General features: G+C 41.3%; 5 protein-coding genes and 1 long non-coding RNA gene across 6 annotated transcripts in view; 2 read left to right on the top strand and 4 right to left on the bottom strand.

Moving 5' to 3' along the window:
* Positions 1-362: 362 nt before the first annotated feature.
* LOC139908866 (N-acyl-aromatic-L-amino acid amidohydrolase (carboxylate-forming) B-like) lies at positions 363-5684 on the top strand. The gene is made up of 7 exons (XM_071895712.2): positions 363-471; positions 3053-3279; positions 3516-3708; positions 4113-4206; positions 4355-4462; positions 4570-4682; positions 5245-5684. Exons 2-7 carry the CDS (start codon positions 3053-3055, stop codon positions 5437-5439), a joined length of 930 nt encoding a protein of 309 aa, XP_071751813.1. The 5' UTR covers positions 363-471; the 3' UTR covers positions 5440-5684.
* A 906-nt stretch (positions 5685-6590) lies between these two features.
* cldnd1b (claudin domain containing 1b) lies at positions 6591-9692 on the bottom strand. The gene is made up of 5 exons (XM_071895704.2): positions 9622-9692; positions 8674-9278; positions 8406-8513; positions 7850-7987; positions 6591-7669 (listed from the first exon to the last, which is right to left on the bottom strand). The coding sequence occupies exons 2-5, from the start codon at positions 8957-8959 to the stop codon at positions 7449-7451; spliced, it is 753 nt and encodes a 250-aa protein (XP_071751805.1). The 5' UTR covers positions 8960-9278; positions 9622-9692; the 3' UTR covers positions 6591-7448.
* Positions 9693-9960: 268 nt separating this feature from the next.
* glb1 (galactosidase, beta 1) lies at positions 9961-16829 on the bottom strand. Its single transcript, XM_071895707.2, has 16 exons — positions 16643-16829; positions 16032-16201; positions 15262-15412; positions 14668-14728; positions 14490-14584; positions 14204-14384; positions 13673-13731; positions 13458-13579; positions 13298-13338; positions 13066-13178; positions 12833-12907; positions 12569-12658; positions 12330-12443; positions 11915-12046; positions 11331-11570; positions 9961-10855 (listed from the first exon to the last, which is right to left on the bottom strand). Exons 1-16 carry the CDS (start codon positions 16691-16693, stop codon positions 10601-10603), a joined length of 1950 nt encoding a protein of 649 aa, XP_071751808.1. The 5' UTR covers positions 16694-16829; the 3' UTR covers positions 9961-10600.
* Positions 16830-16958: 129 nt separating this feature from the next.
* Positions 16959-20964, top strand: ccdc86 (coiled-coil domain containing 86). Its single transcript, XM_071895709.2, has 4 exons — positions 16959-17632; positions 18534-18663; positions 18751-18825; positions 20325-20964. The coding sequence occupies exons 1-4, from the start codon at positions 17097-17099 to the stop codon at positions 20448-20450; spliced, it is 867 nt and encodes a 288-aa protein (XP_071751810.2). The 5' UTR covers positions 16959-17096; the 3' UTR covers positions 20451-20964.
* A 27466-nt stretch (positions 20965-48430) lies between these two features.
* LOC139931507 (uncharacterized) lies at positions 48431-48941 on the bottom strand. Its single transcript, XR_011785517.2, has 3 exons — positions 48860-48941; positions 48651-48715; positions 48431-48551 (listed from the first exon to the last, which is right to left on the bottom strand). It is a non-coding gene; the product is annotated as an uncharacterized LOC139931507 (long non-coding RNA).
* An 18356-nt stretch (positions 48942-67297) lies between these two features.
* The window catches only part of LOC139917671 (uncharacterized), a 6357-nt gene continuing 4034 nt past the window's right edge, over positions 67298-69620 (bottom strand). The window contains exons 2-5 of the mRNA XM_078282816.1: positions 68827-69093; positions 68613-68677; positions 68368-68513; positions 67298-68083 (exon numbers count right to left, since the gene is read on the bottom strand). Of these exons, the coding sequence (XP_078138942.1) occupies positions 67794-68083; positions 68368-68513; positions 68613-68677; positions 68827-69093 (768 nt within the window). The 3' untranslated portion in view covers positions 67298-67793. The remainder of the gene's footprint in view (positions 68084-68367; positions 68514-68612; positions 68678-68826; positions 69094-69620) is intronic.

Genomic DNA, 69620 nt, shown 5'->3' on the forward strand with positions numbered 1-69620 from the left:
ACAGGAAAGATGTGGAGAGAAAGGGGGATGAGATGCAACAAAGCTCCCTGACCAGATTCAAACCCATTGTGGCCACATGCGCACCCACGAGGGTGCCCCCTGCTGGTTTGTTTGAAAGTAACAGAATGCGTTCCTATTACATCATGCAGTGTCTATAACTGCTTGAAATTTGATCTCAAGAAAACATGGAGAGGAGGAGTAAAGTGCACCAGAGAAAAGAAGTCAGAGGGCAGGAACAGTCAGTATGTCTGGATGTGGTTTGTGCTTTCTTTGGTATCTGTGCATGCGCACACGTGTGAATGGTTAAATCACTGAATAGTGGCTTGTGGAGCACCTGGATTAGTTTCTTACAGATTATGAATTTCTGGATTGCAGTGTATGACTATTCTTATACAACTTCCCTCTAAGTTCAAAGGTTGCTGAATATTTGGTATGACACGCCGGTTAACAGAGCAGAACTTTTAAAGAAAGGTACGACATCTAGCTTGAATATTGTTTCTTCCACATTGCCAGAGTTAATTTTGTATTTCAAATGTTTAATTCAAGACCTTTTTTTTGGATTGTTTCTTTTGCTTTTTTTGCTGTGCATGTCATATAATTTGTATGGTGACGAAGGACAGTAGCCTTCTATGTGTGATATAAACAGAGGGTATCTAAAGGATTTCTTGTGTGCAAGGATATCTAAAATGGCCATGCAAAATATTTTAGCTGTTCTATATCACAGTCATTGTGTCATTTTCATCTCTTTCATTTCTACTTGTGAATTCTCAGACTCAGAGGCACAGTAATAAATATAGTGCAAAATACGCAAACAGTGATAAAAACCACAATGGCTTCATGATAGCAGGCACAGGTTTCTACTCTGCAGTCCTCTACAGACACTACAGTCCTGTAAAGTGTGCAGGGCCTCACTAATGTAGGCAGATTGTGGGGAGTGGGGGTGGAGAGGGAGAGGGGTTAGTGGCAAGGTTCAACCTCCTCAGTGGCAAGGTTCTTTATTCAGGGTGGACATATGTGATCAAGTCTTTTAAAGGGCAACCAGTTAGACATCCTGATTAACTGGGACAGTCTCAGTTTTAAGCTTTGTCCCAGCCAAATTTGTGTCAAATACAAATGTGTCTCTTCTCCCAGAAATTGCCCAATTTTAAGGAATTACTGTACACTAGGCTTTATCTAGCATTAGATTAATGTGTATGGGAGGGACAGAATTAATGGAATGGACTGGCAGTACAGCTTTCTGTTACAGCTAACTAGACTGGATCTCTAAAGACATGAATGACATGCACATGTGTGTATGTTTACACAGGTGCATGCTGTTTCCAAATGTAAAACTTTTTGTCTTCTAAGACGTTCATCTATAACTCCAACAACATCTCCTGTACTGCTCACTGCTGGAACCTGGAAATGAGCCAATGAGTTCTCAGGGTACCGACTAGGTCCCACATGCTCTGCGTGTGGATTTGTAACATGAGTTGTCTATTAGTATCAAATGATAACAAGCTTTATTTGTATAGCACTGTTCAAAAAAGAAGTAAACACTATGAAAAACATTCATAAAAAAGCACAGCAAAACAATCAGAAAGTCAGACATAAAAAAAAAAAAATCACAAAGGAATCAAACAGATAAATACATAAATAGGTAGAAAAATAACCAACTAGATAAAAGCCTGTTATATGAATGTGTTTTAAAGGAATACACCAAGTTTGTGGGAGATTGATCTGTTGGTCAACTTACCCATTAAGTTTTGAGAACATAGACACCAAAATCAATCATGTATCCCCAGTAGATCTCCATTCTAACACTTAAAGTAAGATTTTAAAGTGAGATCATCTGGCACTCTCAACATTCCGTCACTTATGTGTATTGGGAAATAATAAAACTTAAATATCTCAAAAATTATAAAAATGTATAGCTTAGAAAACTCTAGGAGCAGATGCGGTGACAAAATCTGTAGCAATAGTCGTGTGCTCGCCTTGCAAGCACACTACTTACATTTAGCTTTGGAGCGGCAACAAGTTCTCATTTTCTCACTATTGAGATAATGCCTGTCACATACGAGCACTCAACATAGCAGTTGGGATTGGCATACCAAAAATGTTACTAATGAGGCGCAGAAAAGTTGAAAAAAAATAAAATAAATAGCATCAGGCTGGACTGTGTAAAGGAATGCTTGAGTTTTTCTTTCCATACACATAGTGGCTCTCAGTTGTGCTTTCTCATTTTCAAATCAGATTTCAGTGTTAGTGTAGCAATGGAGAAAAGGCATTCCTCCTTGTGAATGATTATCCCATGACCTAGACAACTGCCCCAGAAACATATCTTTAAGGTGACCTGTAGGAAAAATCAGCATGGATACTACTGAAGGTTAGCTATTGAAACAACCTGTGTCCCTCCTTGGTTAACACTACCCAAATTTAACTAAAAAGTTACTATGTCAGTTGTAAAGGACACAGCTCTTTAACTGCATGACCGGGGTTATTTGTGTCCAAGAAGTCTCCTGTGTAATCAGTCACAAAAACGACAATGTTCAAACAACAAACTGCTTTACAGGCCCTAAATTGTCTTGTTATATTTGCATAGTATTTGTATGTAATATTTGTACAATGCAGTATCATGAAAGATATACCCAAGTGTTATTTTTGCTACCAACATTATCACAGGTCTACAACTCTACTGGGATCTATTTTATTGTGACTATGATTTGGTCAGTCACTTATTAACCTAAGTGACTCTCTTATTAACAACAAACAGGAACAGCTATAGAAACTGTCATCCAGCAAGAGCGTTGCCCTTTTGACCATAGGCTGAACCTGTTTTCATCATCCAATCACATGCTACTGACATCTGTGGGGTTTCTGGTATGTTTACTTTCCAAACAGGTTTTGACAGACCACATGAAAGTTTTTCTTTCCTTTTAAACTTGTTTGCTCAGAGCTTGTAAAGTACTTTTTACTCTACAAGCGTATTCACTTGAAAACAAACTAAAAGGGATAGAAGAAGAAGGAAGAATAGACAACATTCATCTATCAACCTCTTTTTCCCTGCCAACAGATGGAGCATGTCTCTTTCCCAGCCTTGTCCCGTGTTGCCATTTGTGGTGGCACCCATGGAAATGAGATGTCTGGCGTATGGATTGCGAGAGAAATGCAGAAACAGCGGGTAGATAAAGTTGGATCAGTCTCTATAACCGCACTCATATCAAACCCACGGGCTGTTGAAGCTTGCAAAAGATACACAGAAACAGATCTCAACCGCTGTTTCACCAACGCCTTACTCAGGTGAGTAGAAATGTAAAAACAGTACTAAAAGTACAGTTGATTAAAGTAAAGATTTTCAAATATTTTCATGCTGAGGACCCATAAACATTGACATTTGGTTGATCATCTGAGATTTCTGCTCAATAACATAACTGCGCTAACTAGTAAACAGTAAAATTAAACCCATTTTGAAACTGCTGTATGAGCTTTTTTTCACATCCTGAATTTGGAAATATCTTGAATCTTCTGGCCTGCAGTGCCCCCATAACAGATACTACACCCTATGAGGTGAGGCGAGCCCAGGAGCTGAACGCTCATCTTGGGCCCAAAGGGAGCCAAGAGGGCATGGACCTGGTTTGCGATCTCCACAACACCACTGCCAACATGGGCTTGTGCATCATGTCCTACACCTTAGACTGGATCAGCCTGCACATCTATAAACATATACAGGTAGGAACTTCATGGTGGAACGATTCCTTCATACAAACTGAAAGATGAATATTTTAGGGAGTTAATGTGAGTCCTAGTGTTAGTTGTACTTCTGCCTGAATTGATGTAATTGTATGAATCCAATGCATATTCCTGTGTGCGTCTGTTGTTTAGTTTTGTTGAAAACTATTTGCTTAGTTTTATTGAAAATGTTGCAGTTCACTCATATGCACAATTGAGATGATCTCAATCATCAACAACAAAATGTCTAAAGTTAATTTATTTTTATGCACAAAATAGCTTTTAACCAGGAAGTGAGTGAGTTGTAATTTGACACTATATCTAACATGAACAAAATATTTCTAATCAGAATGGCAGCAATGAGGTATGCTGTGGGGTAAAGAGTTCATCTGTTGCGTTTTCAGAGGAAGATAACCTCAGCGCCAGTGAGATTAATCTATTTGGATATGACCCGTCCTGAGGCTTACTCGCTAGATTCACTGGGCAAGCATGGCTTCTGTAAGTGTGTGTGCGTGTGTGTGTGTGTGTGTGTCTGTCTGTCTGTCTGTCTCTGCATGAAAATAAGAATTTTTTTGTTGAATTATTTGAATGTCCCAAAATTGATGACAATAATAGATCTCAGAGTTGTTTGTCTTCTTCTCCACAGCAATAGAGATTGGACCTCAACCTAACGGAGTGGTCAGAGCTGATATCTTTAACTTGATGAAAGAGGCAGTGGACCAGACAATAGATTGGATTCAGAGATTCAATTCTGGTACACCAACAACCTCCGGCTAATATTTAATCAACACCTATAACAGTGTAACTGTGAGCCTTGTTGGTATCAGTACCAACATTATTCACACTGTTCTTTTCCTACAGGTAGTACTTTTGAAGGGGGAGAAGTGGAAGCATACACTTTAGAGAAGAGTATAGACTATCCAAGAGACCCTGAGACCAAGGAGATTACTGCTATCATACACCCCCAGCTACAGGTACAAGGACATTGCAGTATTCATTTCAGTCATTTGACATTTACCAATACTCAGGATTTGACGTCACAATCCCTTGTGCCGTAATCCAAGGGGAGCATTCATACAGAAGCCCAATTCAGATGTCAAACAAATGATGTACTAAACCACAGAAAGTGTCAGGCTACACTGTCATAAGTCATAACACCCCCTCTTGATTTTGATAGCAACAACAACAACAACAACAACAACAACAACAACAACAGGCTAATTGTACAACACTCAACTCTCTTAAGAATAAATATACCAGCAACAATGCTACTAACAAACTGAAATATAGGGTTAGATGCATGCACACACATATAAGCCTATATTTAAAGGATACAACATAAAGTGGTTGCAGTTACATGTGTATATTTATATGCATAGATTCAAGGCTATAAGCACCGAATTTGGGAGAATGTGGCTATGTGATTATGTGTGTGACAAGAGAGGGAATTATATGTAAATAAAAGCTGCCCTGGTGCATTTACTTCTTCACTTTCTCTGTCCTTCCCCTTCTCTCTCTCTCTCTCTCTTTCTCCAGGATAGGGACTTCAGCCTTCTCCAACCAGGTGACCCCATATTCCTGTCACTCTCTGGAGAGACTGTTAAGTACGAGGGGAAAGAACTCCACCCTTTCTTTGTGAATGAATGTGCGTACTATGAGAAGAAGATTGCCTTCCATTTAGCTCGGAAGATCACTATGACCGTCCCGTCCGTAAATGTGAAGATGGACTGAGAGCAGAGAGGAAGAAAGAGAACAAGATGTAGAGATTTTGGATAAATATAAATCACAGAACTGCAATAAGTACTGTACAATTGTAACTTTTCATATTTACAATCATCTCAGGATTACTGTACATAGATTTACACAAGCACATGTGAAAAATTATGTAATGACAATTAAATGCATATCACTGTAAATGAATCTAATCTCCTTACACTGTTACAAATGTAGATCCAATACATCTGCATGGTTGATTAACTGGCTATATGGATATAACCAATAAAACACTACAATTCACTTTCCACTATTATTGATAGTGTTTTGACTTGACTTCAATCCTCATCAGGTCCAAACATTTTACAAATTGACTTCCAGTGGAGCCGCTCTATTGCCAGCAGTAAAGGTTTAAAAATAATCTATAGAATTATAGTGTATCTATTGGCTAGCTTTAGTCTTTCCCTAGGAAGCATAACACAAAAGTTCAGTCAGCAAAGATTTATTAATACAGAAACAACTAAGTACAATGTGCTTTGGGATACATAGAAACATTTAGAAAAGCCACTGAGTGTATAAACATTAGACATGTAACAATAAGTTGTGACACAAAAACATCACAATCTGTATTCTTGCACTGAAAAAAAGTTATAATTTCATGCAAAAGTAGCATGGCATTTATCCAATTTCTCACTTTATAGCCCCAGTCCACAATTCATTAATCCATGTAATTTAAAGTATATCGATGTAGATTAGTGAGGATTTGCACATGGAAATTAAGATTTTGCAAATTCCGTAATCCATAATAATTCAAATTATGGTCTGTTATACTAAAAAATAAGAAACATTACCAATGCGAACAAACATTTAACAGCCTTAAAATAAATGCAAAACTCATATTTAGCTGTTAAATGTTTCAACAGCTCAGTCAAGTCATTAATGAAACTCAGCTATACAGGACCATTGGCTACGGCCACTGGCAGACAGATGACTGGCTGTTATCTGGGTTAGAATAAATTCTTAGGAGTTTCAAACTTGGTGAAAATGAATTAGGTGTAAGAAATATATAATGGCAGTAGATACAACAATTTGGGGCTAAAACATCTATTAGAATTTAAATATAATCCTACAAGAGATCACAGGTTTGCTGGAGTGGCATCAAATCAATGTTGTTTTTTTGATTGTTTTTTTTTTACATTCAAATGAACATGTATAAATATGGGTGACAATCAGTGGTTACATTTCAATGAGTGACATTTAGTCAACACATACCACAGACTGAAATAAAAAGATTACCACAGATATGACTGATATGTCAGTAAAAAAGGCATGCACAGCAAATGCTCTACAATTCAGTTGCACAAAAATAAAAACGCACAAAACCAACAACAATCAAATAAAATAGGCTTGTGTAATATATTCATGCAATAATACAGCGAGCTGTCCTGACTTAGGTAACTCTGCCGGTTTAATATTTCTGCCAGTGCAAGTTTTCATCATCTTTATAATCTATAATTGAATAAGGGCAATGTGGTGAGAGGCGGTAGAAGCAATGGCAACAGAAAAAAAGGCAATCAAATACTGCACACCAAGACAGTAACAACAGACATAAAATGATCCATAACGTCTGTGTGTTAAAATAGGTTATAGGTTCTAAAAAAAACACACAGGTGATATACTGTATCACAACTGAAAATGTATAAAATGAGAACATCAATATTTTGTAGCAAATTTGTGTGATAGTAGTCGCCTCCAACCCCTATTTAACAGCACTTATGATCATTAGCTGCAGACTGGTGAGTTTGTTTTAGCCTTTAGGTCTGCAGATGATCTGTGGTACCGAGGAACTGTCCTGGAAACCATTTAAATGTTATTATAGAGGAGATGAAAAAGCCTTAATAAAAAAACCTTCGAGTCTTGTCACGTCATTAAATCGATACCCTCTACTGAACAGAAACCCTATGTAAAAAAAGTCTTTCAACCAGTAGGCTGTTTTTAGGCATGTTGTTCAGAGAACAGTCTCTCTTTTAGGCTACCCTGTATGCAGTCATGCGGGTGTAGCTCTTGCGGTGACTCCTGGCCGCCCAAAGGAACAAAGCAGCGGCCATCATCTGCAGTGGGGAGGAGATGAGGGCGAGGTAGAGGGACCAGCCCAGTGAGCCGTCCACCCCATGCGGCGGCGGAGAACTCCGGTGGAGAAGGTCCATCCCCGCCAGGAAGCAGCATACAGTCCCCAGAGAACACAGACCTGATGAAGAAGAGGATAGATGTAAAGTTGTGGGCTGCTGTTGTAAAATCATACACAGTTGTGTGCCAACTTAGCATACATTTTGTTGGTGGACACATGAAGGAAAGAGGATGAGAGAAACTGAATGTATTTGTGTGCATGTCAGCGAGCATAGGGAGGTTATGCATGCATTTCTCTCACCTGCCAGAAGATGGAGCACTCCAACACCCAAGGTGGGGGTGAAGCTACGGCACAGGCAGGCACAGACCCCAATGAGGCCGCTGAGGAAAACCAAGGCCAGTGACACTAGGGGCAGGAGAAACTGGCACCTCCACAAATCTGCTCAAAGAGACACAATGAAATGAAAAACCCTACATTCAGACAGAATGATAAAAAAAATAATAATAATTATAGGTGGTGTGAATGGATGCAAAGTCAATGGAAGGAGGTGAAGCCAATCAACTTCAAGCAGGACTGTATCTAACCAGCAGGAACAAAAGTATTACAAATTATGCTATAATTTATAATGCTGAAGCATAGTTTCAAGGAATCTACATTGTCACTGTCATTATCACTCCTCACCGTCTTTAAAAAAAAAAGTCAAGAAAGAGGTCAACCCATACCAGAAATCATACTAACATTTAATGAAAAGAAATTAGAGGCCAAGACTGATGGGCAATATTCATGACAATCCCCCCAAAAAACACACAAATAAATGAGTTGATAAACGGAGGGAGGGGGAACAAAGTAGACTCACATGTCCTCAGCAGATCCTCTCCACTTTCATGGTTCCCAGGTTCTTTGAACTTTGGAAAAAACTGCTGAGGAAGAGTGAAGCTCACACACTGGGTCACCATCTTGGGATCTGCGAGAGTGAGCCAAAGAGTGCTCAAATTCAATTGGGCAGCCATCAACATTTACCAATACACAGGATGTGATGTAAGCCAACATTAAATTTACTCAACATTTGAGGTAACCTGTTGTAAAAACTGCAGTGATGTAACATTGTGAACAAGAATTCATACCCGGCTCTTTGAACCAGTGTGAATGGCCCGGCACCAGGATACACCTCCACCACAGTCCCAGGGTGCCATTCAGACGGAACATTGTGTCGCTGTAAGCCCTCTCGTCAAACTCTCCATTGCTGAACTCTTCACGGAGTTCAGAGGCATTGTTTGCTTCATGTTTGACTGGCAGACTACGGTACTGATGCCAGTGTTGGGTTCCCACTGCCACAGAGAGGTACACAGTAGCCAGAAGGCTCAGCACTGAGCCAATGACCAGGGCCGTGGCATAGCGGTTATCTACCATGATCTAGATGAAGGGAGCTTGACTGGAGTGTGTGTCTAAAAGGAGAAAATGTTCTCTGGTGTAGTTAAGACTTTCACTCAGGGATGAAGGCTAGGCTGTATGGTTACAAAGGAGTAGTTCACTTGGCACCACCAGGCACTCTGGCATGTCTGTTAAGTAATATCAGGCAATATGATGGTGTCACAGCATCCCGGCTTGGCAGTCTATTTAACCATACTTCTTCGACTGTACTGCATTTGTGTCACGTTATCCCAAGCAGAGGGGTTTCACTTGTCTCTAACGCCGCTCCGCGTCACTGCAAACCATCCTCGTTCACAACCTACATAGGAGAATAACAACATACAGTAACGAAAGCCAACACTAGCTTAAAATAGTTATTAGTTACATCCTCTTTAGCTGCCTAATTAACTTAGCTGTCAAGTTAAAAAGGATGGTAACATTAACCTATTGCTAGAAATGTTTTATTAATCATAATAACTAGCTAGCTAGTTCAGCTGTGTAGCATCTTTTTAGCTAGCTAACGCTACCTTAACACTGACTGACCATACAGTTGACCTGAAGCGTTATCTTTGAGCGGCACGTTGGATAGTTAATGATACATTTGACTGGAATCTAACTATTCTAGGAACAGTCGCATCATATTTATGTCAAGGTACTCTTACCTCATCGTTAGCGAAAAGTTCATAATACCGTCATTTCTTCTTCTGTTTTTTCTCCGGCAGAACTCCACCTCCTTCTTCTGCTTTATTTAACAGTAGCTGGGAAACAACATGAGGTGCGCTACTGCCACCCAGTGAAAGTAATAGGCCTACTGATAGACAGGCAACATGGGCAATAGTACCACTGATAAAATTAGGAAAACCCCATCAACTTAATTATTAACCTAATCGACTTTACTTTAAGACTATAATTGTTACCGAATTTAATCTTAATCTCCATTCATTTCATTGCGCAATGCTATCATTGACCACACACACAAAGATTAGCAAGGAACATTATCGAATCAACATTTTTATTTATTTATTTCACATTAAAAGGTGCAGGCTTTACAACATTTAGATATAAAGCACTGAAATGAGTGTATGCAAATTATTTCAAATCTTAAACAGCACAGCGCATACCAGCAGTTCCAAAAGACATTAGAAGAAAAAAATTAAACCCATGCATCAAAGTATGCATGGTTTTATCCTACAACACATTTCCCTGATTTCCAGAAGAAAATAATAACATTTTTGCAGTGCAGCCTGTTTATAATACTTTGGCAATGCTTCAGTTGGCAATATTCCCTTCAGGCAACAGCAATAGCAAAGGCTTTAAATAGACCAAAATGGTATGCAGAATCACTGAGGTAGAACCATCCATGATTGATGTGATAGTTATGTTAAAAAAATAATTTATTACTGCACCACTTTTTATAAAGACAGATTCTATCATTGATGTCTAATCCCAAATGTTAAAATTGTTATGGGATTAGTTAAGTAAACAGCATAGTTAAGCCATGTAGGCATGACTTCCACCATATTGCTTACATCAATTCAGCTTCTGAAAATCAAACATCATACATCTAGTTAAAAAGAAGTGCTGATTTGGGACTGAACATCAATGAGTAGTGCAAATTGATCCCCTTTGTGTGTAAACTTATCACAACAAATCATCTTTAATAAACAGTTTCCTCTGCTGTTGGTAGTCAGATTTGACTGTTGCGTTCAGGATGGGGATGCTAGTAAACTCCACAGTGCACGGTCCTGAGGTACAGGGCGCCCCTTCCAGCTCTAGGACAGTCACATTGTTGGGTGCAGCTGTGCTGAGGATACTGGCAGGCACAAAAAGTGTTACCTGAGGGCCTCGGCTGGGCCAGTACCTTCCCAAGTTGAAGCCATTAATCCAGACCTGCCCCTGCAAAAACAAATTAATCAAACTCAGACTCACTGGTCACTTTCCACTGAATTTAAGGATATTGCTTTGTTGTATCACATTACCAAACCACAACTAAAACTGTTTGTTAGCCTCAGCCAAGAGGCAAAAGGGGAAACTGTGAACTTAACTGCAGTAACATGAAACCATAAATGTAAACACTTAGCTAAGGAAAACATTTGACAGCCCTCTTAGATAAATCCCTCATGCCAGGTAAATAACTTGCTGAAGTGAGACACTTAAAGTAACATGTACTTTGCCAGCACCTTTTCTGTTTTTAGTGTACTTACAACCATGAGTTCATGCACAATCAGTCATTGAGATTAGCTGCTCTAGGGATCCATGGCCACCACAGGCATTTAGGCTTCCCCCCTCTCCATTCACTATGTGTTCATTTTAAAAAGCTAGGCTAAAACTGGCCTCCAACCCAAGTAAAAATCTGTTATGGGTAACATGCCTTCCTCCAGTCAGGGAGTTTAATGTAGGTGTCCTGGGGCAGGTCTGGGATGCCATCAGGAATGATAAAGCTGCCCTTGTAGAAGGCTGGAGGGGAGAGAGTGACGGGCTGAGGTGCGTCTGTTGCTGTGGGCTCCATTTCCTCAAGGACGCCCTGGCTGATTGCTTCATCAATACTGAGACTGTAGATAGTCCAGCCGGTGAGCAAGTCCTTCCCCAGAGTCATGTTGGACACCAAGCCCTGTGCAGTAAAGAAGAGTAATGGATAAACAGCACAAAAAGGGGGGAGCTCAAACCAAGTAGGCTATATCAATTATTTCTCATAAAGCGTAATTCACACTGACATCCCACCTTGTCTTAAACCATAAGACAATTCAGAATAACGTAATGTTATTAGGTTGTAGTTTAATCTAGTCTTATTCTTTTAATTCACAAAAGTTGTTTTACAATTGTTGCACAACCTGTATTTGAACATCAATAAAGCCTTGTGGTAATGCCTCAGGAACTTGGAGCAGGCACCTTTCAGCTGTTTGTTGTCACAACATTACTGTAAGTGATACACAGTAGCTTTGAAATTAAAAGAACCTTAAAGTCATTGATGTCTTTCCCGTAGTTGACTCGGCCCATATTCTCCACCAGTATGTCCACCTGACTGCCAGCCTTCCCCGTCACGTTGACAGTTAAAGCTTTGTTCCTTTCAAGGACCCCTACTGCCACCTTGAGAAGAAATCAGCATGATTATGTTTGGACATCTCTAATTCACACCAGAAATAAATCTGACTTTGTTGACCAGCACAAACGTAAAAACCGTAAAACCGTAATGAAAAGACACCCATTACGTCTTGAAGCTTAGTTAACTGATAGGTGCCGTCTTTACAGTTTTAACTGATTGAGCAATGGATAACGATGACAAAACTTGACATCAGACCAAGACGGAGTGTGCGTGCAATGGTGTAGAATTTCCAATAAGTCACAGGGTGTTGTGCGTTGGCAGACTTACCCCGTCCACCGACACATACGCCCTGTCATGGACCCCATTCAGTGGGGAAGACAGAGGAGTTAGTGTGCTGCAGTCGACAGGCAGCTTGGTCCTGTAGAGGACAAACCCAAAGGCCTACAGCACAGAGGGAAAGGAGAGCAAGCAGATAGATAAACAAACTTACAATGCTTACTGCAACACTTGATAAAACTAAAAATTACTTCTTTATTACATTAAAAGAGAAACATATTAAAGTGTACCTGTTTCAATTCAATGAAAGTCAGAGGATATATGCTTGTGACCGGACCGGAGAAAGACAGTATTTCTATGGCATCTGATACCGTCTGGAGCTGCAATGGTAGAGAGCTGCATTTTATGATTTCTTTTTTATGTGCCCAATCATGTCACAACACTTTCTCAACAGTGAGTTGTAATATGCTACAGGTAATTATTTTATTAAGTGCCACAAAGTATAGGCTTTGATTACTTAACATAAGAGGTTATGGAAACGTAGCGTCAACTACCTTCTTCATTTTAACAGCCCCATATGCATATTTTGGAGTTGTTGGTGGTATTGGTCCCTCCGGTATCTTACGGTACTATTGAGGGAAGATACAATAGTTACAGCAATACTCATTTTAACAGTACTAAATGTTTTATATTCCATCTATGGTTATTGCATATTGATAATGCCCCTATCAAGGTCTCTCTCTAAGATCAAGGCCCATTTAAGTGAAAAATTTGAAATTATGCATACCATTTTGATCACCTCTCGAATGGCAAAGTACTTGTCTGTGAGGTCTCCTGCTTCTGTGAGAGGGGCGTCATAGTCGTAGCTGGTGGGCTGTGGAGAATATGGTGAATTGGCACCTGAGGGCATCAAGAGGCAATCAGAGGGTGAATATTCTCCTCAGGTTATCATCTTGGGGACAAGTTGGACCCAAGTGGCTCATCATCTCATTAAAACCAGTCTGTTGAAGGGCACTCACCATTCCAATATCCAAAGTTTGTTCCTCCAATGAACATGTAGCTGTGAGGAAAGAAATGTTATTGATTTTATATTTCAGAGAAATAGAGGAGAAGTCTCTGCCTCTGTCTGCCTGCCTGTGTCAGTGGGTCTAAACCTCTCCTAGGAATGTGTAGACTCACAGGTTAACATTTGCTCTCAGGACCAGGATCTCATTGAGGGACTTGGCCACGGTGGCAGCGGACACTACTGAGTGGTGTTTGCCCCAGTTGTCCAGCCAACCGGCGTAGAATTCAGAGTTGACCTGTAATACAGCAGGCAACCCTATTAAAGCCTTAGGTAAAACACAGTGTAGTGTCAGCATCAGAGTACAAAATGTACTGAGGGAAATGCTTACCAAAGGTCCGTGAGGTTCAGCATGTCTCTGTGCGTCAAAGGCAGCGGTTACATTTCCACCTAATAAACCCAACAGACAAAGACAAGCACACATGCATTTGAACACACAGCTGCAGTTAAAAACTTCCACATTACTTTATTCTGACTAACCCAATATGTGACAATGAGTCAACACAGCGCAAACCAGGAACTTAACCACTTAAATAACACAAAACATTGAGACTAATAATGTATCTCATCTATTGCTTTTTTAACAACCCGAACTGAGGATACCCAACATAACATCCTTAACGTAAACACTGGCTGTTCAACCTCTAACATGCAAGTTCAATTCTCCACGGTCTTCTTTCAACAATCTACATGAAAATCACATTTGAAGTGTAAGTGAATAAGTGCACTCTTGACTGAAAATACCAGAGAATCAGGTAGATGTGATAGATTACAATACCAGTCAAAAATGAAGGGAATTTGCATTGCCACGGTGAGATTATTTTACCAGAAATGATCAAAGACTCATCCGGCTGACACCTACCGGGCCCAAAGTCGACGGTGGCATAGAGACCTTGTATTGAGCCACACTTGAGGTAGCCTAGCCCAGCTCCATCTGTGGTGAACAGCACCGCCTGCTCCCCCAGGTGGGACCGGAAAAGCTTGGCCAGGTGACGCATATAGTTGTAGTCACAGGCGAAGTAGCTGCCATATTCGTTCTCTACCTATCAAGGCAGAAATATCAGGAGAGAGGAGTTATTTCAGTATTAAACATTCCATGAGGTACTCCATGGGGGTAAAAACGCATGGAAAATCATCTCCATACTTACCTGCACAGTGATGACAGGACCACCGTTCTGATAGAGAAAAGGCTTTATCATAGGCAGTAACTTCCCCATCCACGTGTCCACTGCTGCAATGTAATCTGAAATACATGAATTACACATTCCAGCATGCAACTGAGGCAAGGTTTTCTGTACACTTATCCTGTTTATCTTTGATTCTCACCTGGATCTGAAGACCGCAGTACAATGTCCTTCTTGTTGAGAAGCCAGGCAGGCAGACCACCCTAGACAACAGCAATATTCAAACAGTGTGAGCAGGTTTTGCAGGATAACTTAATATAACAGATTACTGTGTAAACCGTAAATGCAATTGAATTTAAGACTGATTTACACTGATTCATTGTACTCAACCTACTACTAGCCCATAACAAGTGCAGATCATATCCACTGCTTTTACTGAACAATACAATTAGACCATTAGTCTGGAGTCAGTGGACAAAAAAGATTGAGATATAATCCATTTAACTCCATTAGAGTTCTTCTAGTTCATCCTTGTATGTGAAACTGTGTGAAACAGTTAAAAAATCACTTTGCAGAGATTATTAACATGCATCATGTGGCTCTTGGTAATTGAATCCAGCATTGCTGATATCCTCCCACACCGATATCAGCTGATATCCAGTAGCATTTGTATCAGTGCACTCCTACTCAACTACAGGCTAAGAGTTCAACATTTTCACTACTTTCCAAAATGCCTTGAAAAGCTCTGAATGCCCCCACACATTAAGCAGTTAAATTCGCAGACACTCTCTCTCACCATGTCCCACTCTGCACATATGTAGGGACCAGGCCTGAGGATGACCAATAAACCAATATCTTGGGCCAGCTGAAGGAAATGCTCCACATCCCTGTCTCCGCTGAAATCGTATTGGTCTGGAGACGGCTCATGGTAGTTCCAGGGAATGTACCTTCCAAGTGAATGAAGAGTGAGTGTTTTCCAAACGTACACTCAAGTAATAGATCTACCTCTTATGGCACAAGACACTAGGAGTGTAATGATGCTCTGCTTGCAAGTGAATTAGGAAGATAATGCTAACCTAATAGGTAATTAAATTATGAATTTTGTAATCCAGTTGTAGTTAGTTATCCCAGATTATGGTAATGATTCACATGTTGAGTCTATTTCTTGCCATGCCTCATCATTGTATTCCAGCGTGACTTGTTATTTATCAGTTCATTATGGTAATGATTCACATGTTGAGTCCATTTCACATGTTGAGTCTATTTTTACCATGTCTCATCATTGTATTCCAGCGCATGATTTGTTATTTATCAGTTTAGTAAGTGTTGTTTATGGGATACCTCTGAAACTCTTTTAAACGTATTTGTAAACCCAAAGGAATGTGAAAAAATGTCCGTCAGCCAACAAATTCTCTAAACTAATTTTAAAACCATTGTCTTGATCAGTTGTTTCAAGTGTTGTATGGAAGGCAGTTGGAGCATGGCACAATCCCAACGGCCCATGACTTAATCAATGAACAAAACTCACACCAAAGCGTTCAGAGAGTGCACATGGGGTAAACATACGTCTGAATGGCATTCAGTCCTGCCATATACATCTTGAGCAGACGATCTTTCCAATAGGCTCTCGGGATCCTGCTGTAATGGATGCTCCCAGATATGTAACGAAACTCTTGCCCATCTTTCTGAAAGCAGTCGTTCTTGTAGTCCACACTGAATGAACGGGGCGCCCCAAGCTGATGGTCAACACAGTTTGTACAGTCAAAAACAGAGTCAAAAACACAGTTACAGAGTCAAAAACACAATTTGGCCATAGTGCACCTGCATTTGTGTTACAGTGATCTTCATTTACAGGAAGTTAAGTCAGTCTATTCAGTTTCATTGTTTGGTTAAATGTTTATGTTTTTATGACACAGGGATGGTATCTCAGGTGACATTTGGCTGTGTTATCCAGTCCTGCCAACCTTGCAATAACAGTCTAACAAATGTTCTCAATAATGCTGCAATGTGAGATACAAACCCACAAGTGACACTAAACTCAAGTTAGGACAAATGAGTAAACAAAATGGAAAGCTGTGAAGTTATAGGTACTTTACTTTGTTGTGTGGCATGGGGCTGCAGCTATAGCAATCACAATGAATCACAATAAAAACCTTTAGAAAGTCAGAATTACTTACTGAATTTCCAAGGAGCAACAGCAGCATGGTTCCAACTCTGAAGAAAAACATGGTGAAGCTTGACCGCGGCGTGCCGTCGCGTTTCAACTTTATAACTAAATTAGTGTATCTTTTTACATTATCTGGACACTGTTGGCTGCTTCCCACAGTATATTATGATGTTCTGAATGAAGAATGAATGTGGCATCATGAGTTACGGAAGTAAAGTCATGTGATACAGTTGCTGCGGCAAAACAATTGTTAATCAGTAGGCGGCACTGTTACGCATTGTATTATTTACCGACCACTAAAAGCTTAAAAGAAGAAGACAAAAGCGGAAGTGTCGCGCGCCTTCTACGCAACACACATCACGTTGCTGTAGTTACACGTGGAGGTGGGTGTCTGAAGGCGTAACTGAAGTTTAACAGCATTATTAGATTTATGCTGTGTAACTTACGCCGTTTACTCGGACAACATGTCGACGAAGGAAGAAGCTGTGCCAAATGAAACGACCGTTCCTGAGGAGGCACAGGGGGACGACAAGATCCAGCACCGCGAGCCAAGTCCACCGATAGTCACACGTACTCGTAGCGGACGCAGGGTGCGCACTCCAGCCGCGCTTCTCGACTCGGAGGTACCAGGTCCAGTGAAGGCTCCCAGTCGACGGACCAGGCGGTCTGTTCTGCAGGAGCAGCCGGGCGAAAACGCAGAGTCAGAGAGGAAGCCCGAGACTCCAGCGGCGGAATGCACGAGTGTGCCTACCGAGCCCACACCAGTGCCGTGCATCGAGTCTAAGCAAACGGGAGTGTGTTCAGGTCCTGAAGAGACAGACAGAGCTAACTGTGAGAGAGACTGTCACCTTTCTAGGTCCACACCAGTGGAAACGGCACCCGCACGTCCAGACAGCATAGCCAAGAAGGATCCTTCACTGTCACGTGGTAAACAAAATCTGGTTATTCCACTGGGGAAACCGAAGTCAGGAAGAGTATGGAAGGACCGCAATAAACAAAGGTGAGGAAGTCACCACCTGTGTGAACATGGCAGGGGGAGGTAACCATGTGCCATGGAGGGCTGAAAGTACGCAGGTTTCCTTTCCAACCAAACGCTATATCAGCTGATTGCACTAAGTAGAAGGTGGGTTAATCAGTGAAATCACCTGGTGTAGTGTTTGGTTGGAATGAAAACCTGCATACTCTTGGCTCTCCATGGCACATGGTTACCTATATGCTGTTAATCTTTTTTCCTCCCTTCATTAAACCATCCTTCACACTACAGCCTAGGTACTGAATTCTGGTCCTTGAGGTCCGATGTCCTGTAGGTGTTTGTTCCTCCCTAATAGTTAATGAGCCTCACCTGGTGTCTGGTAGATGCAGACCAAGTGGCTCATTAACCACCAGGGAGGAACAAAAACCTGCAGGACATCAGACCTTGAGGACCGAAATTGAGTACCTAAGAATAGGGGAGTGGTTTTTAACCCTGGTCCTCAGGGCCAAGGGTACTGCTGGGTTTCTGTCCTTCCAGGTAGTTAATTGAATTCACCTGGCGTCCCAGGTGTAAAATAGTCCTTGATTTGATGGGTTGAATGAAAACCAGCAGGGCTCTGGGCCCTGAGGACCAGGATTGAAAACTACTGGGATAGGAAACCATGTGCCAACAAGGGTCGCAAGTATGCAGGTTTTCAATCCAACCAAACACTACACCAGATGACAATGATTAGCAAACCTTCAACCAGAGAGGAGGAACTAATCCATGAAATCACCTGTTGTTGAGTTTGGTTGGAATGAAAACCTGCAGACTCTTACTCTAGGCCTCCATGGCACATGGTTGCCTAGCCCTGCTTTACACAACAGTCTGTCTTATAAAGTGTCTTGCATTATCCATTACCCCAGCCAAATATGACCTTGCCTCCTAGGTTCTCTGCACTGGTAAGAGATAAGCCATTGCGCTCTTCTTGGGACAAAAAGATGGAGGCCAAGCGGGAGAAGGAGCTTGTCAAAAAGTATTCTTTACAACTTAAAGAGGAGAAAGCCAGAGAGAAGGAGGTAGGCTATATGATGCACATTGCTTTGATCCTTGCAGTACATCCACATTTGTGCACCTTGCTTATTCCATATTTACTGCTTTAATAGGAAAAGAGGAAAAGGCGAGAAGACAACTTGAAGCGGCGTGCTGAGAATGAACGCAAGGCAGAAGTTGTGCAAGTGGTAAGTAAACTGTGTTTGTACACACAAACAAGCATTGTTCATGAAGTCAAAGGCCCCTGGGTACACAATCCTAGACAACATTCACCCACCCAAACAGAGATATAAACATTACACACAAAATCGTCAAGTCAGTCTATGAATAGAGTAATATACTGTGTGCCTTTTCTTCATGCAGTCTACAGAAAATATGTGTGTATATACTTTATTATACAGAGTTCAGATTATATCACATTTGCATTGCAGGAGCCAACTCCATGAGATTGGTAATAGCAATACGTTTTCAACAGTCTATGGATGGAATCAATACTTGGATGCTTATTGTTTTGTACAAGATGTAGACCTACACCACACTGGCTTAACAGTACTTCATAAGGATGATAATGACATAATAACAACAAAACATATGGATCCCATCAGCACCTGTAAATAATTTAAGATGATGGCTACATGACATTCGCACTGCAGTACTGCATGAGGGTTAGAAAAGACGGAAACAACAGAAAAGACTAGTTTCTAACGTCAGATTTTACTCATAGAGGCATAGGCATCTGAGGTATTCTTATCTAATAGTAGCTTACCTGCCTGCCTTTTCCATCCCACTAAGGTAAACATTTTGCTGTAAGACTTTTCAACTTAAGAGTGAAATAAATGACTATTTACAGACAGCAAAGCAGTTGGTATTCTGCAGTGGGTGCTTTCAAAGTTGTCAACCCAGATGTAGTGTTTGTGAACTAGAGTTGGAACAATTACAATTTTCTGTAATTGTCAATTTTTTCCCCTTCCTGGTCTGTCTTGCTGGAAGGCTTAGGATATTGCCTGAAATTGTTTGAAAATTAGCCTAAGGATAAAACAAATCAAACTATAACTGTCTAAATGGGGTGCAATCATTTGAAAACATTGTTAAACCAAAATGGCAACAAATGTTTTCATGATGGCATATTAATTGCACCCATGTCAAATAACGCATGGAGTGTTGTTTGAGACGCACCCAACCACAGTAAGCTTAGGCCAATAAAAAGAACAGTTTTTCATTTAAAACTGTTAATGCATTTCATCAAAATAGACAGGCCTACAGTACAAAAACGCCTAGTTCAGAAAAACATGTTATTAAAATGTGAGTAAACGTCAGGCCTATTAAACAACAAATGGGCATATCAATCATGAATTTGAGACTGGCAAAATTTCCACAACATGAAGGGCATATTATGACTAGATTATGTATTTTTGAGCCAAACTAAGTATCTTCTATTATTTTCTTTTCATTTGTAGATTATTAGGTGCTGTTTTTACAAAGCAAGTTGCAGGAGTGTTGTTTTTGTGTCCAGACTTTGTACAAGAATAGAAATAATCAAGTGAAAATGTGTTTTTATGATCAGAGGCCTTACATACCTGGTGGTTAATTTGTTATTGTACGCACATACGCCCGAGCACACACTGTCTGTGATTTGACCTTCCTCTCACTATGCAATATGTTTTCTCCTGTCTTGTATGCATCACAGATCCGGAATACAGCAAAGATCAAGAGGATGAAGAAGAAACACCTGAGGAAAATTGAGAAGAGGGACACACTGACTTTGCTGCAAAAGTCACAGACCCCAAATCAAAAAGCCAGAGGGAGCAATTAGGGTGACCATGGTTGTGATTTACCTTAAGAATGGACACATCCTGAAATATACAAATAAGCTGCTCAGTACATTTTGACTGTAACACTGACTACGTATTCTATCTGTGGACAGGTTGACTGATATGGAAAAACTCACAACAAGCAAGAACAATGTTGTTGCTTTTTGATGATGAATTTACACATGAACCCAATAAAATGTGTGCTTAATAGACAAATGTTACTTCATTGAAAATGTTCAAAAACAGATGATACACACTGCACAACCTAGTGTGATGGATGCCAGCCATTTACTTAATGTCAAAGCAGTATGGTTTATATCTGGATCAATGAACAGTTCAAACTATGCCTTAAGTGTTCACTTGTAATTGTACCTCCATTTTTATCATCTTAAGAGTGCCTGTAAAGACACAATAACACGTTTTTGCAAAATCAAATAATATACAAATAAAGGGCGAACTTTGTTTAATTTTGAATTTTCTATTAAATACCAAAAAGTATTCAAACCTGATTAAATTGTGGCTTGTTCGACTCGCTGTATGTGGTTCATTGAGTATCACAAAAATGTTACTTGTCAATTATAAATGAAAGTAATGTCTAAGCTTTCCAAAGATATACATGTCATGCTAAATAACAGAAAAATGGAATTGAAATATAAAATTTTCAATGTAATGCATGCAATGTAAAAATACATCTCAGGTTTAAATATATCTTTTAATATAGGTGTAGTGTGGTTCAAATGAAGCCCCTGAATTAGCAGATACAAGTGACACTGACTTGTGATGTGGATAAACTTTTACTTAACTCTAAAAACACTTAAGGGGGAAGTTAAGGGTAAATTAAGAAAAGACAAGGCTCATGGGTTAATTCTTAAACAATTCTGAACAGCTCCTTGTCCATAAATAAACTTTGTCTGCCACTTACCAAGGGTGAGTTATTTCATACCATTTAGTATTTTGGTATTTAGTGCATTTAAGTTATACTGTGTAACATGGTTTTTCACTTAGCACAACACAAAAATGAGGCAGGATTTGACGGGATACCTACATGTCACTCATCTGGATTTATGTTTGTGAAATTCATTTTGCCTTTCAATTAACTACAAACGTCAACACAAGAGCCAAAGGCTACAAGACAATTGTCAGGACAAATGGAGCTGTTTGTTGAACAACTGTCTGCAGAAGGAACATTTTTGAAAAAGTAAAATTAAAAATGAAGTGAAACTGTTCCAGCACCCTGCTCTTCTTGTAAATCCAAATCAATGTAGATCATAATCTGAGAGTTGGGTTTTATTTTCTCATTCTTAGTCTATCAAACTAGATAGTGAACATTTTGGAGAAATGTTACAGAAATGTAGATCTGAAACAGATCCTGTTATCATTAGTGAGTGGCAAATTGGAAGATTACTTCTTGCTCATATGGAATTGCGATGGAATTTAAGATACTGTAAGTAACAAGTAGATGGTCAATTCAATCCTAGAGCTTTCACCAAAAGTTAACATGCCATGATACAGTATGTGCTATGGTCTGGTCTATGGTACAGTGAAAGCAAGCCACATCTTTTACTTTTTGTGTCACAGCTCAAAGAATGAAAGCATCAAATGAAAAGTCTGTGAAAACGAAGAACCTACACGTAAAGTCCATGTGCTGAACTGCTCCTCAGATTCTGTTGCACGCCCTGTCCTTCGAAATATGAAAGAATTCAATGGCAAATATAGGTGCTGTTATAGGACTTCTGCCTCCACACCACTCCTATGCCAGTGAGACAAAAGAACCACCTGTGAGGATAGAGATGGATCATTATTTAAAACGATATGGCAGGGGCACCTGCAGAACCAGTAATGGGTGTGAAGGGCCCATCCCTTCTGCTAGAACTTGACAGCTTTAAAATTATCAGTGGTTTTCTTTCCTGTACTGCACAGTATAGCACTGTACCTAGTACCTGCACAGTGTCTATTAAGGGACAACTCTGGCTAGACAGTAAGTACCACAACAACAACTGGTAATCAGGCTCAAAAAACAGCATTATAGGGAATGTGTTGCTCACCATCAAACTACCGTTAGAGGTCACAAGTTCTTAATAACTCTTGTGCCAACTCAAAAAGTTAAGACATCCCTCTGGTTGACAACTCTCTCCAAAAGAACAGCAAGGCCAGTGCAAATGTGTAAACGAAGGAACTTTTTTGACAACTTCCAAAATAGCTCAGTTGGCTAAGGCACATACAGTATGCTATGTAACCGTGACATCCGGGGTTGAATCTGGCCTGGGACCTTTGCTGCGTGTCATCCCCCTCTCTCTCTTCACTATAGGCTATCTAATAAAGTAAAGTAAAAAATAATCGTAAAAAAAAAATACTTTTATGAACAGGTTTTCTTATGTTTTATTTGTCATTTCACAAGTTATGTACACCATCTTTTATTCTTGACAAAGGGCTCTTCAGGAGACATTTTTTTTCAATTTTCAAGGGGGTGGGGTAAGAATATAAATTTCAGCAAGCAGGGTTAGTCATTTAGCAAGATAACTAAGTTACCATTAAATAACTTTTGAAGTGTTGCTTAGCAATCATTAATATATGACTAGCTGACATTTCCTGACCTAATAATAATTCTTAATCCTCTTTAAATATTGCAATGTCTCACAATTGTAAATTCCTCCTCCTATGCTCCCCATGAAATTGTTATTAGACTACATAAAGTGTAGTGTGATTCCTGAGTAATTATTTAGCACATACCCAAATTTTACCTGAATTTCCCCTAGGGGATCAATAAAGTGCATCTTAATTTTAATAAAATGAGGCAAATTTAATTATATATGTTTATATAGCAGTGGTGAGTCAAACGGACACCCTGAGTGACCCACCATATCATAGGATTGTTATTGGTCAAGTTAATTACATGTGTTGAGGAGTCCTTATGAAAAATTAGGCTGCCTGAAAGTAATAATAACACATTTGTACATTAACCTGTTAAAATCATTGGAATGGTACTCTACTGTTATTGTATGGTAATTATACTATCTGGGGGAGTTTTATTCTGACTTCCAACAACACTTTGTCATCTAATCACACTACATAGCTTTATAATGCAGCATCTATCTTGTCTTGTCTATCTCATGAATGTATCATGAACCTTGTCTTGAGCCCTTTAAGAATGAGCTGTGTGTACCTCTATCAAAAAGTGTCATCACCCAAAATAGCAGAGTAAATTTGGACAGTGCAAGGAATACAAAAGCACCCTGTAAAAGAAAGGCTTTTCCCTGACCTCTGTTCTCATTCCATTGATTTTACTTAATACATATCTTGTTGAAGTAGTGCTTAAGCAGCCAATGCAAAAATAATGCACAATTGTCACATACAGTGGTCTCTTTGTGTCATGTGGCAACACAACTCTTTCAGTTTTTCTCCAGCTTGTTTACTTTGTAAATCCTGCCAACTGCACTAGGATAATCTGACATCCTTGAAAACACAAGGGTAAACAATGCGTTACTATGAGGTGACTGCTGTGAAAGGAATGATCATACTCATTTTTAGCAAACTTATTTAAAGCTGTTTTTCTTTCACATCATTATTCATGCTTGTCATTCATCCTATAAAGGTTGTGACAAACCTAGATGCAAAGTTAAAAGGTGCACATCTGAGAGAGTAAACGAAAGATTCTGCTACAATAGAGAGCAGCATTGATCATCACAGCACAAGCCTGCTATAGGGGTAAAATCCAGAGAACTTCAAAAACAAATTTTTGTAAGTACAATCTGATTCCATCACATAGTGTGTATGGTACTGTTTGACAGGTATAGAAAACTAACTGATTTGAACATATTTTTCACATTTGATAAGATATGAAGCTGGCTATTTTTTTTGCTATTTTCATTATTTATTTTTTTTTTTTTAAGACCTTTTCTGTTTGATCAAAAAGTTACCATTTTCATCTTTTCCTTTAGAAATGTGATAGAGATTGAAAATGCTTCTTACAATGTTGATACATTTTCTGATCATTGGTGAGTAAAAACTTTTTTTTTCCTGTTATAAAGTAAATTCTAATAATACATTGCAATTTTTGCAAAGATAAGATCTTATCCCTATAAGATCTTATCTTATAGTGATACACTTTTTATGTTTGTTTTTTGTTTTTTATTAATAGCATCAGCAATGCAGGCAACCACAGCTGCAGCCTCGTCAACGGCAGCTGCGGCCTCGTCAACGGCAGCTGCGGCCTCGTCAACGGCAGCTGCGGCCTCAACCACCGCCGCTGTGGCCTCGACCACCGCCGCTGTGGCCTCAACCACTGCCGCTGTGGCCTCAACCACTGCCGCTGTGGCCTCGACCACCGCCGCTGCGGCCTCGACCACCGCCGCTGCGGTCACAACAACCACAAACACCACTGCTACTAACACTGCTGCTGCATCTGCTGGGATCATGGACAAAACTTGTCTAATAATGGCTGTAATGGTACACATATTTCAGCAGAGGGGATAAAAGTTCTGCTTAAAAGGCAAATTCACCTTACTATTTACTCTTAAAATCAAACTGAGTGGTTTTCTTTTGTATCCTTAAAATTTGTATCTTGATACTTAAATGAAGTATTATTCTCTGTAAGTTAGTACTTATTACAAAACTTACAAATTGATATAGCCTATATCTATTTTTACAGAACAGATTTATTATTGCCCACACAGTAACATGTAGTACATTATTTATGCTATGACTGAACATAAGTGCCCTAATAAGCATGTGCGTGTTGATAGCTTTACAAATCTAGATGATACAGTGCATTTAAATATTAAAAATCATGTTATAATAAAGGTTTTGACAACTCAAAACATCTTGGTTTGTGTCATTAGGCCTACATGTCACTACATTTGAAGTCATTGTCTTTGAAATATTAGTATTTTTCAGTGAGTTCCTCCTGCCCAGTTGCAGTTTGAGCAACTGCACCCTATCTATCTCATGTACTTCAACAAAGCTAAACCTTTACCAAGGCTTTAGACAAAACTCTGGATATTGAGGTGAACTTAGAAGTTGATTGCTATTGGCTCAAAGCCAGTGGTGGAAAGAGCACTAGAATGTCTTACTCAAGTAGAAGTATTGTTACTTTGCTGATGTTTTACTTAAGTAGAAGTAAAAGTAGCTTATTGGTGTAAAAATCTAAAGTAAAAGTAAAAAGAAGCTCATTTAAAATGTACTCAGAGTAAAAGTTACTTTTTAGAAAAGAGAACCTTGTTAGATGTGATCTTTCCCATGCAATTTTAAAAGGACAAAAGTAATTCAAGCTCGATTCTTTTAATTGGAAAAGTTGGAAATTACAAAATAAAGTGCACAAAGAAAGTAAAGCCAGATTACTCTTCTTTCTTCTCTTCTCAACAACTACAAAATCAAAACATCACTCCAAATGCCTGATGTCTATTTCTAGCAGGTAGTAAGAAGGGGTTATTGTTAATGACCAGAACAGTACCCTGTTAGGGCGTGTAGTCATACATCAAAATGCCTTTGTTGAATGATACAGTAGGTGATTACTATTTGCTAAGGAGACATTATGTTTCAAAGAAGCCTTTAAACACAGAGATACATTTCCACCACACCCACAATATCATGAGCTCAGAGTTATTCAAAATGAGGTGATGTCATACAACAAAACACCTTTTCTCTTTTTCAGAAATATAGAAGATATAAAAAAATTCTAAAATCAGAGATATCTGAAATTTTCATATGATTGCACATGTGGCATGTTGAAATCCTCTGATTTATATTTATCTCTGCTTCAGCAGACACCACCAATTATTTCCTTAAATTTACTTGGGAAAGCAGTTAGTTTTAGAATTTAGAACGCAGGCAGGTGCCGTTAATAGTGAGTTCGCGCTGGTCCTTCAGTTGGCGATTACCAGTAGAGGCAACTGTATGTACCAGCCGTGCCAGCCGACTCACTTTTGTATTTATATTTATTTTTCAGGTGAGTCAGGTGTCACCGAGCACTTAAATGCGTCCACTGTAATTTGTGTGAGCTAGCGGAGCTATTGTTTCTGTTCGTGGTTGTCCGTTGTGTATTTTTGGGGTAATCTACTTTTATTAACTAACATTAGTTCGCTACCGCGAACGAACACTATAACGGTCATATTAACCATTTAAACGATATTTGCAGTTACATGTTAGGTTGTGTTAACTCATATACATGTGTTCTTTGTTTGGGAGTGTGTATGTTATATTGTCAGATGCTTTTACCTTGAAGGGGAGCCGGAATGTGGGTGTGTTTTGACTTGCGATGGCTAACGGTAACATCAGCTGTAGTGGTAGCGTTTACAGTCGCCATGGCAACGGCGCACCAAGGCAGATGCCAGTTGTAAATATAGGTTAATCAGTTTTATGAATGAAAGTGCAGAAATTCATGACTTATTATTTGTAGAAAGGGTAGTACATTACTGAATGATAATTTTTGAATACTTTATGCTTGGAATAGATAGGTTAGTGTTATTAAGAACTATTATATGAATCTAATGTAGCTTAATTATAATTTTCTATTGATGTTGATTATTTTGATTATTATTTTGTATTATGAAATCCAGTGTTTTGTACATAATCGATTAATCAGTTGGCGATTACCAGTAGAGGCAACTGTATGTACCAGCCGTGCCAGCCGACTCACTTTTGTATTTATATTTATTTTTCAGAATAAACATCTTCTTTTAAAATATGCCACTGAATCCAGTCCATGATTCATGAGTGCAACATATTTTTGGCGAGTCAGCCAGGAGTGAGTTCTTCATTTCCACCAGACAAACCACTTCATCAGAGACGAACCTAGAGTCATCACTACCATCATCGTCATCAGCAGTTGCAGTAAGAGTAGCATCATAAGAAAGTATGGAGAGTTTATTTGATGAGATCTGCACTGAGCTTTGGCAGTTAGAGTTATTCCAACTTCAGGATGTGTGTGACCACATCAACTGTTCTGTTCCTGCTGAGAGGGGTAAAACAAAGAGGGTCCTTATAAAGGCTATAGAGTGGGAACTGGAGAAGATGGAGGAAAAGGAGAGTGACGAGGAGCAGATATGTCAGTACCTGGAGAACCTGCTCTCATATATACACAGGATGAGAGGGTTGAGAGGGGCTACTAGCATTCCCCCTGACCAGAGTCACACAGACAGTCTCCACGACCAATCTCCCAAAGTTGAGCCCCACCAGGATGAGACCCACAGAGCCCTCAGGGAAAGGATCAACACCCTGTCTGAAAGGCTGTCTTCTCTCAGCTACCACCCAGCAGAGGTAAGGCGCAGCACCCTGCACCCCTGTCCGAAGTCACACTGAGGAGAGAATTCAGGATAAATGGACAAATAGGAGAAGTAGGACAAAAAGACAAGCTTTCCTACACTAGTCTGGTCCACCAAATTGAGGTAGGGCTGCGAAAAGGACACTCAGAAGTAGAAATAGTAGAGGCAGTTGTCCAAGCAGTCAGCCCTGGCCTCCACCTCAGAGACATGCTTGAGATTAAGAGTGGCTTAACCCTCTCCACACTAAAGACCATCTTGAAGGTTTCAAAATAAAATGCACCCACGAGACGAGATAGGAAGAGGCTAGGAAGATGGCGGCAGGTGTTTGTCACAGCCTGGCAGGTGCTGCTGTCTCACCTTTCCAAAAATATACTGGAAAACCGCCAATCATTTAGCTGAAACCCCGAAAAAATGGTCACCATGGACATTTCACTTGAGAAATATCAAATCTAAAGAGGTATCACATTTTGTGATCTTAATCGTGCGCCTACTGATTGTTACGATCTTACCTCTGTGGGGAAGCTGGTCAGCCGCCTCTATGCATTCGACTCAAATCGAGTTGCCGGATGAGACTGCCGTACCCCTGGTTTCGTGGAGTCAATACACCATATACTCCGCTGTCCTGGACGGTGGGCAAGCTTTGCCCCGATGTCGACAGCGCGGCTGCTACGATGGGAGAACCTCCGCTTCTGACAACCGGAGATTATCTACCTTTCTCTGTACCATCCTGTTGCTCTGTGGGGATGTCCACCTCAATCCTGGACCGGAAAATTTCCAGCAAAACCGATGTGAGGGACTTCAATCTGCTGCGAGATCCGAGACCGCTGGACTTCAATCTGCTGCGAGATCCAAGACCGCCGCACCGCCCGACTACTGGTTTCATCCCCTTCAACATGCACCTGTTTTCAGTGGAGCTGCGATTCCACCTGAAGTTGTTGTCTCACACGGAGCTGCGACCCTACCTGAGACCGCTGCTTCCCACGGAGCCGCAACTCTACCTGAGGCCGCTGCACCGCCTGACTCCCAGCTCCACCAACTCTCTCCAGCGGGATTACAATTTGATATCTCGCCACAAGGTAACTCTCCGATCAAATGTGTAAACAAACTGGACAATTCTACACATAGATTAACTGCAGGTCCTTATATCAGGCCAACTGGAAATGCGCCACGGATTATTACGAATGCTGCGATTAAAAAACAACACGCTACTAAAATATTTCAGACTGCAAACCATGCGAAAGTGCTATGGGACCCGAACGTGAAACCTAAAGGAATCTTTGGCGGACATTTAAATATAAGGAGTGTTGTATCAAAATCTGAACAACTCGAACAATTATTAATGGACTCTAATCTTGATTATTTATGTCTCTCTGAAACCTGGTTAACTCCAACTACCCCACAAGGTGTTTTTAACGTCCCAGGTTATAATATCTATAGGAGAGACAGAACGCACAGCAAAGGGGGCGGGGTAATGATTTTTGTCAAAGAAGGCATCCAATGCAACCAAATTAACATTCCTGATAACATCTTGGAATGTATTGGAGTCACCATTACATTATCTCCTGAAATGTCTTTTGTTGTCATTGTACTTTACCGACCACCAACTGCAAAGGATGAGTTCTTTGGTCATCTATCTAATGTTCTTAAACAATGTGATGGTAAAGAAGTCCTTCTCATGGGCGATTTTAACTTAAACTGGCTAGATAACACACGCAGGAAGAAACTGAAGGATATTGCCCTTAAATTTCAGATGAATCAAATGGTGAATGGTCCAACCAGATTAACAAAGTCTTCCAAAACTTTACTGGATTTGATATTTGCAAATAAAGGTGAGCGTATTGCAAAAACATACAACTTAATCACTGGTCTATCGGATCATAATCTCACTTTAGTGGCTAGAAAGTTGTCGAAGACACGATATAGAAATCAAAACAAAATGGAAGGCAAAACACATATTTCACTTATCCCAAGGAAAGATTTAGAACCTTTTGAGAATGAAATTAAAACAACCAAATGGAGTGATACAACTTATGGTAAAAACTGTGAGCAGGCCTGTGATGATTTAATGTCAACATTTAAGCAAATCATCTCTAAATTTACTAAGACAATGCCCCGCAAATCCAATGCAAAGCGGAGCTTACCTTGGTTCAATGATGCATTGTGGCACCTTATGAAGAAAAGAGATGCCGCCTTGAAACAATCCTTAAAGTCAGGTTTGGAGACTGATCGCTTGGTTTATAAAGGCCTCAGGAATAAAGTTACAACACAGCTTAGGAAGGCCAAAGCAAATTTCTTTCTCAAAATAATTAGAGATGCAAAAGGAAATAGCAAAAAACTATGGAAAGCCATTGACAAACTCTCAGGAGAGCGTCCAAAATGTGGGGCCATACAGATTAAATCTAATGGAACACATGTTGCTGATAGCTTGACTATTGCTAACAGTTTTAGTGATTATTTTATCAATTCTGTCCTGGAACTGGGTGTGAATTCTCCACCAGTCCAACTTCCTCAAATCCTAAACAACGATGGAGACTCCTTGAATCTGAAACCTACAAATGAGGCAAAGGTCAACAAAATTTTGTCATCACTGTCATGTTCCAGAGCCAAAGACATCTATGGGCTTGACACAGTGTTTTTAAAAAAGCATAGGAATGACTTAACAACCTCAATTACTCAAATAATAAACCAGTCATTTCAGGAGAGTATATTCCCCAGTGCCCTGAAACATGCCATTGTAACTCCAGTATACAAGTCCGGAGATAGGCAGGAAGTATGCAACTATAGACCTATCAGCATACTTCCTGCCATATCGAAGGCTGTCGAAAAAGTGGCTGCAGAACAGCTGGTAGCTCATCTTGATGCTGAAGCTCTGCTGCATCCTATGCAGTTTGGGTTCAGGTCAAAACATTCAACCGAAACAGCATGTTGCTACTTCATTGAGGTCATTAAGGCCAATCTGGACAAAGGTGGGGTGGTAGGAGCAGTCTTTCTTGACCTGCGTAAGGCCTTTGATACGGTAAACCACCATATACTCCTCTCCAAGCTGTCTAATTACAAACTCTCCTTACATACACAAAACTGGATAAAATCATATTTATCAGGTCGTACCCAATGTGTTCGGATTAATGACGATCTGTCACCTTCAAAAGCTTGCACAATGGGAGTACCTCAAGGCTCCATTTTAGGACCGTTGTTATTCAGCTTGTACATCAATGATCTCCCATCTGCATGTGATGGAGTGGAGATTTTGATGTATGCTGATGATACAGTCCTATATACACATGGCAAGGATGCAGCTCATGTTGCTGCCAAACTCTCACTTGCTATGGACAAAGTTGCAACGTGGCTAAATGACTCCTGTCTAACCTTAAATGTTGGAAAGACAGTGACTATGTATTTCTCTAACAAACAAAGACATGGTGGCTGTCCCGACATTTTTGTAAATGGACAAAAAATAAAAAATGTTGACGAGTTCAAATACTTAGGTGTTATTTTGGATCCCACTCTGAGTTTTAAGAAACATATAAAAAAGATGAGCCAAACACTGAAATATAATCTAGCCAATTTTAGACATATCAGAAATTCGCTTACAACTGAGGCATCTAAGATCTTCTTAAATGCAATGATTTTTTCTCACTTTTATTACTGTATGTCGTGTTGGTCTCAGGCAAACAAGACAACCTTAAAGCCGCTTGAGTCTCTTCATAAACAAGCCCTGAAAATATTTGACAGGAAACCACGACAATATCACCACTGCCGCATAATCTCTCGATATAATATGTTAAACTTTGAAAATGCAATCATGTATTCAGATATTCGTATGGTGTTCAAAATAATCCACAATGCCGCTCCCCCACCCTTGAAGATCTTTGTCCAACTCTGCTCCGAGAACACCAGCAGGACTACGAGGTCGACCTCAAGGGGGGAGTGTAGAGTTCCCAAAAGAGGCTCTGCCTATGCTCAATCCTCCTTTTCATTTAAAGCTATAAAGGAATGGAACAAACTTCCCACTGACCTGAAACTCTGTACAGATCTCCACACTTTCTCACACGAAGCTAAGAAATGGATTGTAAATAACCAATCATGCCTACATTAGTCTACTACTTTGCTACTACTAATTTAGTTTTTTTCACAGCAAAGTTTAATAATTTTATTATTCAAAGTAGCATAATGTGATCTCACATATTGTGCAGTGTGTGTATGAAATGTGGTGATGTGACTAGATGTGATTTTTTGTACTTCAACATGTACTCTGTAATTTATTGTATTGTTTGTGTTGTATTTTATGTCGACCTGCCCTGGGACTGCAGATGGAAATTAGCAAATAGCTATAATCTGGTGCAAAGCATCTTTTCTCTTTACTGAGATCAATGTTCTCTTTTGCACATGGTCCCTGACAAATAAACTTAATAAACTAAAAAAAATAAACTAAGGGGCATTATAAAGAGGAGAACACCACCGACCTGTACCACAAGCTCACCAGTGCGTCACAGGAACTCCGTGAGTCCCCACAAACTTTTTTGTTCAGGGCCATAGAGTTGAAGGAAAGGCTGCTGTGGAAACTGAGCGAAGACGAGGCCGAGGAGTACTACAGCCCAGACCTGGTGCAGCGTAAATTCCTCCGTGCCATTGAAACAGGACTTCTCAGCGACGCCATCAAATTCCAAATGAGGCCCTACCTGACGGACATCCATGTGAGTGATGAGACCCTCATAGAGAAACTCAGTGAGGCTGCCAGTTTGGAAGGAGAGAGACAGCAGAAACTGAAGAGGTCAGTAGCTGTAAAGGGAGCTAGAGTCTGTGAGGTCCAGGCTGAGACCACCCATGCTGCTCAAGTTCCACCTGAAGCCAAGGACTCCACCCCAGTGACAGTTAAGGCAAGAGAGCTGCAACCACAACCCTCAAAGGGCGGGAAGTCTCAAACTAGTGACACCCACTGGGTGATAGAGGAGCTCAGAGCAGACATGCAGGAGATGAGGCAGATGTTCATTGCTGCCCTGGAGGCTAACACCAGGCATCAAGTGACAGTCGAGCCTGTCTACCAGCCTCCTGCTAATCAGCCCTCCAACTACCAGTCCTATCAGCCACTGGCCAGAAGCAGACAACCAGCCAGGCAGAGGCCCAGAGGCTGTCCAGCATGTCAGGAGGCACGACGAGGAGAGGATTGCAACCACTGCTTTCGGTGTGGCGGGTTTGGCCATGTCTCCCGGGGGTGCAGAAAACCAAGACAGATGGGAAATGGGAACGGGCTGCTGAGGGGGGACCATCAGTAGCTCCAGACCATGCGTCCCACCGCCTGTTCATTGCACAACAAATGCACAATGGAGGAGAGGGCCATATGCAGGAACAGAAAAACCAACAACAGCCCACTGGAAAAGTCTCCATTGCTCCAGCTAGTTCCCAGCATCCCACTTACATCAGGCCTCCGCATAGGAAGAAGCTGGTGAACCTCATAGGGAAGCAGTGCTTGGTGAAATGCAAGATTAACAACATCCCAGTGGAAGCCCTGTGGGATAGTGGAGCCCAAGCTACTGTCATCAATGATGCCTGGAGGGCTGAACATCTTCCTCACACCATTTTGAGGTCCATTGAAGAGCTTTTGGGACCTGAACCTTTGACTGGGTTAGCTGCCAACCAGACAGAGATCCCATTCATTGGCTGGGTTGCAGTGGAATTCAATCTCTGTAACCATGAGAGGGAAACTGAAGCTCTTGCTGTCCCCATCCTTGTGTCCAGTGACCCAGGTATGGCAGAGAGACCCATTATTGGCTACAATGTCATAGAGGAGGTAGTGAAGGCCCAAAACCCAGGACAGAGAGTTGACCCTGAGGCCATCCAGACAGTGAGTACCACCTTCTCTGTTACAGCCAGGATAGCGAAGATGGTAATCAAGCTCATCCAGACCCCAGACCGAAATGAGAATGTTGGCGTCGTCAGGATAGGCCAGAAGAGGAACACTCTTCAAGCCAATGAAGTGACGACCATCAGAGTGCCTGCCCATCTCGGAGCCCGGTTCAAAGGTCAGGAAGTTCTTTTCACCCCAGTGACCTGCATCCCCTTCCAGAGGGTCTGGAGGTGACTGAAGGGCTGGTAAGGACAGATCCTGGGAGGAGAGCTACTATCACAATCCCCATTGCCAACACCACCAACCACCCCATCTCTCTCAACCAGCACACCATCATTGGCTATCTTGAGACAGTCAAAACCATATACCCTGCCACCTTCTCCACAGACAGTTCCAGCACTCAGGTCACTGCCTCCACTGCCAAGCATCATGCCACATGCTTCACAGTAAACACAAGCTCAATGAGAAGTGAGCAACACAGACCAGACACACACCAAAGACCCAAGTGGCACCCCCCTGTCGACCTTGAGCACCTGAACGAGAGCCAGAGAGAGGCTGCAAGGGAAATTCTGTTTAAGGAGTGTGAGGCATTTGCATGCAACGAAGACGACATTGGCTGCATCCCGTCGCTTAATATGCACATCAGTCTGAAAGACCCTACACCAGTGCAGAAGACCTACATCTCCATCCCCAAACCACTACATGCTGAGGTGAAGGAGTATCTACAGGACCTCCTCAACAAAGGCTGGATCACTCCATCCAGGTCTCCGTATTCCTCCCCAGTGGTGTGTGTCCGTAAGAAGGATGGAAGCTTGAGACTTTGTTGTGATTACAGGGAGCTCAACAGTAAAAGTGTGCCTGACCGTCATCCCATCCCCCGTATCCAAGACATGCTGGACTCACTGAGTGGCAGTTCCTGGTTCTCGGTCCTTGACCAGGGGAAGGCCTACCACCAAGGTTTCCTGGATCCAGAAAGTCGCCATCTGACAGCCTTCATCACACCTTGGGGCCTCTATCAGTGGATCAGGATTCCATTTGGCCTTAGCTCTGCTCCTGCTGAGTTCCAGAGGAGCATGGAGGAATGTCTGTCAGGTCTACAGGACACCATCTGTCAGCCCTACCTCGATGATAACCTGGTCCACAGCTCCAGCTTCTTTGACCACCTTGAGCATGTGCGGACAGTGTTGCAGCGGTACCAGCTGCATGGTGTTAAGCTCACTCCCCACAAATGTGAGCTGTTCAAGAGAAAGGTGCGGTTCCTAGGAAAGATGGTCAGTGGTGAGGGCTACACAATGGACCCCAAAGATACAGCCCCTGTTCAGGCCTTGAAAGAGAGGAGACCAGCCACAGTTGGAGACTTGAGGAAGATGTTGGGCTTCATCTCATACTACCGTCCATACATCAAGGACTTCTCCAAGGTAGCCAAGCCTCTGTATGCCCTCCTCTCTGACCTACCAGCCACGGACAAAACAGCAGCACCACAAGCATTGGTTCCAACCAAAGGACGGAGGAAGACAGCGATGAAGAGCAGTGGTCAGAAGTCCTCTCGCACTCCAATCACTTGGACAGAGAATCACCAGGCCATCCTTAACCAGCTGATTGACCGCCTGTCCTCTCCCCCCATCCTTGGCTACCCAGATATGACACAGCCCTTCGTCCTCCACTGTGACGCTTCACAGGATGGACTAGGAGCTGTACTCTACCAAAGACAAAGCGGAAAGATGGCTGTCATTGCATATGGCTCAAGGACTCTGATACCAGCTGAGAAAAACTACCATCTGCACTCTGGCAAGTTAGAGTTCCTGGCAATGAAGTGGGCCATCTGTGAGTGGTTCAGGGACTATCTGTACCATGCACCATCCTTTGTTGTATATACGGACAACAACCCCCTCACCTATGTCCTCACCACTGCCAAACTTAATGCCACAGGTCACCGTTGGGTTGCAGAGCTCGCAGACTTCAATTTCACCATCAAGTACCGGCCAGGGAAGTCCAACGCTGATGCAGACGGCTTGTCACGCATGCCCCTTGACATCGATAGATACATGAGCCAGTGCACCGAGGAGGTCCATCCAGCCGTCATAAATGCAGCAATGACAGGGGTTACTGTGGGCAGGGAGATGCCTACCTGGGAGATTGTGTGCATCCAAGGTGTCAGCCTTGTCCAGGATGCCCCCATGGACACCCTAGGTCCCCCACTCATGCCTGAGCAGCTCCAAAAAAAAAAAATTTTCAATCTTAAAGTTGTCTGAGATCAAACAACACATTTTTGATTGACAGGTGTCAATCGCCGTCATGATTTGCTCTTTTTTATTGAGGGGAGTGAGCTTATACTGCACAAGCATGTGAAACATCATATTGCCTCCTGGCCTCTGCAGCACAGACTGTAAGTAACTAAGCAAAAAACACAGACACAGAGACCCAAACTAGTCCCTTAATATCCGACAACGCAGGGGGAAATCCCGGTGCAAACGAGACAGGGACGGACAGACAGACAGACGCACGCTTCTCCATAACGTAGGCCCGATAAAACTCATTCAAAACTTTGCACTTACACAGCAGATTACCCCTGCTCTAGTCATCAGCCTATCAGAACACTTTTAGCTTGTTGAAGCAACAGATACCCGCCAATGATAGGGAAAAATCAGCAGGGCTAGAGTTAGTGGATTATTACAGTTTTTTACAATCACTTTGGCACTCATTTCAGAACCTTGTGGGCATTTTTCAAAACTCTAGACACAAAACTCAAAACGGTCATCACTTGTAACACAGGCTGTCCAATGTTCAAAACATTGCATTGTGCATTCATATCTTTAAAGAAACCTTGCACTTGCAGAATCATTGGTTCAAATAACTCATTTATCATGAAATACCATAGGGACATTAATTTAGATCACCCACACACAAGATACCGATAGTTTCACTGTTTAGTTGTTCGTACAATCATTAAATATTGTAGTACAAAATATGTGATACATGTTTCATTATGGTACTACACGTAAATACATCACTGTACCTGTAAAAGGACTAGTAGAGAGAATACTACAGACACAGTGGAATCATTGAACAAAATCTGAAATTTACATGAAATACAATAAAATCACAACATAGGTTTATTTGAATCAAAGCAAAAATACAGTAATTACTGTAGCTACAAAAAAGAAAAAAACTACAGTACTGTAAAACGTCAACTGCAGTGTTCCTCACCTGGCTTACTGTAAAAAGCAAAACAAAGGATTGAATACTGTACTTCTATATTTCCATCAACCCTGTCTTGTGGATTTGGCCACAGGTTCTCATCCACATCACAATGGATGTTTTCATTAGCCAAACATCTTGGGAAGAATCTTCTGAAATCTGAAAACATGGTCTGGAAAAGTGGTACATGGGACCATAGAAACAGTGTCTGATACTGTAAAGAATGATGATGAAATATTACATCCACAGATAATGTAGTCCAATTGGTTCATGTTCCACGGTAATTGGTGTCAATGGATCTCGTTATCCTGAAACTTTCATGATCTAAACATGGAATATTGTTCGTCAGTTTCCATAAAACTATGCATTACATAAGAGTAATGCAACAGTTACTTATCATTTTGAGCAGTTGTATCAATTGATAGTTAGATCATTGTAATGAAATGAATAGACAGTCATCTCAGATGTAACGTGTGAATTGCATTTTGAAATGGTAATACTTTGATGTTAAGTTGTGTCATTTTGAACAGGTAATTTTAGTTCAATGAACAAATAATCTTAGGTTTATGTGTATTGTATCCAAGCAATTGGAAGAAGTGTTAGAGTTTTGAAAAATGTGCATTTGTGCATTGTGAGTTTTGTGTCTGGAGTTTTGAAAAATTACATCAAGGTTCTGAAATTAGTGCCAAAGTGATTGTAAAAAACTGTATTGACAGAATGATTTTAATCGGACATTTCAACGTCCGGTCGAGCCTTCTGACCGGGCCCGGACAATGCATCTGAAAACCGGACAGTCCGGTCGAAAACCGGGCATCTGGCAAACCTACTTGATAACGTTTAGCTTTAGTTAGCTAGCTCTGTAGCTAACGTTTGGTTTGCTAGCTAAACTAAAACGGATGATGTGCAGGGTACGTTAACGTTTATGATAAATGTTTAATGCTTCAGTGATGTTGAAACGGGAGCTTTCGCTAACCTCTCGAAATTCTTTATATAGACTGGCGTGTCAGTCCTTAAGTTGCTTTGCCAAGTTTGACGTGTTACCCCCCTTCGTCCGCACCACTCTGTAGCATTGTTTGCTGACTGAGGCAACAACCCAGCTGACTGCTACTAGTGTGTGTGTGTGTGTGTGGGGGGGGGGGGGCTGGAGAGGCGGAGAAATAATTTGTTTGATTTTTCATTAAGAGAACGCACTGCTGGTATCGATACTGCTGCAAATGAGTAGCCTATTGTATCCATTTCAAATTTTTAGTATCGATACTTATCGAAGTATCGATACTTTTGACAACCCTATCGCAGTTGTGATAGTTGATCCTGTAGTTTCTAAGATAGCTGTTGTTGTAGCTGATCTTGTAGATGTGGTGTCAGCACCATTAGTTGTGCTTTTAAATGAGATTCACAAAAAAGAAAAAATGTTATCAACAGCATAGGTTCCCATTGTATGACACCTACTGTAGGGTATATCTGAATCTATATATTTAACCAATGGGAACTAAAGACACAACTGAAATAATTGCTTTTGGTGCCAAAGAGGAGAGACTTAAAGTCAGTGCTCACCTTGAATCCCTCTTGCTGAAGACTAAAAACCAAGTCAGAAATCTTGGTGTAGTTATGGACTCTGACCTAAACTTTAATAGCCACATCAAGACAATTACAAAATCTGCCTACTATCACCTCAAAAATATTGCAAGAATTAAAGCATTCATGTCCAAGCAGGACCTTGAAAAACTTATTCATGCATTTATTTTTAGTAGGTTTGACTATTGTAACAGTGTCTTTACATCTCTCTAAAAAAGCGATCAGAGAACTGCAGCTCATTCAGAATGCTGCTGCCACGGTTCTAACCAGAACTAAGAAAATGGACCATAACACTCCAGTGCTGAGATCACTCATCATAATTGAGTGTAAAATTCTGTTGCATGTTTATAAAGCACTAAATGGTTTAGGACCAAAATACATTTCTGATCTCCTTAATGGTTATGAACCCGCCAGACCCCTTAGGTCTTCAGATACTGGTCTGTTTACTGTTCCCAGGGTCAGAACAAGCTTGGAGAAGCAGCTTTTAATTTTTATGCACCTCATGCCTGGAACAAACTTCCAGAAAATCTGAGGTCTACCTCCACTTTAGAATCTTTTAAATCAGGGCTTAAAACTTTTCTATTTGCCAGGGCTTTTTAAGAAATTTAGGGCAACACTCATCTGCACTGGAATATTTTTTCTTTTATCTTTTATACTTTCTTTTTTCTTTTTCCTTTTAAATATGATTTTCACTTTTATCTTTATCTTTTTACCTGTGTTTATCTTTTTGTTTGTCTTTTTTTAAATGCACTTTCACTTTTTGTCTTTATTTTTCTTTTATTTATGTAAAGCACTTTGAATCGCTGATGTGTATGAATTGTGCTATATGAATAAACTTGCCTTGCCTTGCCTTGCCTTGTCTTGTTTTGTTTTTTTACTTTCACAATCAACTTTTAACAAAGTATTTTAGCTATTGAAATAAATTAGCATTATTTTGTTTTTTATGTTATTTATTTCTGTCTTTTTTTTTAACATACCAAGCACTACTAATTGTTTCAAATATATTATTAGATTTATTTCAGTTAATTTTATTTCATTATTACTTAATTTAAAGTCAGGTCTATATTGTTTAACACTTTATTTAGCACTTATACTTTTGGATGTATTTAGAACAAAAATAGTATTCTTACTAGTAGAAGATCTTAGTAGAAGATCATTTGACATTGCCACTTCACATTTCGAACACATTGTCTATACAGTTTTGAAGTTGTGATTATGAGGCATTCTAAATTTTGTAGCAGTGTTACATGAAAATGGATTCATCCCTAAATCTTTTTTAATTAGTGTTTTTCGGCTTTTTTAGCAATGCAGTATTTAAAAAAAAACGTTCTTCTATTTTTTTCCTCAGCCTAACATTTGTCATCTAGGAACTATTCCTACTACACTTGTTGGCACTATATATAAACTTACACAAGGGGTCACATATGTACTGCGCAAGCAAGCACACGTGTTCTTTTAAAAATGTGGAGGGGGGGCACTTTTTTGCCTTTATTGGTCAAGTCACAGTAGAGACAGACAGGAGAGATTTGGAGAGAGAGGGGGATGACATGCGACAAAGTATGCCCCTTAGATCAAGGTGCCCCTTTCCACACTGAGTTAAATTAATTATAGTTATGTAGTGGCGAAAAACATGCAACTGTCTACAACCAAATTCTTGGAACTTCAGGCATTGAAGGTTTATACAGTGCTTTAAGAAAGTATTCACCCCCCTTGACCTTTTCTGTGGTGTTGCATCCTGAATTCAAAATACATGTTTTGAGATTTTTTTTTAATGCAAATATTTATCTTTGTTTTAAAATGTTGATGTGAATGACAAAAGTAAAGATAGATAGACATGCAGATATAGATTTAGATGCAGATAGACCATTTTTAGCTCTCTATATTTAGCTTTTTACCACCTCTAAAAATATAAGAAAGCCAAATAATGGGGAGACAGGTGAAGACCTCACCTGAAAAAAGAAAATGAATCCTCACTTGATTTGATTTTTGTTAGAATCCTCACCAGAGCCTTTGAGAATGTTCCTTTTTCACAGGAATATTATATGCCTGCGTTTTGAAAAATTCAAATGACCTTTCCAGTCTGTCACTGTCAGTGGTGTTAGACTATGCAGCAGTGGTCAGTCAATGGAGAACAACGTCTTACCTAAGCTTGCATTGAAAATAAGTCAGTTTCGAATCATTTTTAATAATAGTCGTTAATATTTTATGGCTCTAGATTGTTTGCCAGTGCATTATCTCTATGAAAAAGGTTCTCTACTTTTGCCACAAACCCCTTACTTCAGTCTATGGGGGGCAGGTTGAAATGGCTCCATTAGCTCATGCTACATGTGTATGTTGCACAAAAGGGCATTTTTTGTAAAGGAACTACGGATCAATGAATTGCTGCACATGTTTGATTATTGTTGTGTATTGTAGTGGTTTTCTGCTGTAACTACTTAAGATGACGTCTAAACAGTATTTTGACACCCACTTCCACACAGTGATTTTGGTTTTGTCAAATCATATCTGCATATGTGTATATTAGTGCCCACTACTTATCATAACAGACTGTAGTAACATTTTACTTGGATGGTTATCCAGAGAGATCTTATTATTTTGGGCAACACTGTGTAAAGCAATCTTATTTGTCTAGGTGTGTACCATAATCATAAAAATGTTGCCTTAATTTTATAGGTATGTGATACCATTCTGACACATGCTAAGGGTCAAATGTCATTCACCAAATACCCCACTAGTTCTGCTGCAGGGAGATGTTCCAGCAGTAAGACAGTTCCTGGTGCAGCACTGGACATGGAGGCTTACCCACTATTAAACAAGAAGGAGCTGAAAACTGAACTCTCTCTAATTTATAGCAATGATGACTTCAAGAACTGCAAAGGTGCAGTGGCACTGTACCAGTTATTCATGTACCAGTTATTCATGGGAATGTTTTCATAGCACCTTTTGTACTTTTGCCCTGGAAAAATAAGACTTTAATTATTATTACTTCAATTCAATTACAAAGGGCTGAGTTCGAGCATCTACGCATCAGGGTTTCGTTCAATTCACCCCAGTTCAATCAAATTAGGAAGGGGACCTTGTTCATCATTCAATTATTGAAAATAATTTGATATAACAGGACTGTCCTATCAAAAGCTTGCTAACAAATGGATGTGAATGAAAAGCTGAGTAATTTTAATATTTTGCATTTCACACCAAATCAAATCTTTGTACAGAAATGAAGACCATTTGCGATAATTCAATAATATTTCTAATTACTTTATATATGTTTTGGAATGATTTTATTTTACCCCTGGAGGGGGTTCTGTTTTGTTCTGTATTAATTATTATTATTATTATTATTATAGCATTTTGCTTTGAGAGGAGCAGTGAATATTGAGAGAACATGAGGAAATGGAACTTCTATTAACATCGTTATAAATAGGAATTTGGTTTTATGTGGTCAAAAACAAGTATATTTTTAAAAACATTTATATGTGTATTGAGCAGTTTTCTCCCAGAGGAATATGTAATGAAGACATTTTAAAAATCAAATTATTATTATTCTGTTTCCCACAGAAATCTGGAGGACAAACAATTTAAGAGTTCAGTTCAAATTCCCATCTGGACCATGTGCCTTTATAGAAAGATTTTATGGTAGCACATAGGGGTGTCACAATTTCGATTCTAAATCGAAAATCGATCGAAATGAGCGTTCGATTTCGACCTTCAAAATAACAAGCAGGTTCGCGATTCTCCCAGTATTTTTTTTCTCTCACCCCTGCCTACTTGCACCAGCCCCCAGGCGTCAGGTCTCAGCCTTGCTGCCAATTTGACATGGTGGCCATGGTGGCTAACTATATTAGCCTTGTTTTTAGCCTACTTCACATGTATTCTACAGGTATATCTGGCAAACTCAGCTAGTCTAACATTACATGCCATTCATAATTTTTGTATTTCGTTCACTTCATGTTCTTTTCATTTTTCAAATAAACTATTTAAAATAACTTACCCTGTAAGCTATTTCTAATTCAATTTCATGACAGTATTGTATGGTGCTGTGTGGTTAACCTGCTTGCATGGTAGTGACTGTGAGTCTAGCTGCCAGTCAGAGTTGCACTGTGTTTCTAAACAGAAGTGTGTGGTTGCTGTGTAGGGAAGTGAACCAGGTTGACTTAGCTTTGACAGACTAATGATAAACTCTGACTGTATGATGACATCTTGTCAAACTACCACAGCAAAGTGCTGTAAATGCTACAGGGCCAAGGATACAGGGCCAACTCATGATTTTCATTACCTGGTTCTTCTAAGTAACTCAAATAAAAATAGCAAGGAACTGAAGCTGCATTTAAATGTCAGAATGTAAAGTCAAATTCATCAAGCATGACATGGGTTTGATCTTGTGTACTTTAGTCCATTGGTTCTGCAGGCTGTATCCAGCAGACAGCTGCAGGTAGGACTGTGTGAACATCAGGCAGCACAACATGCATATTCATGAAGTTGGTCTATGCTGTGCGGCTTCAGTCAAGCTTGGGAGAAATGTAAACATTATAAGATTGAATGAGCAGATATGCTTGGGGAAACCTGCCTAGTAATAACAAAAGTGATGACATCTTTTTTAAGACAACTTCTCACAATGGAATAGTGATGTGGAAATTAGAGTTGCAAGCAAATGACTTCTAGCAACTACTGGCTGAATACTTAAAATATGTATGAATATAAATATTAATATAATTATATAATAAATTCAATTAATATATAAATAGAATTAATTATAATACTAATATAAATATTAATTGTATTAATATAAATATGTATTAATATTATAATATTTAATATTTAATATTGACTGGTGAGTAATCAAAAGTTGACATCTAAAAAGTTTTAGATTTTAATTTTAGGAGATTCCTTCTCTCTCTGCTCTGCTCTGCTCTGCTCACAGCTGCCCCTCCCCCACCAAACTGTCCGTTCCACACTCCCAGCTGCAGCTGCACGCTCCCGACCTGCTCACTTGATGACGAGAGCGCGACTGGGCTCGCTAGCTCGCTCGTGGGCGCGCTACTCCTGGCGGGAATACGTAAGCAGACACTACTGCGCATGGTCCGTGGGCCGCACATCACGGAAGTAAACCAGGAAGAAAAAAACTTTTTTGGCGTATGCGCTGGGTGAGCAGTTTACGTTCAAATGAATGGGCGGTCATTTTCCTGTTCATCCTCCAGTTAATATAGAACAGGGCTATTCAACTATATTGTTCAGGGGGCCACATTGTCAGGGCCGGACATTTCATTTCATTATGTATGTACACTTGACACAACGCGCCACCACATTTTCAAAACTTTTATTTCGCTACATTGCAAAAGTAGCCTAATCATAAATTAAAAAAGAAAATAAATAGGCATTCTTTAAGTAATTAGGCCAAGTGCTTAATTTCATTTTCTTTATTTTTTTCTTTTTCTATACTTATACATATTTCTCAGTCCAGTCGCTGTTGAATTGACGATTTTCGGGCATCAACTTTTCTTTTCTTAAGCGTTGATAGTGACATTGATGATGTCATACGATCATTTGCATATCAATATATAATGCTGCACTTGTTATGCACGCCGCGGCGTAGCCCGTTTTAATAGGCTATAAGTGCTGACTCCGCCCACCCGGGCAAGTTTCGGCGTACGCCGGTAGCAATTACAAGTGGACCCTATCCTACAGTCCCTGCTCTGTGATCGTCAGACCTTGACAGGCAAGTAGAGCAAACCGGCATCAGCCATACCAATTTATTGCCAAATGCTTTGGGATTCAACACATTAACATTGCTTCCCATGGTCAGAAAAAGTCGCCAGATTTGTCGCTAGTCGCTTTTGAGAAATAAAGTCGCCAGGGGGGTCTGAAAAGTCACTAAGTCTAGCGACAAATTCGCCAAGTTGGCAACACTGCACCTACGGTACCGGAGTATGTAGAACAGGATCTAGTTTACATTACACAGGAGCGCTCTGCTGGTTTGAAGGATTTATTGTGGCAAAAATGCCCGTTATTCGCGTGATTTCTTTCAATTCAGGTTTTAAATTTCATTTATTTGTAAACGGAACTGATCGGCGGGCCGGTGTGACTTGACTTGCACGCGTCTGAAGAAAAAAAACAACACTTCAATGACGACACAGCGTAGCTGCTAGAGAGCGCCCGTTCTATATTTCACTATAGCGCCCAAGAGCGCCCGTCATTTTTAAATCGTTTAAAATGTACCAAAAACTGAAAATCAAGTTATCAGCTTTGTTTTATATATACTTCAAGTTGTCATCGATGAACCGGAACCGGAAAATACTGTATATCTGGTGACACTAAGATGTTTAATTTTCCCCGGGTTTAGTCGTCCTCCACCTGCTTCGCCGGCTATGCGTCACGCTTTTAAAACCTTCTGGAAGCGTCAGATTGTGCTGTGAGACAGAACCTGACCCGCCGTGTACAGTGGAAAGTTACGAAGTCTTGTGAGTCGAAGTCCTTTGATGGAAATCGCTTGTTCTTGCTCGATAAAACAAGACACAAGATCACCTTCACTAAACAGCGGGACCTACCTGGTTCTCACCGCTGGAAACGGATGCTGTTTTCCGGGAGGCAGTGCGCCGAAGAGTCGGTAGGAGGACTGGCCGGGTTGCAGCGACTTTTATCCATGTAAGTTTGGCGACTTTTCCCGTATTTGTTTGGCGACTATTATTGTCTGATCTTATTACTGTGTGGGCTGAAGCCCTGGAGGTTTTGTATGTATTTTGAAAGCTTATCGTTAGCCAAGATAGGAAGGATCTGTTTTGTTGTCATACTGTGAATGACTGCAGATGTAAAATTTGGTAGTAAGTCATTTTAATTGATGCACATTTGCATGGCAATGAAAGAAAATATGACACTTATATATTATATTATATATGAACAAGCTATGGGGTGATTATCCAGAAAGAAACTACTTTTCCTAACTGTTTAGTGAAATATGACCTCTTCTCTATTTTACAAATGTATCTGAAGATGAAATTAGATATGTCTTTTGTTTATAATTGTTAATTGTTGTTAGACCTTTTTAAGATGTGACACAAATGCACAGCATTTAAACGTATGTCTCGGGGTTTGGCAGATTGGGTTTGCGGGTTGAGGAATTCAGAAGTCTTTTTTGTCTAGTAATGAAATTTATTATTGACAAATCCAGAACATAAAACCCATTGCCACAACAATGTGTTCATAAACGGACATTTTATTGTTCATTCTCACCCTTACAATTATAATTACTGCTTTAAAAGGAAAAGACGTATTAAACTATAATGTTCACACATAGTGTCTTTTATCAATTGTTTATTAATATAATTTTAGTTAAAACCAAACCATTAAAACGTTGTTGAAAGGTTTTAACCCTAACCCCATAACCCTAACCCTAACCCATCAAACAGTAACCTATCAAGTTAACAATCATGGCATTTTTTACATTAGATATAGATCAAACTTACCTCTAATTCAACAAAAAATTTGCCATTAGGAAAATACAACAAAACATTTAACACATGCAATGGAACCAATAATGATAAGGAAGGTGCAATTAATATACAATACAGAGACTCATTTGTGTTATGATTTCAGCTACTAGTTACTAATTGAGCAATGTAATAAATTAAGATACAGATTCTGACATTATGATTTGTTGCAAAATAGAATAAATTACTGTATAGTGTTCAAGTTGACATGTGCTATAGAAATAAGTGGATGTTGTGTTAACTTTATTTATATGTAATATTAATGAATTATTAATTATACCCAAATCTTGAAATACATCTTTTCAATGATGTTGATTACAGTTGATTGCCTGCCTTCAATATCCCTAATTTTTAGTCCATTCCTAGAGAAACCATTGCCAGTCTGTTACAATGCAAGCAAGAGAAATAATCAATATAGTGACCACATTAAGTGGTCTGCTTGTCATAGCTCTGCTGGTGGTGGGTGACGTTGCAGTTGTTGTCTGTGTTACTGTTGTTGGTGTTGGTGATGTTGTTGTAGTTGTGGGACCTGCTGTTGTAGTTTGAACATTTGTGGTGGTTGGAGGAGCTGATGTAGTTGTTGGTGCTGCTGTTGTAGTTGTGGGGGTTGCTGTTGTAGGTTGAGTTGTTGGAGCTGCTGTTGTAGTTGTTGGTGGAGCAGTTGTAGTTGTTGGAAGAGTTGTTGTAATTGTTGGTGCAACTGCTGTTGTCATAGTTCTGGCAATTGTGGTGGTTGCAGCTGCAGTTGTAGTTGGTTGGGCTGTTGTGGTTGTGGGAGCTGCTGTTGTAGTGTGGGCAGTTCTGGTGGTAGGAGGAACTATTGTAGTTGTTGATTCTGCTGTTGTCGTCGTTGGTACAGCTGTGGTGGGTGCTGCTGTTGTACCTTGGGCAGTTGTTGTGGTTGGGGGAGCAGTTGTAGTTGTTGGTTGTGCTGCTGTTGTAGTCTGGGCAGTTATAGTGGTAGGAGGAACTGTTGTAGTTGTTGATTGTGCTGTAGTAGTTGTTGGTGCAGCTGTGGTGGGTGCTGCTGTTGTAGTTTGGGTAGTTGTTCCACTTGGAGGAGCAGTTGTAGTTGTTGGTTGCACTGTTGTAGTTGTTGGAGGAGCTGATGTAGTTGTTGGTGCTGCTGTTGTAGTTGTTTGTGTAGCTGTTGTAGCTGTTGGAAGAGCTGTTGTAATTGTTGGTGGAACTACTGTTGTTGTAGGTTGGGCAGTTGTGGTGGTTGCAGTTGTAGTTGTTGGTTGTGCTGTTGTAGTTGTGGGAGCTGCTGTTGTAGTTTGGGCAGTTGTAGTTGGGGGAGCAGTTGTAGCTGTTAGTTGTGCAGTTGTAGTTGTTGGAAGAACTGATGCAGTTGTTGGTGCTGCTGTTGTAGTTGTGGGAGTTGTTGATGTAGTCTGGGCAGTTGTGGTGGTAGGAGGAACTGTTGTAGTTGTTGATTGTGCTGTTGTAGTTGTTGATTGTGCTGTTGTAGTTGTTGAAGGAGCTGTTGTAGCTGTTGGAAGAGCTGTTGCAATTGTTGGTGGAACTACTGTTGTTGTAGGTTGGGCATTTGCGGTGGTTGCAGCTGCAGTTGTAGTTGTTAGTTGTGCTGTTGTAGTCATTGGAGGAGCTGATACAGTTGTTGGTGCTGCTATTGTTGTTGTTGTTGTTGTTGTTGTTGTTGTTGTGGGAGCCTCTGTTGTAGTTTGGGCAGTTGTGGTGGTAGGAGGAACTGTTGTACTTGTTGATTGTGCTGTTGTAGTTGTTGAAGGAACTGTTGTAGTTGTTGGTGCCGCTGTGGTGGGTGCTGCTGTTGCAGTTTGGGTAGTTGTTCCACTTGGAGGAGCAGTTGTAGTTGTTGATTGTGCTCTTGTAGTTTTTGGTGTTGCTGTTATAGTTGTGGGAGCTGCTGTTGTAGTTTGAACAGTTGTGGTGGTTGGGGGAGTAGATGTAGTTGTTACTGCTGCTGTTGTAGATGTTAGAGCAGCTGTTGTAGCTATTGGTTTGGCTACTGTTGTACTTTGGGGAGTTGAGGTGGTGGAAGGAGCAGTTGTAGTTGTTGGTTGTGCTGTTGTTGTTCTGCGTAGGGCTGTTGTAGACTGGGCAGTTGTGGTGGTAGGAGGAACTGTTGTAGTTGTTGGTTGTGCTTCTGTAGATGTTGGTGCAACTGTTGTTTTAGGACCTGCTGTAGTTATAATATGGGCAATTGTGGTGGTTGGAGGAGTAGTTGTGGTTTTTGGTGCTGCGGTTGTTGATGCTGCAGCTGTGTTTGTAGTTGCCGTTGTATATTTTATGGTTTTTGGCAGAGCTGTTATACAAGGAAAAGAAAAAACACATATTACTTTTGACTGAAAGTCGTTGTAGACATACAGTATATTTGTTTACTTCAAATCATTTTTCCACTCCCTCCAAAGATAGCACATTAATGCAACTAATAAACGTCTTATCATAAAAGAATATTCCATGGTTATAAACAATCATGTTGTCATTTGTAAAATGCCAACTATGAAAAAAATAGTATAGTATTGTATGAAAAATAATATTATAAATAATGTTCACATTTGTAAGAGTTGTCACTAAAACTAAAGGTGACATGATGCATGACAAGGACACTAACCTGCACTAATACTGTCGGGGATGACATTGAGGAATGCAATTGATGTATTGATTGCCATTTGGAGAGATTCTGCTGCATCGGTGGTTGTTGGAACCACTGTCTGGTTGTTAAAGATCACATTGGTTTCCACCTTAACAGAGCCAGGGCTAATGAGAGAAATGTTGGTCAGTGTGGAATATTTTGGGAGCAATCATGAATCTCTGAAACAGCATAAATATTTCTGAAAGTGTGTGAGTATTACTTACCTAAAACGTATCACAATGCATCTCCTGAAAGTCAGTGGATATAGAGTGCTGAATGCTGTATTGCACTAAAGAATGGGAAAATATGAATGTAGATTAGTTTGTTTAATGTCTCTAAATGTTACTGTCATGTAAATTAAGCCAATGTAAATTACATATAAATCCATTTTACATCTGTTTTATCTCAAAAGAGGAAATGAGTAGTATGTTACCTCTGTTGTAACATTATTAGCCAGCGCTATGTATTCTGGGGACTGTGAGTCGTTGTATGCTTGGATGAAAACACGGTCAATATTAAACAGTAGAATCAGGAAGCCCTCATCATCTTGTGGTGGATCAGTTGATGCTGTAGTTATGGCATTGGTGGTGGAGGGGATGGTTGTGGTTATCAGTGCACCGGCTGCAACAGTATTAGAAACTCCAGTAGGGGCTGTTGTCGAAGCGCTGGTTGGAGATGATTCTTTTGTTGTTGCTGCTGAAATCTGGAAGTAGACAAACAGTGCAAAGTAAGAAGGTCCCCTGGATTTCTGCAATTTCACACATTGTTTTTTTTCTTGTTTTTATGTTTTGGGTTGTTGTTTGTTTCTTATGTTTCCTGTTTTTTTCATGTCATTGCGTTTTTTTCTTTTAGTCTGTTGCATGAACTGTCAAATCAATTATTTAAGATTAATAGCCAGTGATATTCAATGTGCACACCAAGTGTTGACATAATGGATTGATACACTACTGCAATACACTTTATCACCATCCATGAAATTTCCAACATTATTTTAGGATATGAGTGATGATCTTGCATGATGTTTTTCTCTCCTGAGATTATGAATTAAATCTTAAAGGAGACCTTGTAAAGAGGCAGTGAATACTGAGACAAACTAAGGAAAATGTGTATATTAACACATTTTTAATGTGAAGTTTTTGTATGGTCAAAAACAAGTGTTTGAAAAATGGTTTTGAACAGTAATTTAATAAGTGCTTTAGAGCAATACAGAATGAGGACATTTTAGAAATGAAATTCATGATCATTTCATTCTGTATCATAGGTCTGCATTTTTGTTTTTGTTAGAAACGTTTTATTTCCTTTGCCAAAAATCTAGAGGACAAATAATTAAAGTTTGCTGTAAAAATCTGCAGTTGGACAGGTACTTTTAAATCATGTACTTACCAATACTGTTGATGATGCTGTTGTACTTGTTGGTAGAGCTGTTGTACTTGTTGGTGCAACTGCTGTGGTTGTGGTAGCTGTTGTAGTTTGGGCAGTTTTGGTGGTTGCAGTTGTACTTGTTGGTTGTGCTGTTGAAGTTGTGGGAGCTCTTGTTGTAGTCTGTGCAGTTGTGGTGGTAGGAGGAACTGTTGTAGTAGTTGATTGTGATGTTGTAGTTGTTGGTGTTGCTGTTGTAGTTGTTGGAGCAGCTTTTGTGGTGGTTGGAGGAGCTATTGTAGTTGTAGGGGCTGCTGTTGGAGTGGTTGGTGCCGCTGTGGTAGTAGTGGGAGGAGCTGTTGTAGTTGTTGGTGTTGCTGTTGTGGTCGTTCCAGGAGCTGCTGTAGTTGTTGGAGCAGCTGTTGTGGTGGTTGGAGGAGCTGTTGTAGTTGTTGGTGCCGCTGTGGTAGTTGTTGGAGGAGCTGTGGTTTTTGTTGGAGGAGCTGTTGTAGTGGTTGGTGCCGCTGTGGTAGTAGTGGGAGGAGATGTTGTAGTTGTTGGTGCTGCTGTTGTGGTCGTTGCAGGAGCTGTTGTAGTTATTCTTTCCGCTGTGATAGTTGTTGGAGGAGCTGTTGTAGTTGTTGGGGCTGCTGATGTAGTTGTTGGAGCAACTTTGGTTGTAATGGGAGGAGCTGTTGTAGTTGTTGGTGTTGCTATTGTAGTTGTTGGAGCAGCTGTTGTAGTTGTTGGAGCAGCTATTTTGGTGGTTGGTGGAGCTGTTGTAGTTGTTGGGGCTGCTTTTGTAGTGGTTGGTGCCGCTGTGGTAGTAGTGGGAGGAGCTGTTGTAGTTGTTGGAGCAGCTGTTGTGGTGGTTGGAGGAGCTGTTGTAGTTGTCGGCGCCACTGTTATGGTTGTTGGAGGAACTGTTGTAGTTGTTGGTGCTGCTGTGGTAGTTGTTGGAGGGGCTGTGGTTGTTGTTGGAGGAGCTGTTGTAGTGGTTGATGCCGCTGTGGTAGTAGTGGGAGGAGATGTTGTAGTTGTTGGTGCTGCTGTTGTAGTTGTTGGAGCAGCTGTTGTAGTTGTTGGAGCAGTTGTTGTAGTTGTTGGTGCTGCTGTTGTAGTTGTTGGTGCTGCTGTGGTAGTTGTTGGTGCCGCTGTGGTAGTAGTAGTGGCAGGAGATGTTGTAGTTGTTGGTGCTGCTGTTGTAGTTGTTGGAGCAGCTGTTGTAGTTGTTGGAGCAGCTGTTGTGGTGGTTGGAGGAGCTGTTGTAGTTGTTGGAGCAGCTGTCATAGTTGTTGGTGCTGCTGTTGTAGTTGTTGGTGATGCTGTGGTAGTTGTTGGTGCCGCTGTGGTAGTAGTAGTGGCAGGAGATGTTGTAGTTGTTGGTGCTGCTGTTGTAGTTGTTGGAGCAGCTGTTGTAGTTGTTGGAGCAGCTGTTGTGGTGGTTGGAGGAGCTGTTGTAGTTGTTGGAGCAGCTGTCATAGTTGTTGGTGCTGCTGTTGTAGTTGTTGGTGATGCTGTGGTAGTTGTTGGAGGAGCTGTGGTTGTTGTTGGAGGAGCTGTTGTAGTGGTTTTTGCCGCTGTGGTAGTAGTGGGAGGAGATGTTGTAGTTGTTGGTGCTGCTGTTGTAGTTGTTGGAGCAGCTGTTGTAATTTTTGGAGCAGCTGTTGTGGTGGCTGGAGGAGCTGTTGTAGTTGTTGGCACCACTGTTGTGGTGGTTGGAGGAGCTGTTGTAGTTGTTGGTGCCGCTGTGGTAGTAGTGGCAGGAGCTCTTGTAGTTGTTTGTGCTGCTGTGATAGTTGTTGGAGGAGCTGTTGTAGTTGTTGCAGGAGCTGTTGTAGTTGTTGGAGCTGCTGTTGTAGTTGTTGGAGCAGCTGTTGTGGTGGTTGGAGTAGCTGTTGTAGTTGTTGGGTCTGCTGTTTTAGTGGTTGGTGCCGCTGTAGTAGTAGTGGGACGAGCTGTTGTCGTTGGAGCTATGGTTGTGGTGGTTGGAGGAGCTGTTGTAGTTGTTGGTGCCGCTGTGGTAGTTGTTGGAGGGGCTGTCGCAGTTGTTGGAGCTGCTGTTGTAGTTGTTGGTGCTGCTGTGGTCGTTGTTGGAGGAGCTGTTGTAGTTTTTGGTTTTGCTGTTGTAGTTGTTGGAGCAGCTGTTGTAGTTGTTAGAGCAGCTGTTGTGGTGGTTGGAGGAGCTGTTGTAGTTGTAGGGGCTGCTGTTGTAGTGGTTGGTGCCGCTGTGGTAGTAGTGGGAGGAGCTGTTGTAGTTGTTGGAGCAGCTGTTGTGGTGGTTGGAGGAGCTGTTGTAGTTGTTGGCACCACTGCCGTGGTGGTTGGAGGAGCTGTTGTAGTTATTCTTGCCGCTGTGATAGTTGTTGGAGGAGCTGTTGTAGTTGTTGGTGCTGCTGTTGTAGTTGTTGGAGCAGCTGTTGTAGTAGTTGGAGCAGCTGTTGTGGTGGTTGGAGGAGCTGTTGTAGTTGTTGGCACCACTGTTGTGGTGGTTGGAGGAGCTGTTGTAGTTGTTGGTGCCGCTGTTGTAGTTGTTGGAGCAGCTGTTGTGGTAGTTGGAGTAGCTGTTGTAGTTGTTGGAACAGCTGTTGTAGTTGTTGGGTCTGCTGTTGTAGTGGTTGGTGCCGCTGTGGTAGTAGTGGGAGGAGCTGTTGTCGTTGGAGCCATGGTTGTGTTGGTTGGAGTAGCTGTTGTAGTTGTTGGGGCTGCTGTTGTAGTTGTTTGTGTTGCTGTGGTTGTTGTAGGAGGAGCTGTTGTAGTTGTTGGGGCTGCTGTTGTCGTGGTTGGTGCCGCTGTGGTAGTAGTGGGAGGAGCTGTTGTAGTGGTTGGTGTTGCTGTTGTGGTCATTCCAGGAGTTGTTGTAGTTGTTGGAGCAGCTGTTGTGGTGGCTGGAGGAGCTGTTGTAGTTGTTGGAGCAGCTGTTGTGGTGGTTGGAGTAGCTGTTGTAGTTGTTGGGTCTGCTGTTTTAGTGGTTGGTGCCGCTGTAGTAGTAGTGGGACGAGCTGTTGTCGTTGGAGCTATGGTTGTGGTGGTTGGAGGAGCTGTTGTAGTTGTTGGTGCCGCTGTGGTAGTTGTTGGAGGGGCTGTCGCAGTTGTTGGAGCTGCTGTTGTAGTTGTTGGTGCTGCTGTGGTCGTTGTTGGAGGAGCTGTTGTAGTTTTTGGTTTTGTTGTTGTAGTTGTTGGAGCAGCTGTTGTAGTTGTTAGAGCAGCTGTTGTGGTGGTTGGAGGAGCTGTTGTAGTTGTAGGGGCTGCTGTTGTAGTGGTTGGTGCCGCTGTGGTAGTAGTGGGAGGAGCTGTTGTAGTTGTTGGAGCAGCTGTTGTGGTGGTTGGAGGAGCTGTTGTAGTTGTTGGCACCACTGCCGTGGTGGTTGGAGGAGCTGTTGTAGTTATTCTTGCCGCTGTGATAGTTGTTGGAGGAGCTGTTGTAGTTGTTGGTGCTGCTGTTGTAGTTGTTGGAGCAGCTGTTGTAGTAGTTGGAGCAGCTGTTGTGGTGGTTGGAGGAGCTGTTGTAGTTGTTGGCACCACTGTTGTGGTGGTTGGAGGAGCTGTTGTAGTTGTTGGTGCTGCTGTTGTAGTTGTTGGAGCAGCTGTTGTGGTGGTTGGAGTAGCTGTTGTAGTTGTTGGAACAGCTGTTGTAGTTGTTGGGTCTGCTGTTGTAGTGGTTGGTGCCGCTGTGGTAGTAGTGGGAGGAGCTGTTGTCGTTGGAGCCATGGTTGTGGTGGTTGGAGTAGCTGTTGTAGTTGTTGGGGCTGCTGTTGTAGTTGTTTGTGTTGCTGTGGTTGTTGTAGGAGGAGCTGTTGTAGTTGTTGGGGCTGCTGTTGTCGTGGTTGGTGCCGCTGTGGTAGTAGTGGGAGGAGCTGTTGTAGTGGTTGGTGTTGCTGTTGTGGTCATTCCAGGAGTTGTTGTAGTTGTTGGAGCAGCTGTTGTGGTGGCTGGAGGAGCTGTTGTAGTTGTTGGCGCCACTGTTGTGGTGGTTGGAGGAGCTGTTGTAGTTATTGGTGCTGCTGTGGTAGTTGTTGGAGGAGCTGTGGTTGTTGTTGGAGGAGCTGTTGTAGTGGTTGGTGCCGCTGTAGTAGTAGTGGGAGGAGATGTTGTAGTTGTTGGTGCTGCTGTTGTGGTCGTTGCAGGAGCTGTTGTAGTTATTCTTGCCGCTGTGATAGTTGTTGGAGGAGCTGTTGTAATTGTTGGGGCTGCTGTTGTAGTTGTTGGAGCAGCTGTGGTTGTAGTGGGAGGAGCTGTTGTAGTTGTTGGTGTTGCTATTGTAGTTGTTGGAGCAGCTGTTGTAGTTGTTGCAGCAGCTATTGTTGTGGTTGGAGGAGCTGTTGTAGTTGTTGGGGCTGCTTTTGTAGTGGTTGGTGCCGCTGTGGTAGTAGTGGGAAGAGCTGTTGTAGTTGCTGGTGCTGCTGTTGTGGTCGTTCCAGGAGCTGTCGTAGTTGTTGGAGCAGCTGTTGTGGTGGTTTGAGGAGCTGTTGTAGTTGTTGGTGCCGCTGTGGTAGTTGTTGGAGGGGCTGTCGCAGTTGTTGGAGCTGCTGTTGTAGTTGTTGGTGCTGCTGTGGTCGTTGTTGGAGGAGCTGTTGTAGTTTTTGGTTTTGCTGTTGTAGTTGTTGGAGCAGCTGTTGTGGTGGTTGGAGGAGCTGTTGGAGTTGTAGGGGCTGCTGTTGTAGTGGTTGGTGCCGCTGTGGTAGTAGTGGGAGGAGCTGTTGTAGTTGATGGAGGAGCTGTCGTAGTTGTTGGGGCTGCTGTTGTAGTTGTTGGTGCTGCTGTGGTTGTTGTTGGAGGAGCTGTTGTAGTTTTTGGTTTTGCTGTTTTAGTTGTTGGAGCAACTGTTGTGGTGGTTGGAGGAGCTGTTGTAGTTGTTGGCACCACTGTCGTGGTGGTTGGAGGAGCTGTTGTAGTTATTCTTGCCGCTGTGATAGTTGTTGGAGGAGCTGTTGTAGTTGTTGGTGCTGCTGTTGTAGTTGTTGGAGCAGCTGTTGTAGTAGTTGGAGCAGCTGTTGTGGTGGTTGGAGGAGCTGTTGTAGTTGTTGGCACCACTGTTGTGGTGGTTGGAGGAGCTGTTGTAGTTGTTGGTGCAGCTGTGGCAGTTGTTGTAGAAGCTGTTGTAGTTGTTGGGGCTGCTGTTGTAGTGGTTAGTGCCGCTGTGGTAGTAGTGGCAGGAGCTGTTGTAGTTGTTTGTGCTGCTGTGATAGTTGTTGGAGGCGCTGGTGTAGTTGTTGCAGGAGTTGTTGTAGTTATTGGAGCAGCTGTTGTAGTTGTTGGAGCACCTGTTGTGGTTGTTGGAGTAGCTGTTGTAGTTGTTGGGGCTGCTGTTGTAGTCGTTGGTGCCGCTGTGGTAGTAGTGGGAGGAGCTGTTGTTGTTGGAGCCATGGTTGTGGTGGTTGGAGGAGTTGTTGTAGTTGTTGGGGCTGCTGTTGTAGTTGTTGGGGTTGCTGTGGTTGTTGTTGGAGGAGCTGTTGTAGTTGTTGGGGCTGCTGTTGTAGTGGTTGGTGTCCCTGTGGTAGTAGTGGGAGGAGCTGTTTTAGTGGTTGGTGTTGCTGTTGTAGTCATTCCTGGAGCTGGTGTAGTTGTTGGAGCAGCTGTTGTGGTGGTTGGAGGAGCTGTTGTAGTTGTTGGTGCAACTGTTGTGGTGGTTGGAGGAGCTGTTGTAGTTGTTGGGGCTGCTGTTGTAGTTGTTGGTGCTGCTGTGGTAGTTGTTGGAGGAGCTGTGGTTGTTGTTGGAGGAGCTGTTGTAGTGGTTGGTGCCGCTGTGGTAGTAGTGGGAGGAGATGTTGTATTTGTTGGTGTTGCTGTTGTGGTCGTTGCAGGAGCTGTTGTAGTTATTCTTGCCGCTGTGATAGTTGCTGGAGGAGCTGTTGTAGTTGTTGGAGTAGCTGTGGTTGTAGTGGGAGGAGCTGTTGTAGTTGTTGGTGTTGCTATTGTAGTTGTTGGAGCAGCTGTTGTAGTTGTTGGAGCAGCTGTTGTGGTGGTTGTAGGAGCTGTTGTAGTTGTTGGGGCTGCTGTTGTAGTGGTTGGTGCCGCTGTGGTAGTAGTGGGAGGAGCTGTTGTATTTGTTGGTGCTGCTGTTGTGGTCGTTCCAGGAGTTGTTGTAGTTGTTGGAGCACCTGTTGTGGTGGTTGGAGGAGCTGTTGTAATTGTTGGTGCCGCTGTGGTAGTTGTTGGAGGGGCCATCGTAGTTGTTGGGGCTGCTGTTGTAGTTGTTGGTGCTGCTGTGGTTGTTGTTGGAGGAGCTGTTGTAGTTGTTGGTGTTGCTGTTGTAGTTGTTGGAGCTGCTGTTGTAGTTGTTGGAGCAGCTGTTGTGGTGGTTGGAGGAGCTATTGTAGTTGTAGGGGCTGCTGTTGTAGTGGTTGGAGGAGCTGTCGTAGTTGTTGGTGCTGCTGTGGTAGTTGTTGGAGGGGCTGTCGTAGTTGTTTGGGCTGCTGTTGTAGTTGTTGGTGCTGCTGTGGTATTTGTTGGAGGTGCTGTGGTTGTTGTTGGAGGAGCTGTTGTACTGGTTGGTGCCGCTGTGGTAGTAGTGGGAGGAGATGGTGTAGTTGTTGGTGCTGCTGTTGTAGTTGTTGGAGCAGCTGTTGTAGTTGTTGGAGCAGCTGTTGTGGTGGTTGGAGGAGCTGTTGTAGTTGTTGGCAGCACTGTGGTGGTGGTTGGAGGAGCTGTTGTAGTTATTCTTGCCGCTGTGATAGTTGTTGGAGGAGCTGTTGTAGTTGTTGGTGCTGATGTTGTAGTTGTTGGAGCAGCTGTTGTAGTAGTTGGAGCAGCTGTTGTGGTGGTTGGAGGAGCTGTTGTAGTTGTTGGCACCACTGTTGTGGTGGTTGGAGGAGCTGTTGTAGTTGTTGGTGCCGCTGTGGTAGTTGTTGGAGGGGCTGTCGCAGTTGTTGGAGCTGCTGTTGTAGTTGTTGGTGCTGCTGTGGTCGTTGTTGGAGGAGCTGTTGTAGTTTTTGGTTTTGCTGTTGTAGTTGTTGGAGCAGCTGTTGTAGTTGTTAGAGCAGCTGTTGTGGTGGTTGGAGGAGCTGTTGTAGTTGTAGGGGCTGCTGTTGTAGTGGTTGGTGCCGCTGTGGTAGTAGTGGGAGGAGCTGTTGTAGTTGTTGGAGGGGCTGTCGTAGTTGTTGGGGCTGCTGTTGTAGTTGTTGGTGCTGCTGTGGTTGTTGTTGGAGGAGCTGTTGTAGTTTTTGGTTTTGCTGTTTTAGTTGTTGGAGCAGCTGTTGTGGTGGTTGGAGGAGCTGTTGTAGTTGTTGGCACCACTGTCGTGGTGGTTGGAGGAGCTGTTGTAGTTATTCTTGCCGCTGTGATAGTTGTTGGAGGAGCTGTTGTAGTTGTTGGTGCTGCTGTTGTAGTTGTTGGAGCAGCTGTTGTAGTAGTTGGAGCAGCTGTTGTGGTGGTTGGAGGAGCTGTTGTAGTTGTTGGCACCACTGTTGTGGTGGTTGGAGGAGCTGTTGTAGTTGTTGGTGCAGCTGTGGCAGTTGTTGTAGAAGCTGTTGTAGTTGTTGGGGCTGCTGTTGTAGTGGTTAGTGCCGCTGTGGTAGTAGTGGCAGGAGCTGTTGTTGTTGTTTGTGCTGCTGTGATAGTTGTTGGAGGCGCTGGTGTAGTTGTTGCAGGAGTTGTTGTAGTTGTTGGAGCAGCTGTTGTAGTTGTTGGAGCAGCTGTTGTGGTTGTTGGAGTAGCTGTTGTAGTTGTTGGGGCTGCTGTTGTAGTCGTTGGTGCCGCTGTGGTAGTAGTGGGAGGAGCTGTTGTTGTTGGAGCCATGGTTGTGGTGGTTGGAGGAGTTGTTGTAGTTGTTGGGGCTGCTGTTGTAGTTGTTGGGGTTGCTGTGGTTGTTGTTGGAGGAGCTGTTGTAGTTGTTGGGGCTGCTGTTGTAGTGGTTGGTGCCCCTGTGGTAGTAGTGGGAGGAGCTGTTTTAGTGGTTGGTGTTGCTGTTGTAGTCATTCCTGGAGCTGGTGTAGTTGTTGGAGCAGCTGTTGTGGTGGTTGGAGGAGCTGTTGTAGTTGTTGGTGCAACTGTTGTGGTGGTTGGAGGAGCTGTTGTAGTTGTTGGTGCCGCTGTTATAGTTGTTGGAGGGGCTGTGGTAGTTGTTGGAGGAGCTGTGGTTGTTGTTGGAGGAGCTGTTGTAGTGGTTGGTGCCGCTGTGGTAGTAGTGGGAGGAGATGTTGTATTTGTTGGTGCTGCTGTTGTGGTCGTTGCAGGAGCTGTTGTAGTTATTCTTGCCGCTGTGATAGTTGCTGGAGGAGCTGTTGTAGTTGTTGGAGCAGCTGTTGTAGTTTTTGGAGCAGCTGTTGTGGTGGTTGTAGGAGCTGTTGTAGTTGTTGGGGCTGCTGTTGTAGTGGTTGGTGCCGCTGTGGTAGTAGTGGGAGGAGCTGTTGTATTTGTTGGTGCTGCTGTTGTGGTCGTTCCAGGAGTTGTTGTAGTTGTTGGAGCAGCTGTTGTGGTGGTTGGAGGAGCTGTTGTAGTTGTTGGTGCCGCTGTGGTAGTTGTTGGAGGGGCCATCGTAGTTGTTGGGGCTGCTGTTGTAGTTGTTGGTGCTGCTGTGGTTGTTGTTGGAGGAGCTGTTGTAGTTGTTGGTGTTGCTGTTGTAGTTGTTGGAGCAGCTGTTGTAGTTGTTGGAGCAGCTGTTGTGGTGGTTGGAGGAGCTATTGTTGTTGTTGGTGCTGCTGTGGTAGTTGTTGGAGGGGCTGTCGTAGTTGTTTGGGCTGCTGTTGTAGTTGTTGGTGCTGCTGTGGTATTTGTTGGAGGTGCTGTGGTTGTTGTTGGAGGAGCTGTTGTACTGGTTGGTGCTGCTGTGGTAGTAGTGGGAGGAGATGGTGTAGTTGGTGCTGCTGTTGTAGTTGTTGGAGCAGCTGTTGTAGTTGTTGGAGCAGCTGTTGTGGTGGTTGGAGGAGTTGTTGTAGTTGTTGGCATCACTGTGGTGGTGGTTGGAGGAGCTGTTGTAGTTATTCTTGCCGCTGTGATAGTTGTTGGAGGAGCTGTTGTAGTTGTTGGTGCTGCTGTTGTAGTTGTTGGAGCAGCTGTTGTAGTAGTTGGAGCAGCTGTTGTGGTGGTTGGAGGAGCTGTTGTAGTTGTTGGCACCACTGTTGTGGTGGTTGGAGGAGCTGTTGTAGTTGTTGGTGCCGCTGTGGCAGTTGTTGTAGAAGCTGTTGTCGTTGTTGGGGCTGCTGTTGTAGTGGTTAATGCCGCTCTGGTAGTAGTGGCAGATGCTCTTGTAGTTGTTTGTGCTGCTGTGATAGTTGATGGAGGGGCTGTTGTAGTTGTTGCATGAGCTGTTGTAGTTGTTGGAGCAGCTGTTGTAGTTGTTGGTGCAGCTGTTGCGGTGGTTGGAGTAGCTGTTGTAGTTGTTGGGGCTGCTGTTGTAGTGGTTGGTGCCGCTGTGGTAGTAGTGGGAGGTGCTGTTGTCGTTGGAGCCATGGTTGTGGTGGTTGGAGGAGCTGTTGTAGTTGTTGGGGCTGCTGTTGTAGTTGTTGGTGTCGCTGTGGTAGTAGTGGGAGGAGCTGTTGCAGTTGTTGGTGTTGCTTTTGTAGTTGTTGGAGCAGCTGTTGTAGTTGTTGCAGCAGCTGTTGTGGTGGTTGGAGGAGCTGTTGTAGTTGTTGGGGCTGCTGTTGTAGTGGTTGGTGCCGCTGTGGTAGTAGTGGGAGGAGCCGTTGTAGTTGTTGGTGTTGCTGTTGTGGTCGTTCCAGGAGCTGCTGTAGTTGTTGGAGCAGCTGTTGTGGTGGTTGGAGGAGCTGTTGTAGTTGTTGGTGCCACTGTGGAAGTTGTTGGAGGAGCTGTGGTTGTTGTTGGAGGAGCTGTTGTAGTGGTTGGTGCCGCTGTTGTAGTAGTGGGAGGAGATGTTGTAGTTGTTGGTGTAGATGTTGTAGTTGTTGGTGCTGCTGTTGTAGTTGTTGGAGCAGCTGTTGTAGTGGTTCGAGCAGCTGTTGTGGTGGTTGGAGGAGCAGCTGTTGTGGTGGTTGGAGGAGCTGTTGTAGTTGTTGGCACCACTGTGGTGGTGGTTGCAGGAGCTGTTGTATTTATTCTTGCCGCTGTGATAGTTGTTGGAGGAGCTGTTGTAGTTGTTGGTGCTGCTGTTGTAGTTGTTGGAGCAGCTGTTGTAGTAGTTGGAGCAGCTGTTGTGGTGGTCGGAGGAACTGTTGTAGTTGTAAGAACTGCTGTTGTAGTGTGGGCAATTGTGGTGGTAGGAGGAACTGTTGTAATTGTTGGTTGTGCTTCTGTAGATGTTGGTGCAACTGTTGTTTTAGAACCTGCTGTAGTTATAATATGGGCAATTGTGGTGGTTGGAGGAGTAGTTGTGGTTTTTGGTGCTGCGGTTGTTGATGCTGCAGCTGTGTTTGTAGTTGCCGTTGTATATTTTATGGTTTTTGGCAGAGCTGTTATACAAGGAAAAGAAAGAATACATATTACTTTTGACTGAAAGTTGTTGTAGACATACAGTATATTTGTTTACTTTTTCAAAATCATTTTTCCACTCCCTCCAAAGATAGCACATTAATGCAACTAATAAAAGTCTTATCATAAAAGAATATTCCATGGTTATAAACAATCATGTTGTCATTTGTAAAATGCCAACTATGAAAAAAATAGTATAGTATTGTATGAAAAATAATATTATAAATAATGTTCACATTTGTAAGAGTTGTCACTAAAACTAAAGGTGACATGATGCATGACAAGGACACTAACCTGCACTAATACTGTCGGGGATGACATTGAGGAATGCAACTGATGTATTGATTGCCATTTGGAGAGATTCTGCTGCATTGGTGGTTGTTGGAACCACTGTCTGGTTGTTAAAGATCACATTGGTTTCCACCTTAACAGAGCCAGGGCTAATGAGAGAAATGTTGGTCAGTTTGGAATATTTTGGGAGCAATCATGAATCTCTGAAACATCATAAACATTTCTGAAAGTGTGTGAGTATTACTTACCTAAAACGTATCACAATGCATCTCCTGAAAGTCAGTGGATATAGAGTGCTGAATGCTGTATTGCACTAAAGAATGGGAAAATATGAATGTAGATTAGTTTGTTTAATGTCTCTAAATGTTATTGTCATGTAAATTAAGTCAATGTAAATTACATATAAATCCATTTTACATCCGTTTTATCTCAAAAGAGGAAATGAGTAGTATGTTACCTCTGTTGTAACTTTATTAGCCAGCGCTATGTATTCTGGGGACTGTGAGTCGTTGTATGCTTGGATGAAAACACGGTCAATATTAAACAGTAGAATCAGGAAGCTCTCATCATCTTGTGGTGGATCAGTTGATGCTGTAGTTATGGCATTGGTGGTGGAGGGGATGGTTGTGGTTATCAGTGCACCGGCTGCAGCAGTATTAGAAACTCCAGTAGGGGCTGTTGTCGAAGCGCTGGTTGGAGATGATTCTTTTGTTGTTGCTGCTGAAATCTGGAAGTAGACAAACGGTGCAAAGTAAGAAGGTCCCCTGGATTTCTGCAATTTCACACATTGTTTTTTTTCTTGTTTTTATGTTTTGGGTTGTTGTTTGTTTCTTATGTTTCCTGTTTTTTTCATGTCATTGCGTTTTTTTCTTTTAGTCTGTTGCATGAACTGTCAAATCAATTATTTAAGATTAATAGCCAGTGATATTCAATGTGCACACCAAGTGTTGACATAATGGATTGATACACTACTGCAATACACTTTATCACCAACCATGAAATTTCCAACATTATTTTAGGATATGAGTGATGATCTTGCATGATGTTTTTCTCTCCTGAGATTATGAATTAAATCTTAAAGGAGACCTTGTAAAGAGGCAGTGAATACTGAGAAAAACTAAGGAAAATGTGTATATTAACACATTTTTAATGTGAAGTTTTTGTATGGTCAAAAACAAGTGTTTGAAAAATGGTTTTGAACAGTAATTTAATAAGTGCTTTAGAGCAATACAGAATGAGGACATTTTAGAAATGAAATTCATGATCATTTCATTCTGTATCATAGGTCTGCATTTTTGTTTTTGTTAGAAACGTTTTATTTCCTTTGCCAAAAATCTAGAGGACAAATAATTAAAGTTTGCTGTAAAAATCTGCAGTTGGACAGGTACTTTTAAATCATGTACTTACCAATACTGTTGATGATACTGTTGTACTTGTTGGTAGAGCTGTTGTACTTGTTGGTGCAACTGCTGTGGTTGTGGTAGCTGTTGTAGTTTGGGCAGTTTTGGTGGTTGCAGCTGCAGTTGTACTTGTTGGTTGTGCTGTTGAAGTTGTGGGAGCTCTTGTTGTAGTCTGTGCAGTTGTGGTGGTAGGAGGAACTGTTGTAGTAGTTGATTGTGATGTTGTAGTTGTTGGCACCACTGTGGTGGTTGTTGGAGGAGCTGTTGTAGTTATTCTTGCCGCTGTGATAGTTGTTGGAGGAGCTGTTATAGTTGTTGGTGCCGCTGTTGTAGTTGTTGGAGCAGCTGTTGTAGTAGTTGGAGCAGCTGTTGTGGTGGTTGGTGGAGCTGTTGTAGTTGTTGGTGCCACTGTGGTAGTTGTTGGAGGGGCTGTCGTTGTTGTTGGGGCTGCTGTTGTAGTTGTTGGTGCTGCTGTGGTAGTTGTGGGAGCTGCTGTTGTAGTTTTAATAGTTGTGATAGTTGGAGGAGTAGGTGTAGTTGTCAGCAAAACTACTGCTGTTGTAGTTTTAATAGTTGTGATAGTTGGAGGAGTAGGTGTAGTTGTTGATGCGGCTGCTGTTGTACTTTGGGCAGTTGTGGTGGTCAGAGGAACAGTTGTAGTTGTTGATTGTGCTGTTTTAGATGTTGAAGGAGCTGTTGTAGTTGTTGGTACAGCTGTGTTGGGAGGTACTGTTGTAGTTTTAATAGTTGTGGTGGTTGGAGGAGTAGGTGTAGTTCTTGGTGCTGCTGATGTAGATGTTGGAGGAGGTGTTGTAGTTGGAGCAGCTGCTGTTGTAGTTGTTGGTGCTGCTGTGGTAGTGGTTGGTGCCGCTGTGGTAGTAGTGGGAGGAGATGTTGTAGTTGTTGGTGCTGCTGTTGTGGTCGTTGCAGGAGCTGTTGTAGTTATTCTTGCCGCTGTGATAGTTGTTGGAGGAGCTGTTGTAGTAGTGGGAGGAGATGTTGTAGTTATTGGTGCTGCTGTTGTAGTTGTTGGTGCTGCTGTGGTTGTTGTTGGAGGATCTGTTGTAGTTGTTGGTGTTGCTGTTGTAGTTGTTGGAGCAGCTGTTGCAGTTGTTGGAGCAGCAGTTGTGGTGGTTGGAGCAGCTGTTGTGGTGGTTGGAGGAGCTGTTGTAGTTGTAGGGGCTGCTGTTGTAGTGGTTGGTGCTGCTGTGGTTGTAGTGGAAGGAGCTGTTGTAGTTGTTGGTGTTGCTGTTATGGTCGTTCCAGGAGCTGTTGTAGTTGTTGGATCAGCTGTTGTGGTGGTTGGAGGAGCTGTTGTAGTTGTTGGTGCCGCTGTGGTAGTTGTTGTAGGAGCTGTTGTAGTTGTTGGTGTTGCTGTTGTAGTTGTTGGAGCAGCAGTTGGAGTTGTTGGTGCTGCTATTGTAGTTGTTGGTGCTTTTGTTGTTGTGGGAGCTGCTGTTGTAGTTTCAACAGTTGTTGTGGTTGGATGAGTAGATGTAGTAGTTGGTGCTGCTGTTGTAGATGCTGGAGGAGCTGTTGTAGTTGTTGGTGCTGCTGCTGTTGTACTTTGGGCAGTTGTGGTGTTGGGAGGAGCAGTTGTAGTTGATGGTGCTGCTGTTGTAGTTGTTGGTGGAGGTGTTGTAGTTGTTGGTGTGGCGGCAGTTGTGGTGGTAGCAGCTGCAGTTGTAGTTGTTGGTTGTGCTGTTGTAGTTGTGGGAGCTACTGTTGTAGAATACGCAGTTGTGGTGGTAGGAGGAACTGTTGTTGGTGGTGGAGCTGTTGTAGTTGTTGGAAGAGCTGCTGCAGTTGTTGGTGTGACTGCTATTGTTGTGGTAGCTGTTGTAGTATGGGCAGTTGTGGTAGCAGCTGCAGTAGTAGTTGTTGGTTGTGCTGTTGTAGTCGGAGGAGCTGATGCAATCGTTGGTGCTGCTGTTGCAGTTGTTTGTGCTTTTGTCATTGTTGAATGAGCTGTTGTAGTTATTGGTGCAGCTGTGGTGGGTGCTGCTGTTGTAGTTTGGGCAGTTGTTCTGCTTGAAGGAGCAATTGTTGTTGTTGGTTGTGCTATTGTAGTCGATATAGGACCTGATGTAGTTGTTTTTGCTGCTGTTGTAGATGTTGGGGGAGCTGTTGTAGTTGTTGATTGTGCTGTTGTAGTTGTGTGAGGGGCTGTTGTAGACTGAGTAGTTGTGGTGGTAGGAGGAACTGTTGTAGTTGTTGGTGCTTCCGATGTAGTTGTTGGTGTGGCTGCTGTTGTGGTAGCTGTTGAAGTTGGGGCAGTTGTGGTGGTTGCAGTTGTAGTTGTTGGTTGTGCTGTTGTACTTGTGGGAGCTGCTGTTGTAGTGTGGACCGTTGTGGTGGTAAGAAGAACTGTTGTAGTTGTTGATTGTGCTGTTGTAGTTGTTGGAGGAGCTGTTGTAGTTGTTGGTTTGGCTGCTATTGTTGTAGGTGATCTTGTAGATATGGTGTCAGCACCATTAGTTGTGCTCTTAAATGAGATTCAGGTATAAACAGAAAAAATAAAAAATGTTATTAACAACATAAGTTCATAGAATGACACTTATATCTCAATCTATATATTTAACCAATGGGATAATTTTTTTTTGTTTTTTTACTTTTACAATCAACTTTTAACAAAGTATTTTAGCTGTTGAAATAAATTAGCATTGTTTTGTTTTTTAGTTATTTCTGTCTTTTTTTCCCCACTTGTTTACATACCAAGCATTGTTTCAATAATGATAAAATAAAATTATAGTTTTTCAAATATATTATTAGATTTATTTCAGTTCATTTTATTTCATTATTACTTAATTTAAGTCAGGTTTATATTGTTTAACACTTTATTTAGCACTTAAAATTGTAGATGTATTTTGACCAAAAATAGTATTCTTACCTTAGTAGAAGATCATTTGACATTGCCACTTCACATTTCGAACACATTGTCCATACAGTTTTGAAGTTGTGATTATGAGGCATTCTAAATTTTGTAGCAGTGTTAGATGAAAATGGGTTCATCCCTAAATCTTTTTTAATTAGTGTTTTTTGGAAGGGACAGTTTTTTAGCAATGCGGTATTAAAAAAAATAAAGTTCTCCATTTTTTTCCTCAGCCTAACATTTGTCATCTAAGAACTATTCCTACTACACTTGTTGGCACTATATATAAACTTACACAAGAGGTCACATATGTACTGCGCAAGCACGCACACGTGTTCCTTTAAAAATGTAAAAAACTATAATGACAATAAAGGCAAAAAACTTTTTGCCTTTATTGGTCAAGTCACAGTAGAGACAGACAGGAGAGATTTGGAGAGAGGGGGGGATGACATGTGACAAAGTATGCCCCTTAGATCAAGGTGCCCCTTTCCACACTGAGTTAAATTAATTATAGTTATGTAGTGGCGAAAAACATGCAACTGTCTACAACCAAATTCTTGGAACTTCAGGCATTGAAGGTTTATACAGTGCTTTAAGAAAGTATTCACCCCCCTTGACTTTTTCTGTGGTGTTGCATTCTGAATTTTTTTTAATGCAAATATTTATCTTTGTTTTAAAATGTTGATGTGAATGACAAAAGTAAAGATAGATAGACATGCAGATATAGATTTAGATGCAGATAGACCATTTTTAGCTCTCTATATTTAGCTTTTTACCACCTCTAAAAATATAAGAAAGCCAAATAATGGGGAGACAGGTGAAGACCTCACCTGAAAAAAGAAAATGAATCCTCACTTGATTTGATTTTTGTTAGAATCCTCACCAGAGCCTTTGAGAATGTTCCTTTTTCACAGGAATATTATATGCCTGTGTTTTGAAAAATTCAAATGACCTTTCCAGTCTGTCACTGTCAGTGGTGTTAGACTATGCAGCAGTGGTCAGTCAATGGAGAACAACGTCTTACCTAAGCTTGCATTGAAAATAAGTCAGTTTCGAATCATTTTTAATAATAGTCGTTAATATTTTATGGCTCTAGATTGTTTGCCAGTGCATTATCTCTATGAAAAAGATACTTTTGCCACAAACCCCTTACTTCAGTCTATGGGGGGCAGGTTGAAATGGCTCCATTAGCTCATGCTACATGTGTATGTTGCACAAAAGGGCATTTTTTGTAAAGGAACTGTGGATCAATGAATTGCTGCACGTTTGATTATTGTTGTGTATTGTAGTGGTTTTCTGCTGTAACTACCTAAGATGCTGTTCTCTCAGGTCTCTTGTTCAAATGTTTTACCACATCTAAACTGATACAGTATTTTGACACGTACTTCCATACAGTGATTTTGGTTTTGTCAAATAATATCTGCATATGTGTATATTGGTGCCCACTACTGATTATAACAGACTGTAGTAACAGTGTACTTGGATGGTTATCCAGAGAGATCTTATTACTTTAGGCAACACTGTGTAAAGCAGTCTCATTTGTCTAGGTGTGTACCATAATCATAAAAATTTTATAGGTATCTACACCTGCTAAGGAGCAAATGTCATTCACCAAATACCCCACTAGTTCTGCTGCAGGGAGATGTTCCAGCAGTAAGACAGTTCCTGGTGCAGCACTGGACATGGAGGCTTACCCACTATTAAACAAGAAGGAGCTGAAAACTGAACTCTAATTTATAGCAATGATGACTTCAAGAACTGCAAAGGTGCAGTGGCACTGTACCAGTTATTCATGTACCAGTTATTCATGGCAACTTTTTCATAGCGCCTTTTGTACTTTTGCCCTGGAAAAGTAAGACTTTAATTATTATTACTTCAATTCAATTACAAAGGGCTGAGTTCAAGCATTTATACATCAGGGTTTCGTTCAATTCACCCCAGTTCAATCAAATTAGGAAGGGGACATCATTCAATTATTGAAAATAATTTGATATAACAGGACTATCCTATCAAAACTGCTAACAAATGGATGTGAATGAAAAGTTGTGAGTAATTTTAATATTTTGCATTTCACACCAAATCAAATCTTTGTACAGAAATGAAGACCATTTGCGATAATTCAATAATATTTCTAATTAATTTATACATGTTTTGGAATGATTTTATTTTACCCCTGGAGGGGGTTCTGTTTTGTTCTGTATTTATTATTATTATTGTCATTATTATTATTATCATTATAACATTGTCCTTTGAGAGGAGCAGTGAATATTGAGAGAACATGAGGAAATGGAACTTCTATTAACATCGTTGTAAATAGGAATTTGGGTTTTATGTGGTCAAAAACAAGTATATTTTTAAAAACATTTATATGTGTAATGAGCAGTTTTCTCCCAGAGGGATATGTAATGAAGAAATTTTAAAAATCAAACCCAGAACATAAAACCCATTGCCACAACAATATGTTCATGAAGGGACATTTTATTGTTCTCTCATTATAATTACTTCTTTAAAAGGAAAAGACATATAAAACTATAATGTTCACACATAGTTATCTGTCTTTTATCAATTGTTCAGGAATATATTTTTACGTGAAACCAAACCATTAAAATGTTGTTGAAAGGTTTTAATCAAACAGTAGCCTATCAAGTTAAAAATCATGGCTTTTTTTTTTACATTAGATATAGATCAAACTAAAAAATTTGCCATTAGGAAAATACAACAAAACATTTAACACGTGCAAAGGAACCAATAATGATAAGGAAGGTGCAATTAATATACAATACAGAGACTCATTTGTGTTATGATTTCAGCTACTAGTTACTAATTGAACAATATAATAAATTAAGATACAGATTCTGACATTATGATTTGTTGCAAAATAGAATAAATTACTGTATAGTGTTTAAGTTGAAAATGGTATGTTTACTTGTGCTATAGAAATAAGTGGATGTTCTATTAACATTATTTATATGTGATTTTAATGAATTATTAATTATACCCAAATCTTGAAATACATCTTTTCAATGATGTTGATTACAGTTGATTGTCTGCTTTCAATATCCCTAATTTTTAGTCCAATCCTAGAGAAGCCATTGCCAGTCTGTTACAAAGCAAGCAAGAGAAATAAGCAATAAAGTGACCACATTAAGTGGTCTGCTTAATGTCATAGCTCTGCTGGTGGTAGGTGACGTCACAGTTGTTGTCTGTGTTACCGTTGTTGGTGTTGGTGATGTTGTTGTATCTATAGTTGTAGTTGTCGGTGTTACTGTTGTTGCAGCAACAGTTGTCGTTGCTGTTAATACTGTTGTTGTTGTTGGTGCTGCAGCTGTAGTTGTAGTTGCTGTTGTATTTGTTGTGGTAATTGGCAGAACTGTTATAAAAAGTAAAACGAAAAACACATATAACATGAAACATAACTGAAAGTCTTTATACATGTACAGTATATTTGTTTACTTTTTCAAAATAATTTTTTCACTCCCACCAAATCATGATAGCACATTAAAGCAGCTATTCAATTTCAATCAAAAAAAAATATTCCATGGTTATAAACAATAGTATAGTATCGTATGAAAAATAATGTTACAAATAATATTCACAATTATAAGAGTTTTCAATGACACTAAAGGTGACATGATGCATGACAAGGACACTAACCTGCACTAATACTGTTGGGGATGACACTGAGGAACACAATTGATGTATCGATTGCCATTTGGAGAGATTCTGCTGCATCGGTGGTTGTTGGAACCACTGTCTGGTTCTTAAAGATCAAATTGGTTTCCACCTTAACAGAGCCAGGGCTAATGAGAGAAATGTTGGTCAGTTTGGAATATTTTGGGAGCAATCATGAATCTCTGAAACATCATAAACATTTCTGAAAGTGTGTGAGTATTACTTACCTAAAACGTATCACAATGCATCTCCTGAAAGTCAACGGATATAGAATACGGAACCCTCTGTTGCACTAAAGAATGGGAAAATGTTGATTAGTTTCTTTAATGTCAATGAATTTCATGTCATGTAAATTAAGGTAATGTAAATTATATATGTAAATACATTTAAAATTTGTTTTATCTCACAAGAGGACATTTGAATAAATGAGTAGTATTTTACCTCTGCTGTAACATTATTAGCCAGCGCTATGTATTCTGGGGACTGTGGGTCGTTGAATGCTTCGATGAAAACACGGTCAATATCAAACAGCAGAATCAGGAAGCCCTCATCTTCTTGTGGGGGATCAGTTGATGCTGTAGTTCCGGCGCTGGTAGTGGCAGGGATGGTTGTGGTTATCAGTGCACTGGCTGCAGCAGTAATAGAAACTGCAGTAGGGGCTAAAGTTGTCGAAGCTGGAGATGATTCTGTTGTTGCTGCTGCTGAAATCTGAAAGTGGACAAATAGTGCAAAGTATAGAAGGTCCCCTGGATTTCTAAGACTACAGACGTTGTTTTTTCCCCAAGAAAAATAAGTCTTAAATGGGATTATGTTCAGCGTATCATCAAGTAAAAGAATCATGTAGAATTTCACACATAATCTGACAGAATTTTCACAGTTTCTCAGTTTCTGAAAACAACTGAATCCATCAATTTTCTCTGATTATTTTACAAGTGTGCTAGTGCTTTTTAGGTGCACAGGGGGTATGCATTATTGGAGTGGGATAGAGCAACAATAAATATAAGCATGCTTATATTTACTGTGTGAGTGGAAATATAAGCATGCTTATATTTACTGCATAACTGCATTGACTTTTTCTCTGAAAGCAATACAGAATGAGGGAATTTAAAAAATCTAATTAGTGATTATTTCATTCTGTATCACAGGTGTGGATTTTTGTTTTTGTTGGAAAGTTTTATTTCCTTCGACAGAAATTAAAGATTTTTGTACAAATCCCTGGTTGATCACATACTTCC

Source organism: Centroberyx gerrardi, chromosome 3 (assembly GCF_048128805.1).
Source record: "Centroberyx gerrardi isolate f3 chromosome 3, fCenGer3.hap1.cur.20231027, whole genome shotgun sequence".
Taxonomy (NCBI): Eukaryota; Metazoa; Chordata; class Actinopteri; order Beryciformes; family Berycidae; genus Centroberyx; species Centroberyx gerrardi.

Coding starts and splice junctions, on each gene's coding strand:
- cldnd1b (XM_071895704.2), bottom strand. CDS start 8,959: ATGGTAGATAACCGCTATGCCACGGCCCTGGTCATTGGCTCAGTGCTG. Junction 8,514..8,673: donor ACACTGGTTCAAAGAGCCGG/GTATGAATTCTT, acceptor TCACTCTCGCAG/ATCCCAAGATGGTGACCCAG. Junction 7,670..7,849: donor AGTGCTCCATCTTCTGGCAG/GTGAGAGAAATG, acceptor CTTCTTCATCAG/GTCTGTGTTCTCTGGGGACT.
- glb1 (XM_071895707.2), bottom strand. CDS start 16,693: ATGTTTTTCTTCAGAGTTGGAACCATGCTGCTGTTGCTCCTTGGAAAT. Junction 14,385..14,489: donor GTCCTGTCATCACTGTGCAG/GTAAGTATGGAG, acceptor CTGCCTTGATAG/GTAGAGAACGAATATGGCAG. Junction 11,571..11,914: donor AAGACATCAATGACTTTAAG/GTTCTTTTAATT, acceptor TTTACTGCACAG/GGCTTGGTGTCCAACATGAC.
- ccdc86 (XM_071895709.2), top strand. CDS start 17,097: ATGTCGACGAAGGAAGAAGCTGTGCCAAATGAAACGACCGTTCCTGAG. Junction 17,633..18,533: donor AAGGACCGCAATAAACAAAG/GTGAGGAAGTCA, acceptor CTTGCCTCCTAG/GTTCTCTGCACTGGTAAGAG. Junction 18,826..20,324: donor AGGCAGAAGTTGTGCAAGTG/GTAAGTAAACTG, acceptor TATGCATCACAG/ATCCGGAATACAGCAAAGAT.
- LOC139908866 (XM_071895712.2), top strand. CDS start 3,053: ATGGAGCATGTCTCTTTCCCAGCCTTGTCCCGTGTTGCCATTTGTGGT. Junction 4,207..4,354: donor ACTGGGCAAGCATGGCTTCT/GTAAGTGTGTGT, acceptor TCTTCTCCACAG/CAATAGAGATTGGACCTCAA. Junction 4,683..5,244: donor TCATACACCCCCAGCTACAG/GTACAAGGACAT, acceptor CTCTTTCTCCAG/GATAGGGACTTCAGCCTTCT.